Genomic DNA, 72089 nt, shown 5'->3' with positions numbered 1-72089 from the left:
CTTGATTTGAAAGCTGACTATACGCAGAACAAGCTCTTGCATATTGAATCAGTTGAGATATATAAATACCATATGCATATTGGAATATTGCTACATAAATATGGGAAGTTGACGATGGGGAAACTGAAATCATCCCGTTTGTCATTCAGTTGAGTTGTCAATTTGCCGTTAATGTCTACTTTCAATAAAATATCTAAGTATGAAGCAGGAAGACTCTCTTGTGTCCTTTATTTCGAGCTCACATGGATATATCAAATCGACATAGGAATGAAAGTTATTATTGTTAATAGACAAAACGTCATCGATATATCTAAATGTCGAATTGAAGGCCACAGCGAGAGATTTTTTCTTCTCGCGTAGAAGTTTTGGAATAAATGCTGCTTCATATGAATATAGAAACAGGTCAGTTAACAAAGGAGCACAATTCGTGCCCATGGGAATTCCAACAGACTATTGGAAGACCTGATCACCAAAGACCACGAAGATATTGTCAATGAGGAACTCTAGCATATTTTTATTTCAACTTCAGAGTACTTGTGCGTGGAATCAGAGTGGTGTTTAACAAAGTAAGTTTTTGAATGGCTGATCACTAGATATGAATATTTCCGTTTTCCGTTTTTGTTGAAGAAGCAACTGGCTATGATGTCAAAAAGTCTAGTCTTTAATTTATCGTGAGGAATGGTCGTGTATAGTGTTGAAAAGTCATAGGTTTTAATGTTATGGATTTGGGAAAAGTTTTGCGATTTCAAGTTTACTAAAAGTTCTTTAGAATTTTATAGAATCCACATTTGATCAACACCACTTCTGGCATATATATTAAATAAAAAATATAAGACTATTTCGGACACGTCTTATGGTCAAAACCCCGGGTTTGCGAAGTTAACAATATTGCTTGAACATAATATACATTTACAAAAGTAAAGCAGTCTTTTAAATGACGAAGACATTAATCAATATGAAGCTGGTGGCTAACTCTGTAACCTGAACCCCTATCCCTGGGATCAAGAAATGTACAATTTTGGTAAAGGGCTAGCTGCTCCTTCTAAATATTATTCATTTAGTTGTTTATTTGCTAAATCGTAGAAACGAGTAATTTTATTTTTTTCCTGCTAGGTTGAAATGACACAATCACGCCGCCGTATTATCATATGTTCAGCTGAATACATCTTTCCTTTTAAAATAAAGAGTCAACTGTTGGTCCTTTAACTAGCCAATCAATACCCCCCTTCTAAACTTTTTTATGTATATCTGATACAAACTGTTTTATATTCATCTTCCTTTTTGAAATAAAGTAATTAAACTAGATATAAATTATCTTTTCCAAGCATCGCAATTTTGTCTAAAGGAGATCTTGATTCATCGATATCAACTCAACTGTCATATCGCCTGCTTTTCCTCAATTTACCAAACAATTTTAAATAACTCGATCCTCTCTAAACCGTGTGATTTGACACAACATTTATACAACCGTTCCCAAGATATATTCATAAAATATGAAGGGATTATGTAGCAGATCTCTTCTTCCTTTTGACCCCCAGATTGCTACCTACCCCTCATCTATATACGAAGAAAAGTGTGAAATACTAGAATGTACGTACATGTAGAAGTGTAATTTTTGCAGACGCTCAAGGTCGCAGCTCAAGGCTGCAACAAAGAGGGGTTTTATCGTGTCAAAACCGGCCGCGATATGGGACGTCAGTTTTTATAGTAGGTGATTTCCTTGATTTTAATTATAAATAGTTTTCAAATTAAGCTTTAGATTCACAAAATCGTTTTCATTGATAGTGGTGGGTTATAGGGATCATGATTGATTGATTGGTTGTTTAGCTGTTTTCCGCCACACTCAACAATTTTTCAGTTTTTCTTGGTGGAAGAGAGAACCCAGATACAATGTATCTGGAAAGAGACCACCGACCTTCCGAAAGTAATCTGGGAAACTTTCTCAAAAAGAATATTAGTAGTTTGGGGCTTACAAAAAACAGCAAGACAACGTTTTTAATCGCCTACAGAAAATTATTACGAGAAAACAAATTCAAACACAACACTTAAGATATGATGGATTCAAGGTGGTTGGATTCATTGTTGCATACTAAGTTTATTACTTACCAGATGCTCATCAATGTGCAAAAACAAAACCTGAATTATGACTATAATTGAACAACGTGCTTTTTCAAATCCTAGTGGGTAAGGTTCTTATGACAAGAATCCTTCACAATTTCGTAGATTAGAAGTTCAATTTTAAACGGATGCCTCATAGGACATGAAATTGTTTGATTGACAGCATACCAAGAACGTTTGAAGTTCAACGCTTTCAGTTTCGAACAAATTTCTTTTGACCATTCATTAATCGAATTTTAAAGCTTGACATGATTTAGATGAGAAATAGACTTGAATCTTGGTCAATGCCAAACCATAGAGAAGAGAATGTGGTAGCAGATTTCCCTATCGGAATATGGTTTGAGTTGCGCAATTGCATGTTTTATTATATGTCTAAGTAGCTGACCCCGCGTCTGGTATATCCAGGGGTCCGTGTTTGCCCAACTCTCTATTTTGTATTGCTTATAGGAGTTATGAGATTGACCACTGTTCCTTATCTTTACCTTTCATGCGAAAATTATCGTTTGGCAGCCATTTTTATAACTCATACATGTGTTTACAGCAGCCGATTAGCATCAATGATTTTTTTTCTCTCGCGTGAATACGAGATATCATCTAGTTATTACGAGATGAGATGGCATATTTGTTACTTAAACACATCCTTGATCACAGAAAGCTGATTAGTTTCAAGGATTTTTTCCTCGTATTTACAAGATGACACATATATTAATCTCGTAATGTGAATTCTTTTTACTAACAGGCATTGTATTAATGCGTGTTAATTGCGTGAAATGTTTTGTGCTTTATTCATTCTGCTTTTGTGTACATATATGTTTTAGATGTGTTATATGCCTAATGTCTTACATTTATTTCATCATTATCATCTTCGGCCTTGAAACCAATGTGCTATTCATTATATTTTGGGTGATCGATCATGTCCATGTGATTTCCATACAGAATAATTTGGATGTAGATCATGGTAATACTTTATGCGATTATCATTCGTCTTATGTTTTTGTGTTGTTCTCATGCGAAATATTCATGCAGATTTCTTATGAGAATCATGAAAAATGAAGATAACATCTCATAATTCCTATAAAGAATACAAAATTAAGAGTAGGACCAGTACGGAACCCTGAATACAGCAGAGGTAGGACCATGTGCCTAGGAGGAGTAAGCCTGTCACCCACCGTGAGCCCTATATCCTGATTAGGTAAACAGTCCGCAGTAATCCGTGGCCAAAAGCATTCTGTAAAGAACGGTTGTTTGCTTGTATATTGTTTAACGTCCAGCCCGAGATTATATTACTCAAATGGAGACCTCACCATTACCGATGGAGGTGTGCAAAATTTAGGCCTATGGTCGGCGCACACAGTTCTTTTTCGTACCACACCTGTTGTGACACGGGAACTCGATTTTGCTGTCTCATCCGATTGATTGATTAAAATTAAGAGTAGGGCAAACAAGGACCCTTGATTTAACTGATTGTATATTGTTTAACGTCCCTCTTGAGAATCGTTCACTCATATGGAGACATCGCTGTTGAAGGGCTGCTAAATTTAGGCCTATGCTCGGCGCTTACGGCCTTTGAGCAAGGAGGGATCTCTATCGTGCCACACCTGCTGTGACCCGGTATCTCGGTTTTTGTGGTCTCATCCGAAGGACCGCCCCATTTAGTTGCCGCCTCTTACGACAAGTAAGGGGTACTGAGGACCTATTCTAACCCGGATCCCACTAACAATTGGTATGATGCACCTGATCCCACATCTGGTACGTAGTATATCTAGGGATTCGTGTTTGCCCAATTCTTGATTTTGTATTCCTTACAGTAGTTATGAGATTGATCGCAGTTCGTTATCTTCACCTTTTCATGAAGTACGACGTCAGAAGCATTTGACATAATGACAGGTTGTATTGAAAGTGAATTTGTACATTATATATATAGGGCTCACGGCGGGTGTGACCGGTCAACAGGGGATGCTTACTCCTCCTAGGCACCTGATCTCACCTCTGGTGTGTCCAGGGGTCCGTGTTTGCCCAACTATCTATTTTGTACTGCTTGTAGGAGTTATGAGATTGATCACTGTTCGTTATCTTCACCTTGAATCGATATAACGACCATGTAATTTACGAAAGCGAATTTTAAATTATTTGTCAGTAGCCTGCCTCGATAAAATCATACGCAGAACATCAGTTGAGAGACATAAACTCCATATCCAGGTGACAATGGAATGTACAGTAGCTACATAAATATGGAAAGATGAGGATGGAACATCGTCGGAAATCAAGGTTGAGTACGCTTCGCTCCCCTCTCCACCACCCGTGGGCCCATTCATTCCAACATTCTCGTTCTATTGTCGTTATTACGATCTAGTTTGTCAATACAACCTATCATTGGGTCAAATGCTGTCTGACGTTTCATACCGATTGTTAGGCCGTTCTTGGCACACTGATTTGACACCTGATCCTACCTCTTGTATATCCAGGGGTCCGTGTTTGCCCGATTCTTTATTAGTCCCCTACTGACGAAGACGAAGGGGACTTTAGGTTTGCGCTCCGTTCGTCTGTCCATCCGTCAGTCCAGTTGTCCGCACTTTTTTCTCTGTTCTTGCAGATATTTATTTGATATTTGGTACGTTGCTTTGCCATAACAAGTTACAGATCAAGTTCGAATTTGGTCCCGGTCCGTTGATTTTTCACTTAGTTATGGCCCCTGAAGTTAGAAAAATAGCAACAATTATTATCATTTTTTCGAATTTTTTTTGGTTGTGCTTGCAGATATTCATCTGATATTTGGTACATTGCTTTGCCATAACAAGTTACAGATCAAGTTCGATTTTCTTTTTGGTCCGTTGATTTTTCATTAAGTTATGTCTCTTAGGTATGCATATTTATTTATTCTATGTATATATCCATATTTTATGTTTGTGTTGCAAACTGTTTTCAGTGATGCATGCTCATCTTAATATAGCTAGTCCCTGTGTATATATATGCATGACTTGTGATGTCTGTATACATGTATGCGTCCTGTTTTATTTCAAATTTCTGTTTTTATGTCTATGCATGCAATTATATATCATTAGTGCTTTGTGGGTTTTTTTAAATGCTATATAGTCGGTTAAAGAGCTCTTAGCTCATGTTTATTGTTTACCTGTATATAGTTTCCGACTTTAAATAAAAATTACTTACTTACTTTGGACTTAGAAAAATAGCATGAATTATCAATTTTCCAGACTTTTTTTGGTTGTGCTTGTAGATGTTCATTTGATATTTAATACATTGCTTTGCCATAACAAGTTACAGATCAAGTTCGAATTTCGTCTCGGTCCGGTGATTTTTCATTAAGTTATGGCCCTTGGACTTACAAAAATAGCATGAATTATTAGTTTACATCCAGGTTTCTTATCTCTGTAGATAAGAATACTACACTCATTAAAACTTCTAGCATAATAATACAACAATATAGCTAAATTATCCATGATCACCTACATATCACAGTTTATTGACTTGGTTAAAGACCCAAACCTAATTATAAATTTGTCTTTTTTTCCTGGTCTATTCTCTACTCGAATAGTAGTTGATTTCGAACCATTCCTATCCTGGTTCCCCATTTTTTTCTTTTACCATAACCTACATAATGAACTTTGAATATTGTTGTGGTACAGTAATTTTTGCAACCGGTAGGGGACTATGTATTACCATGCAATACTCTCAGAATGCTTGTATTGTATTGTTTATAGGAGTCATGAGATAGATCTCTGTTCATTATCTTCACCTTTCATCTAAATGTCGAGTCGAATGGATTTTTCTTCTCATGTAGAAGGCTTTCGAATACATTCTATGCCTATATAATATAAAAACAGGTCAGCTAATAAGGGAGCACAGTTCATGTCCATAGGAATTCCAACAAATTGTTGGAAGACCTGATCACCAAAAACTACGTAGATATTGTCAATGAGGAACTTCACATCTTTTAATGTTGACTCCAGAGTAGTGTTAAACAAAGTAATTTTTCAAATGACAAAAGTCACAAGATATGAATACTTCTGTGTTTCTTTTTTTTTTTTTTTTTTTGACGAAGCAGCTGTCTGTGATATCAAAAAGCCTAGTCTATCATTTATATCAAGGAATGTTCGTGTAAAGTGTTTTGATGTTGTTGATTTTGGAAAAGTTTTGTGATTTGGCCTCCGTGGCCGAGTGGTTAGAGTATCGCGCTCAAAATCACACGGCCTCTCACCTCTGTCGGCGCGGGTTCGAATCCAAGAATAAACTAATGATGACTTCTTCAGGCCACATTTTAAAAAATGTTGGTTTGTCATAGCCCGAGGGAACATAAAAAAATATTGGTTTAGTCGGTATGATTTTTTTTTTTGCTGAAAATATATACATTGAATAAAAAAAAAAAAATTAATTAAATTGATCGTGTTAATTTGATGAACCCGGTTACAGTGATTTACTTGCAGAACTGTCAGAAACCTCTCAAAAGTGCAGTTTTAACTTAGTGGTCTATTTTTTGTGTGATCATATTTCGTTTTGTTATTCTGACATACTACTTGTTTTGTGGGTGTTTGTTTTCCAGGTCTTGAATATGTCCATTGATTTTCAAGTTTGTCTAGTAACGTCAGAGTCTTGGTTGCCATGATTTTACTCTCAGTGGCCATTGTAATATACATGTATTATGCACCTGAAACTTGGCAGCATTGTTGTTGAACTTAAACATCATTCGTATAAACTCCACACAATTTAATAAATTGATATTTTAACAATAAAAATGTCTATTAAATCAGGTTCATTAAAACGTTTACATGAACATGCTAGATACTAAAGAGTCTTGTATCAATTATTCAAAATCTTACAAATTTCTACACATTTTTTATCAAAGTTAAGAGCCACTTTAACTGCTTCCAAAGTGTTAGGGACAAATGGATCGGTAAATGCTGACGTGTTTTTCTCTCAAACGATTCATCTTCAATGATGTCTTCAAAAACATCCCCCCACGAATCGATCATGTCATGTTGGTCTAAACGATTTCTGATACACAAATCCTTGCTCCGTATGAAATAAACACTTGAGCAAAGTGTAAATGGTTCATTGATAGTATCCCCCGACTCTAGTTCAAGCAATTTATGTTTTAATCGGACACTGTTGTTGTTTGTGTCCATATTAAACTATCTACTGATACCTCATCGGATAGATAAAAATCCAACAGTATGATATATGCCGAATCGATCACTTGAGCGCTTAAAATTACGGCGATTTAGAAAGCGCCACAAAGAACAAAACTAAAAATAAAACCAAAAGCGGATAGGAACGGGGGTTGGGGGGACGAAGTCGGAAAATTGAGAGAGAAAAACGTAGCCGAAATTGTGTCAATAAAAACCACCTGTCGGGGGGGGGGGTAGAAATGGGTCGGCCGCGCGATGGCAAGCAAACTATTTTTTTTTTTGACCTCAAATAACGTATTCAAAACTCTCAATGGAACAGAGTAAAGCTGTGTTCGAATATGATGTGGACCTGATGGTCTGTTGACGTAAGGTAAAAGTGAATCATGTGAGACACATCGTGTGTATTAACGATGTCTATTACTACGTTTACGTATTTGTGCATTTAGAAGAAGTCCCATCACATTTACGCTATTTACACGTGGACTAGTTAGATTCCCTGCATGATCAGCTTTGTCGTCGCATCCATATGGAAAGACAGTCTATTGTCTTGAAGGGGTATATAAAGTTAGATTTTTGATGTGATGGTACATTTGCTCGGCTTTCGTAAACACGCGTGAGTTGATAAAAAATGGTCGCCAAAGGATCTTTCTTCGCAAAATAGAACGTACAATTGTGCCACTGAAATATACCGAAAGGGAAATCGTATGCCACTTTCTCTTCTAGACGATAAGGCATTGATCAAGATTCAGTTTATTTCTCATTTAATTCACATCAAGCTTTAAAACTCGATTGATAATGGGACTGAACTTCATACAAAGTTTTTTGGTACATTTATGGGAATCTGGTTAACTCGAAAACAATGAATCCAACCACTATGAATTCATCATATCTCATTTGTCATGTATGAAATTGTTTTCCCGTAAAAAATTTCAAACCCCACTGGTGAGCGTGAAAGTTTTCTACTGTTAATAATATTTGAAACTTCAATCCCGACCATTATAATCCTACATGTTGGTGATCAATACAACGATTTTTCTTATTTAAAGTTTAAATCTTTTAAAAACCACCCTGTAATATATTTTGAAATTGCATTTCAGTATTGTAAACATTGAATTTAACAGGTTTGCAGAGATAGAAATTTTTGTCACCCTTTTCCAGTATGCGTTTTAAAACGGTTTCTAGCACAGGGGAGGGCGTCATAGGGCTATCAAATTAGCCACTACATATACTTTTGGTGCTTGATGCAGTATAACGATAAAACATAGTAAAATGTGTGAAAACTCCCTAGGTTTACTGTGTAGATAGTGAAGGCGTTCACAGTCAAAGTTTGGACTACTATATCTATGAGGTTTTTTTTATAACTTTGATATCAACAGTGGGGATCAATAAGTGAAAATTATGAAGAAACATTTTATTCATATAAACGAAACATATTTTCATCGTTTATATTTTTAATCAATGGTTCAAAACCATCTGTATTACATTGCGCGTTGTAAAGTGATGTGTTGTATTTTTTTTTTTTTAGAAAATACTCAACAATTGTGCACAAACTTTTATATCAATTTGGCCAATACATATCCTTGTCTAAATACAAGCAAATTTTATTAGAAATCGGTAAGGTTTTCAATATTGAAACGTTGTGTGGATATCTATCTTAAGATAAATTATGCAATTCGCCTGTCAATCGATACTTTTTAATCTTTACGTCCGTGAAATGAAACAAACTTTTCCGCCAGTTCGTAACACAATGCAATGATATATTCCTGGTAACACTTACTAGACCTTACAATTCATCACTCACTGTACATTCCATTGCGATCAGCGATACATTATATAAATCAACGCACTCCTCCTCATAAAACAAATAAAGACATGTCTATTTAAAGCTGTTCCCTGTACTAATAAAATTTTAACAATATTGATTAAGAGTTATTGCAGCAACTGACAAATGAACACACATCATGACTGCAATACTAATATTCAGATATAAAATTACAATCAGCTCTTTATCACCAGCTTCCTACAAGGACCGGTTACTAATGATGGTCCTCGTCAGCTGTCAATAAAGCAATGAAGCAATCTGCAGCATTGTGAATAATGTCAGAAGTAAAGTTACATTAGCATTTTTATATTTACTCTCATTATTATATATTCATCTATATAAGCCAATCAGATAAACGATGCAGCACTTCAGACCCTAAAATGGATCAGTCGCATGCAGTACATTTGTACGTTCCTAAAATAATCTGCTCGGATTATCATTTTCTTAGAACTCAAAATAGATAAATAAAATATTTTTCTTTTTTTTTTTAATTGCATGATCGAAGTTATTGCAGCAAATGTTTACATCTACCTATACAGATTCAAAACAATATTTGTGAAGAATAAGAAGCATGTGTCCTGTCTCCCTACAGCCATTGTAGTACATTACAAAATATTGAGCGGACAGTATATTCCTATGTCCAGTTTGATCTTTGACTTTTGACCATATGAGCTCAATATCAATAGGGGTCATGTTCTCCTGAATGTGTACCAGTATACCAAGTTTGATGTCTGTCAAGCAAAGGGTTCTCAAGATAGTGAGTGGGCAGTATATTCCTATATCCAGTTTGACCCTTGACCTTTGACCACGTGACCTCAAAATCACTAAGGGACGTCTTCTGAAGATGTACCAGTGTACCAAGTCTGATGTCTGTCAAGCAAAGGGTTCTCAAGATATTGAGTGGACAATACTGTCCATTCCTACGTCCAGTTTGACCATGTGACCTCAAGATCAATAAGGTTATCTACTCCTTGGGATGTACCAGAGTACCAATTTTGATGTCTGTCAAGCAAAGGGTTCTCAATATATTGAGCGGACAAAGTCTTCCTATGTCCAGAGTAGATTGACCCTTGACCTTTCGAACTGAAAAACAATGGGGATCCTCTTCTATTCATAACTAAGCCACATATGAAATATCATTACGATCAAGTGAATGGTTCTTAAGACATTGAACGGACAACATGTGGTCTACCGAACGACCGACAGGTGTAAACCAATATACCCCTCTTCTTTGAAGGGGGCATAAATATCAGAAATAAACTCCATTTCTGATCGTTCATGAGAGTATGAGCTGCAACACGTCAGGCCAGCATACTTTTCATGACGTGCTAACGCGCTCCATTAAGTATGCCGGCGTGAAGTGTCGCAGCTCATACAATATACCCTCATAAACTCAACTCCCAGAACTCAAAAATTTAATTTATGTCATATTGCTTTAATTGCAGCACATTTACAAGAAGAAAATAACCTTTAAACTTCTTTACTTGAAATAGAAAAAAATATTTATGTAATCCATAGCCATAATGCTCGCCCATATTTCTATGTATCCGCCTGTACTTTTGCGTCCGCACAACAGATGTAGGCGCAAATGGGATAGAAAATCAACGAACAACAAGCTGCTGTCATACGACAGTAAAAGCCACACGCAAATATACTCTATACCATATATATTCTTGCTGCATATGTTAAGATGCATTGGGTATTCTGATGGACAAATGCTCTGGGGTTATCCAAAACCCTATTTCATTATTGTTGAAATATACTTTTCAAAAACAACTGAGATCCTGGTCCCTTAACCAAATATATTCCTGCTACATATATCAAGATCCACCGAGTATTTTGTCGGGACTTGGACTATATTAATTTTGCTTTAAGGGTTGGAATCTCAACCACTTGAAAGATATTTCAAAGATCAAAACTAATGGGGGGGTTGGGGGTTGGGATGACCCCGGGGCATTGCCCAACAGAATACTCAGTACATCTTGATATGTGCAGCAAAAATATATATGTATATGTTTTACGGGTCATCGCCTCAATTGTTTTCAATATATTACAATTATGAAATAGGGTTTGGGATGACCCAGGGCATTTGCCCAACATAATGAACCATGCATCTTGACATATGCAACAAGTATATATATATGATATAAAGTATCATTAAGGCAAACACTTGCATGCGGGTATTACTGTCTTATGACAACATTGATTTTCTTCTTTTTTTCGATAAAGGAATGTTTTCTACTAAATTTGACAAATTAGTCCATGCCCGTCTCTTTCCCCCTTTTGCTCTCATGTACAGAGTAAAACTGCTCATCCATATCGTAACTACATCCAATTAGCTTTGTGATCATAATATTTTCAGTTCGAGACGATGAGCACTAAAGATGCTTAAGGTTGTATAAAAATGATTCACACAAAAGGATACACATTGTTTCCTTATCCGGCTGCTCGAAAGTTATCAGTGAAGACACTTAGTCGTACTATAAATGGCTTGTCGTTTACCATAAATAGAACAGTATGATAAGGACTGATACTGTGGTACAATAGGACGACCCTCTAGTGTACACAGAGCGCTGCTCCTTTTCTATTGTAATGGTAATTTAGTATCAAATTGGATATTCTCTATTCAATACGCTCTTCAAATCGACATAAAAACTTCCACGTGCCACCCTGGGCAAATATTGGGTATCAGCTATTTTCCTTGTTTTATTGATAAATATGACTTCTCGATATTGTCTTCTTATATGTCTTATAATTCCTTGTTTCTTAAAATAAATCAACACCTGCTATACCTGAAATCTACAAGAATTTATGGTACACTCTATTTACATGAAATGTTGCATCACACAAATTTTTTTGTTAATTTATCACTGAACACAAATAGAAAGGGGAAATATTCCTTTTATAGTGTACTAAAATGTAGCTTTCTACTTTCGTCTCGACTGGTTTCGTTTCCTCCTTCATTATTTTGGATTTGCTGTTTTCAGAGGATAAAAAAATTGACAATTAAGTCATCAATTATCGGTTTGATAAATCAGTTTTAAGAAATTTCCCTATTGTCTTCTCATAAAACGTGATTGATGGACACAATAATTGTTTGTTTTTGTTGCTAGTTGGCAGTTAGGACTGATATACTATCAATCGGTTAATTAACTCAACTTTAAAGAAAAAACAAGTTGAATGTTGTGCGAAATTTGATACTTATATATATTGAACTAACAAGAGAATGTGTCTTTTCTTCGAGATGCAGTGTAAATTACTCCGTTTACCTGATGAAGATGTAAGACTCAAGCCGGATGTAACCGGTCGACAGAGGATGCTTACTCCTACTATATACCTGATCCCACCCCTGGTATATCCAGGGGTCTGTGTTTGTCTGATCCCACGTCTGGTATATCCAGGGGTGTGCGTTTGTCTGATCCCGCCTCTGGTATATCCAGGGGTCTGTGTTTGTCTGATCCCACCTCTGGTATATCCAGGGGTCCGTGTTTGCCCAACTCTTTATGTTTGTATTCTTTATAGGAGTTATGAGATTGATCACTGTTCGTTATCTTCACCTTTTCATTTTTTACAGAAATGCGTTGTGCATAGAAATACACTTCGGGGAATATAAATACATGTAATAAGCTCATTAAGAGCTGAGAAATAGCAGATTTCGCTATAAATACATGTAATAAGCTCATTAAAAGCTGAGAAATAGCAGATTTCGCTATAAATACATGTAATAAGCTCATTAAGAGTTGAGAAATAGCAGATTTCGCTATAAATACATGTAATAAGCTCATTAAGAGCTGAGAAATAGCAGATTTCGCTATAAATACATTTAATAAGCTCATTAAGAGCTGAGAAATAGCAGATTTCGCTATAAATACATGTAATAAGCTCATTAAGAGCTGAGAAATAGCAGATTTCGCAAGGAAAATATTGCATACGTATAGAAACTCTTACTCAAGATTTTCTTATAAACTTCATTCCATATATGAATTTACAAAGTGACATAGTGTTAATAAATGTAAGGTACAACAATAGAAAACAGGAAACACTCTATATACAAAAGAGAAACATTGCATGACTGCCTATTCTGTGATAAGGTTAGGCGTGTTATGATTACATATAAAAAGCAAAATATTAAGGTCAGCGATCGAAAAGTAGGATATAGGTCGGGAAGCTGGAACAACACATTTTTTTTTTACACTGGAGACTTGTTACATTGTTTGTTTGGTGCTTTACGCCTCATTCAAGAAATGTTCACTCATGTGGAGACATCACCTGTCGTAGGTAAAATTGGGAACTGCTCAAAGCCGTACCAGTAAGGGATTTCCACCGTGCCTACTCCTACCGTGACACGGAACCTCCGTTTGTAAGGCATATCCAAAAGATCAATGGATGAGATAGATATTGACATCCATTAGTTATAACGGGCGGATAGTTAAATGAGATAGATACTGACATCCATTAGTTATAACGGGCGGATAGTTAAATGAGATAGATACTGACATCCATTAGTTATAACGGGCGGATAGTTAAATGAGATAGATACTGACATCCATTAGTTATAACGGGCGGATAGTTAAATGAGATAGATACTGACATCCATTAGTTATAACGGGCGGATAGTTAAATGAGATAGATACTGACATCCATTAGTTATAACGGGCGGATAGTTAAATGAGATAGATACTGACATCCATTAGTTATAACGGGCGGATAGTTAAATGAGATAGATACTGACACCCATTAGTTATAACGGGCGGATAGTTAAATGAGATAGATACTGACATCCATTAGTTATAACGGGCGGATAGTTAAATGAGATAGATACTGACATCCATTAGTTATAACGGGCGGATAGTTAAATGAGATAGATACTGACATCCATTAGTTATAACGGGCGGATAGTTAAATAAGATAGATATTGAATGCTCGTAGCATTCCTGGACTTCGACCAATCAGTCCAAGAACTGTGCGTAATCGTCTGTGCGAGCACAACATCAGAACAAGACGTCCAGCGGTGCGCCCAATACTGCTTCAACGTCATCGTATCGGTACCGGTAGACCAGCGTGGTGCAGACGACATCTGCGATTCAGAATACAGGACTTGGCCAATATTATGTTCACTGATGAATCCATATTTCATTTGGATAGCAGTGACAGCCATTGTAGAGTGTATCGTCGCGTTGGGGAGCGGTACCAGGACGCTTGTGTTGTGCAACGTCGACAATTCGGTGGAGGTAGCGTTATGGTGTGGGGTAGAATAACAGCACGTGGAAGGACCCCTCTACAAATTGTCAATGGAAATCTCACCGGCGTACTCTATCGAGACAAAATTATTCAGCGCCATGTGATACCCTTCATACAGAGACAGCAAAATCACATCACTCTGCAGCAAGACAACGCAAGGCCAATGGTGCATGTGTAGTCAGGGACTTTTTTGTTCAACAGAATGTCAATGTCTTGCTTTGGTCAGCTGTTTCCCCCCGATTTATCGCCGATCGAGCACGTCTGGGATGAAATGGAACGACGTCTACGCCGTTTACCAAATCAGCCAGATATTGGCATCTATTAGTTATAACGGACTGGTATTCTATAGTTATACAAGGCGGTTAGTGAAACATTCCTTAGATACTCGTGTGTATGATTATATATTTCTGCGCAGCTACTACCGATATTTGCAAGGGCAGGGTCAAAAAGGTCAGTGAGTGCATAACACCATATCTTGTGATCTACCATAAACGCGTGCAAATTTGAGGAAATTTTAGCAATACTCTTCTCAACACTAAAGGAAGTTTTGTATCGACCGAGTTTTATTTAGGACTTAGAGTGACAAATGAATGTATGAATAATCCATTTCCTTGATAAGTTTTCTATAATGAGTAGGACTAGACGACATTTCATTTCAAATTACATCCCTGCATCAAGAATATAGAGTAAAACTGAAATCACCCTCCCTACTCATCAGTAATGTGTTTTGCAGCCCACGTAACTAACCTAGATAAGATCACAAAAATTAATCTCGGTTATTTTTATTTCAGTGATAACTCGTTTTGATGTGTCATGAATATATTTTCAATTTATTACCACAATGCCAAAATGAAAATGAAGCAATTCTACAACTTCAATGGAAAACGGTTTAAAAATAAAACACAACTCACATCAAATTTCTCTCTCCCAGAGAAAAATAACGACGTAAAACCACTATAGAAATAACGACGCAAAACAGTTTACCCTCCCCCGATTCGTGAGGTGCATACTATGTAGGTAGGCAGGCAAATTATTGAAGAAGTCGCTGCACCGGCTTGATTCAAAGAACCAGAGACTGCATATAAAGATGCTAGCCTGTGTCATTTGGTGCATTCTTGACCTGTGGTTCTTGTGAAGATTTTTAATTTTAAAAAACCATCTTTAAACTATGATTATGTTTGTGCGCTGACCCCGCGACCCCAGAAGATACCAATCAGTATAAAGGGATAATATTGGGCTTCTTTGGTCGTGGTGGTTCTTGGGAAGATGATTTCTTAAACATACTTCCTTCATTGTCTTCCCTTGTTAAACATTTTCAAAAAAATGAATCCACTCCATTCATCCATGGTTACTTTGTGGTGGTTTAAAATGGCCCATGGTTTTGAAAGAAATAGTTGAAAGTGTAAAAATCAGTACGACAGACGGTATACAAACCTTCCCTAAGAGGAGTGCTAAAGAAATAGCCTGAATTTTATTGAAATTCGACGAATACAAAATACATTACTACGGTACAGAAAGGTAGCGGCTGGGGAAAAATCAATTCAGGAATTTTTTCCCCCAATTATGTTTACAGAAGGGCGAATGACGTTTGAGAGATTTCCAAAAGAGTCAACAAAACAAAACAAAATGTCTCTAAAACAAGACACCTACACCTATCAGTTACGAATATTAGTCGTCTGCTGTCGACCCTCCGATCTGGTTTTTAAAGTTTATGTTTGTGAACGTTCGATGTTATCAATAGTTTGGACATAAAATGAAAGCCTTTAATTGAAGCCAAACACTCACTGATAGAGCTAGATAACTTTTATACTTCATTTATCAGTCAACAACACTTTTTTTCTCGTCAAACTCATATTGGATCCCCTATGCACTTACAAGAATAATACGTTTTAGCTTCAGAGCAAGACACATGTATCGACCATACGACCACGTGTCTATGTGCATCTCTACATCTAGATATATTTCATGTCGGCATTGCATGCGTGTCCATAGTCTTTAGAGGAAAAATATCTGCCTCGACAAAATAAGAATTCTGTGCGTTAATCACGTAAGGTATATCCACGTGTTTTGTTTAAAACCTTTTTTTTCCAAGGGCGAATTATTACCAATGTAGGGTTCTACATAATCTCGGCTGAGATTCGGCTTGGCTGAATATTTGGACTGACGCCTTCACCGAATCTCGGAGCAGTCCTTCATAATTCATGTCTGGAAATTTACGTTCAGCTTCGGTCGGTTCTAGCAATTGATGTGCACTTAAGTGACACTGCTGCTATTCGCTTCAAATAAGTGATTTGACTGTTAAACTAACTCTCAATCACTATTAATTTTGCATTACTTACCGTTTAGGTATGAAAATTCCAAAATGAAAACAATCACAAAATTTTCCGTTCAAACGAAGACTTTCATGGCACAATATTTTATCTTTTGAAATTGAAGAGTTCCAATAGTCTGTTTTATCTAGTTTATTGATACAGTGTATCTCTACATACCTACTTGTACATCGCTAATTTCAAAACAAACTATAGGAAGTCTTCAATTTTGGGAGATAAAATATTGTGCCATGAAAGTCTTCATGTGAACGGAAAATTTAGTGATAGTTAATCTTATAGAATTTACATACTTAGACTGTTAAGTATTGCAGCATTTATAGTGATACAAAGTTGGTTTGATAGTCAAGTAACTTATCTGAAGCGAACAGCAGTTTAACCTAAGAGCAGATTAATTCCTAGAACCAACCGAAGCTGAACGTAAATTTCCAGACATGAATTATGAAGGACTGCTCCGAGATTCGGTAAAGGCGTCTTTCCAAATATTCAGCCGAGCCGAATCTCAGCCGAGATTAGGTTCTACATAGTGTGGAATCGCTTATATTTCATTTAAAGGATCAATGCAGGTTACCAGGAAAAAACACCTATTGGGCCGGGTTAGGTTTCAGTCTTTACAAAAAGCTAATCAGTATTCATTCTAGTTAATGACTTTAGGCCAAACAAATGCAATAAGGTTTCACCTCTGACAATGCCTTTAGTATGTGGATATAGGAGGGACGTACTACGATGTACATGTAGTATGAATCCTGTATGGTCTGTGTTATTTCCATTTTTGTAATGGTACTACCCGGTCTTAATCACTATGGGGCAACTATTTTACTCTTGCAACAGTAAATCATGTCAAATCATAAAGTGGAAATCCGAGGGAGGAGTGTAGTTATTGTTGTGTAATCCTGTAGTTTAAAACCTTTATCTAGATTAAGCATGCTTTTGTACATGACACATGTACTTGAGTCGCGCAACACAGAATGAATGATCCTTGTTCCCGGAACGGTCTGCTACCTTGAGATATAATCCCACGTGATTGTGTTAGTGTACTGATAATTCGTTTCACCTAAATGGCTTTTATTTTAAGTATGAACATGCATCTTAACTCGACTATTAAAGGAAAATATACTCTATACAAAATCTAATAAAAGGTGTCGAAAAGGCGAAATTAAAAGAAAAATGTAAAAGTATTACTTGAGGTGGATTCGAACCATGACTAAAGGGAACCTCTGCTTGCGGTGACCGCGGTGTAGCTGACTAAAGGGAACCCCTGTTTGCGGCGACTGCGGTGTAGCTGACTAAAAGGAGCCTCTGCTTGCGGTGACCGCGGTGTAGCTGACCAAAGGGAACCTCTGCTTGCGGTGACCGCGGTGTAGCTGACTAAAGGGAACCCCTGCTTGTGGTGACCGCGGTGTAGCTGACTAAAGGGAACCCCTGCTTGCGGTGACCGCGGTGTAGCTGACTAAAGGGAACCCCTGCTTGCGGTGACCGCGGTGTAGCTGACTAAAGGGAACCCCTGCTTGCGGTGACCGTGGTGTAGCTGACTAAAGGGAACCTCTGCTTGTGGTGACCGCGGTGTAGCTGACTAAAGGAAACCTCTGCTTGTGGTGACCGCGGTGTAGCTGACTAAAGGAAACCTCTGCTTGTGGTGACCGCGGTGTAGCTGACTAAAGGGAACCTCTGCTTGTGGTGACCGCGGTGTAGCTGACTAAAAGGAACCTCTGCTTGCGGTGACCGCGGTGTAGCTGACTAAAGGGAACCCCTGCTTGCGGTGACCGCGGTGTAGCTGACTAAAGGGAACCTCTGCTTGCGGTGACCGCGGTGTAGCTGACTAAAGGGAGTCTCTGCTTGTGGTGACCGCAGTGTAGCTGACTAAAGGGAACCTCTGCTTGCGGTGTAGCTGACTAAAGGGAACCCCTGTTTGCGGTGACCGCGGTGTAGCTGACTAAAGGGAACCCCTGCTTGCGGTGACCGAGGTGTAGCTGACTAAAGGGAACCCCTGCTTGCGGTGTAGCTGACTAAAGGGAACCTCTGCTTGCGGTGACCGCGGTGTAGCTGACTAAAGGGAACCCCTGCTTGCGGTGTAGCTGACTAAAGGGAACCCCTGCTTGCGGTGAGCGCGGTGTAGCTGACTAAAGGGAACCTCTGCTTGCGGTGACCGCGGTGTAGCTGACTAAAGGGAACCTCTGCTTGCGGTGACCGCGGTGTAGCTGACTAAAGGAAACCTCTGCTTGCGGTGACCGCGGTGTAGCTGACTGTGGTATTCTAACGGCAAACTTAGCAATACCCGTGCTTTTCAAAAACAGTTTCCCTAATTTTCGTTGTTTTTTTTTCTATTTCGACCCCAAAGCAGGGGTGTCCCTTAAAATACTATAGTAAATTGTTCTCAAGATTAAAACTATCAATTTTTTTTAAAACTTCTTAGGGTCAGGCCTGCCTTGAAGGATTTCAAATTCAATATCCATGTCAAAATATTTGCTTAAAGAGGAAAAGTGTTGTTTCGGCCAATATTGAAGGTTAATTTCAACATTGTAGATAGTAGATTTCAGGTTCGAAATGAAAATATGAAAATTTCACATATATGTACAACTGAAAAAAGCTAAAAAAAAAAAAAAAAAAAAAAAAAAAAAAAAATATAACAATGTGGCGTTTTCCGGTCAATAAGTATTTTATTTTGTTGCCTTGAATTGATCCTTTTACACATTTGGTTGGAATTTAATTTCGTAGATATGATTCGTAATGTAAGCACTGAAAACACATCAGCTTTGCGTTCTGTAGTATTGTACACGAGTATACATACTGTACATGGCATCACGAAATATAACCCACGAAATACTACATATGTAGCATAGCGCTTCCAAAGTAACTAAATACTCTAACAAGTTAGAATGTGTTGATGTAAGGTTATCAATTGGGCTGTTGGACTACTCTTTATCTTCTTGGAATACTTGTACTTCTAAAGTTACCAGGACACGTGGAACGTGTTTCACGTGTTCATCTGCGAGATCTTCCCGTAAACACGTTAAAACAAGTCATTAATTTCAATACTTGAAGACTGGATTATATAACCATGACGATGTCATTTATTCAAAATAGAAAAGTCTGATCTTACCTAATGCGACTAATATCCCCATTAGATATATTCATTATGGAACACGCACGCGCGCACACGCGCGCGCACACACACACAAACAGAGAGAGAGAGAGAGATTTTAGCTAGCTATCTGGACTTTGCTCCAGGTCTGCAAATCAACAATTTCTGCAGTTCAATAGATTGTAGCCACAAGCTGTTTTGTAGTCCTGCGAGCACGCGACCGAATGTATCTTAAAATTGGTCTTAAGAGATACCATAGACCATGAGAGCTGTCAAGAATTTCAAACACAATGTCCTAAGACTTTGTAATATGCTAACATGTGCAGAATGGTATTGAGTTGATCTTACGGATCGGCGAAAGCCCACATAGCTCAACTGATCAAGGTCATGAGAATGTTTGGTTTTACTTTGCTATTTCTGTATTTAGATAGTGTAATTAATCACCTCTATGATACCAGTCATAATATAATACCTAACATGAATTTGAATCCTTAGATCCAACTTGAATGCAGGTGTCATTCTTGGAAATGCCAAACCTTTAACCTGGTCAATCCTCTGAATAATATAGGTCACATTCAACACATGAAGATAGTCCGGACATCTACATTCTTAAATATAACCCCATGGAATTCAATTCATGTTTAGTTCACGTTGGGTCTTAAATAAGTACCGATAATTTCCGAGATATGAGCTCTTCTGTGTATTTATTGAACGCTTTGGTACAGTCTGTACACGTAGGTACAGGGTGTGTATACATTTAGTATAGACTGGTTTTGTAGATGGCGATAACAGTTATGAAAGCGTGATTTTTTTTTAAAATAGTAACCGGTGATGTACGCTATACATTAAATTGACCACATCAAGAATAATTTGTTTGAAATGGCCAATTAATTCAAATATGTGATTATTTATTCCTCTTTGATACGATTGATATTTTTAACAAAGCAAGATGGTGTATTTCGATATCTTAAAACTATTCTATTCTCAATTACTCATAATCGTCCTAAAGTTTTTGTTTCCCTGCAGTTCGGGTAGCTGCACAGCATATGAATGCTACAATTTAAGTATTTGTACCCACCGCTTGTTGTACGAATATTATTTTCGCGTCTCACCGTACGTAAGAGTTCAACAACGGGACACAACTATGTATCACTTGCGAATGCTACCCAATCGGAACTCCTCGAATGTCTCGTGCATTCTACATGTTGAGAGACGCGAGACATTCGAGGAATTCCGATTGGAATGCTACCAAGTCCAAAAGCTAGACAAACAAACCCGGGTATGTATCATTTCTAAATAACCTCCTATGTAGCCAATTAAATTTACGATGCGTACCTTGCAAACTACGTCTCATACACCTTTGTGTGGATTTTGCAATAAGATGATGATTTTTTTAATAGACATAAATGCATGTAGCAGAGGGCGAGTTTTGTTGATGTTTTGGTTGAAATAAGCTGGGGAAAGACCTAAATGCTATCCTGACGTAACCAGAATCACTGAACCATAATATGAAGTCCAGATGCAGCATCTTGACCACGAGTTGGAAGAAGCACCCCAAATGTTATGAACATGCTCTTGTGTGAGAACAGAATGACCTTAATTTCGGACGGACATGGTGATTTTCGTAAAACCCCTCTGGGGAATATGAATAAGCTTGTTTGGCAATCATCTGGGAAATATAGGTCACACTCAATATCCCTAAATGAACTCCTGCATGTATGGTCCAGGTAGAACCTAAAATTATCTTGAGACTCTCGTCGAGGTGAGTTCAATTGCTAAAATGATTTAGCGCTCCATTCTGTTGATGTGTCCACGTATGTCTCAGCAGGTGGCATACACATAGCAAACAGTCCCTGAGACAGCTGTTTAACGCGTGCGCAATTTACATCCGTGAACACATAGTAGTGAACGACATCTGAAGTGCTATAGCACAAATATCTTATCAATAACACCTATGTCAGACCTCCAGAAAATAAGTAAACAAACACGAAATAAATATTTTAAAGGTACCTATCGGGTTAGTACGACGTAAATGTACGACGTCACGCAGACAGAAAATTGGCAATCCATGAACTGCATGTATATAATCTATTGAGGAGATGATAGACGTTTTTTTATTGATTTGTCATTGATTAAGCTGTCCTACTAATCCTGTATTGTGTGTAAGAAAAAGATAAAATATCACTTATTTTCCTGTCGTCACTTTCCTTCCTGCTGTTGTAACTGAAAACATTAATAATTCTGTTTAATGACCATTCAGCATAAACACCCATCTTAAAACCAGTACAAAACGTGTAGAGGGATATCGAAGAGTCAAGTTCCAAGGAATCATCAATAATACTCGATTGTCAATACAGGCAACCGAATTACCCAATCCGTTCATCTTGTATTGAGATAGTCGGTGATGGGAAACTTATTAAATCCTTCTACTGTACCTAGATAAAACAGAATGCTTTTAATAAGCTGATGGATTTGTTTTTGTCCAACATCTGCAAGAAAGGGGATATATATTGCAAATATGTAATGAACAGCACACTCAAATAGCACACTGCGATCGAGTTCATCAAAGCGGTGAATTCTGAGGGGACCCGGATCCCCCTTTCCTGTGACCAGAAATGAGGGTAGAAAATTAGAACAGGAAAAAGCATAACATTTTACATTATACATGTGCATAAATGTCAAACCAATTAAGCGTTGTTATCTATCGATTTCATTGTGTACAAAGTATAGCTAGAATAACCTATAAAAATAACCCCAATGAAAACCGTTAAAACCCTGGAGTCCCCTGACGATTCTCCCTATTAACAAATCCTGGATCCCCCACTGTATCAGGTTAGTAAAATTAGCAATTTATAAAAATCTTATTCATTATTTCCTTCCTTAATCTAAAAAAGCTAAACTGGTGAAAGCATACTTTGGTTTTTTCTTGAATATAACATAGGAAATGATCTACAATTTGTAATTTTTTAATACGTGCAAGTTAACCAAAAATCCAAGTCAATGGACCTCTTTGAGATATCAGAAAACTGGTTATTACTTCCTTACTAATGACACCGTGAAAAAGTCCAGGTAGTTTATTGGCACACCTTCTGACATAACCTTACAACAAAAATTTGAGATTTCGATCTGGTAATGTATACTACATCCTGATAATTTTTTCAATCAATTTCATATGATTCTTGTTTTTAGCGCTAACTCCGATTCAAAACACACGAAAAGACATAAAATATAATTCAAATGCTTAAAATACTCCAAAAATCATTAAAATTTCTCAAAATAGTCACACCTCGTCTGTGATTGTCATTTAAATTTCTGTATATTTTACGATGTTTTAATTATGTCCGGGTAATAAAACAGCAATATGTTCAAATTTCATCTTGTTCGTTACGTGCACGCATTGAGCACCTCCTATCCTAATGGGATTTAAATTCTGGATCGAGATGGTGAAATTTGCCAAAGTTGATACTGAGTGTAGCAATGATAGGACTTCACTTGATGATCTAAAACTTTAATTTTACTGTTTTGTTTTGTAAGACAGTTTCCTTTAAAACTTTTCATTTTTTTTTTTTCGATATTGCGGAAGTATTACACCCCAGCTTTTATTTCTTTACCAAACAGCTAATCTTTTCCACGTCTTTCCCTTTCATAACCTTTTATCTAACACCTGATGTAACAATATAATCATATTTGAAAATCTTTTTTAGAAAATATTTTTAGAATTTAGAAAAAAACGTCAAATAAAGTTATCGATTGATGGCTTGCAGACCGGGAAGGTATGAGGGAGTAGCGCGCAGTATTTTATGACACAGTGTGACAATGACACGAGATATAAAAGGCTTGTCAACAGACGAACAGTCAGTGTATGATACGGTGCAAGCTACGCAGAGGCTGTTATTTAAACCTCGTTACACTAACTAACAGAAGGAAACTGTGAAAATTCTTGTGCAAATTTTTGATTTGTGCAATATAATATGCAATTATTTCTGAGGATAAAAAAAGGAACTCGGCATCAAAGAGAGGAATGAAATAAGATTACGATGTAACATTGAGGACTTCACAAGTAGTGGTACAGAGGAATATATTTTAGTCCCAAGACCGAAATAAATTGTCATGCAGGACAAAATAGTGTCGTGTTTTGGTACCGGGTGTGAGGAACGATTCAATTGTTACCAGTCACCCGAGGATGCGAAGAAAGCTAAATACAGAAACAAACAAATCAGCAGACTCCTGAAGCAACACCACAAGGAGGAACTGAAAAAACTAAAGATTCTGTTACTGGGTAAGTGGATACTACAGGTTCCTGGGTATAAATGATTTATGCCTCCTATATAGATTTATGCTCATAGGCATATTGAACTGTCTAATGGTTGATGAGTAATTTTTACCCCTTTATAATTTTGTTATTGTATCAAAATGCTGTCATGGTTTCGTGGACCTTGCATCTTTAATCCATTATAAAATGTACGTATTCTCACGATTTCAATCAAGTATTTACCCCCTGTCTGGGTACAATTCGATTGTCGCCAGTACAAAATACAGAGAGGTTAGTCATTCTAGCTTTGAGTACCCACTCAATACACATTTGTATTATATCGATAGGCAGAATTTATGATTCTCATAATAGCTTGTTATATTTGAACTGGGTGATTTCTCATCCTTGTTAAAGTACATGCACTTATTGCTCAAACTTGCGCCACATTGGTAAAGGTTGTAAAAGAAGCATGCACCATGACTGTTCACCATTCCTCTGTGATTGCGCAATCCATGAGCACAATTAATGTCCCCAGTGACATCATTCTACCAAGATTTTTATGTCAATTCTGTGTGACAACAAATGATTAATTGATTGCATGAGGTACACGTAACAAAATAATTGAACCTTTGAATTAGGTACTTTGATAACATTTTGGAGAAAAACCACGTGTTTACCTGAGATTAGTTATCTCTGTCCTGTTAACATCACAGTGTAAAGGTATCACATATCGACCCTTATCACGACAAGAATGGGTGGAAGGCAGAATTTGTTACACATTCCTACCCCGAAATCTAAATACCGTCATCTGAATATTTCCCTAAGTCGACATAACAGAAATTATACCGAGTCGACTTGTGCAAAGGTCTAAGTACAAATTGGATTTCTTTAATCAAGATAGCAAAGTTGAAAAAGTTTTTTGAATGTTGAATATAACGAAAATCAAAGAGGGAAAGCATATTCAAGTAAAACAATTTCATCAGGTGTTAAAAATCGCCATGACGTCAGAAGTCGTATTAAAATTGTAACTAAAGCGGACCATTTTAGGCATTTTAAATTTATTATTCTTTTTCCATATTAATTTGAATAAAGCAATTTCTCAAAGTCCGTAACGCCACAGGTGTGATATTGGTCGTAAGAAACATAACACGTGATATTCAAAAAGATAATAAAACCTCATAAAATTACCAACATTATCATTTTTATTTCAGGCACTGGAGAATCAGGCAAGAGCACCATTGCTAAGCAAATGCGAATCATTCACATCAATGGCTTCAACATGAGGTAAATGATCGTCAAATCTTTATGTTGCTTATTGCAGCACAAGGTCTAACGCCCTTTTACCACCATTAACCTGCTAAGAATTAGTAATTGTTTATAATTCTGCCCTACAACAGTTTGCAATCTGAAACAAGGGTTCAGCTATGAAAGAAACACAAAAATATCTACAATTTGCGATCCATCAAACCAGTTTTTCCTTGATTATTTTAGGAAATCATTTGGGTTCTCTTCTGTTGACAAAAGTACACTTTTAATATCATGTACAACTGTATTCCATTCCTAAATTCACTAGGTCAAACGTTCGTACTTGTTTGAAAGCAAATTTAAATGCATGTTTTCTCTTTTATTTTACAGAGAACGACTAGAAAAAATTTGTGATATAAGAAAGAACATCAAAGAATCCATTGTGGTAGGCATTCTGTGACAAATACGAATGTACATGAATTTCATTGATGCAATCCTAATGAATGAAAGTTTGTTAAATTGTAACATGTGATTGATCAAAAGGGCTCTATCAAGTTGATCAAAGTTTTAAAAAACATTTCCAATGTCTTTCATCTAAAGAATGTTGTTTTCGTATTTTTATTTGCTATTGCAATCAATATCGGTGATACATTTTCTAAATATAGGTGTTGCTTTTGGCCATGCATCAACTTGAAATTCCATTGGAGTGTGAAGAGAGTAACAAAAGCAGAGATTTTATTTTGAAAGAGGCTGGGAATCCTGATCTTCACAGGACAAGTGTACGTAAACTATTACTGTAAAAGAGATTTAATGAACAATAAAAAGGCTCTGATAAAAAAAAAAAACCCAATAAAACAAGTGAAACATTAATGTAGTAACATTATTTTTCCACAGGAATTTCTTGAACATTCCGAAAAATTATGGGCGGATCCTGGAGTTCAGGCTTGTTACAGTAGATCTCACGAGTTCCAGCTGATCGACTGTGCGAAATAGTAAGTATTTCACGTCTGAGTCTAACAGAACTCGTGATCAAATGCCGACACCATTTACATTTCAAATATGGAAAACGTCATGACATCTTTCAACAGTTTGTAACAACACCGATTTTTTCCCCGAACAGTTGGAAATTCATAGAGCCGGATTAATCGGTGAATTTATTTATTTTTTTGCTACTAGTTTCCTGGACAAACTTCATGAAATCAAAAGCCCGGCTTACGTCCCCTCAGACCAAGACATACTGAGGTGTCGCTGCGTCACCACATCCATTCAGCACATAGAGTTTGAAGTCCCTGATGGTGGAAACCAGATTAAATTCAATGTTTACGATGTTGGTGGACAACAGGGGGAACGAAAAAAGTGGATCCAAGTGTTTGACAGTGTGACGGCCATTCTTTTCGTTGTGGACTGTAGCAGTTTCGACCAAACACTTCGTGAAGATCCAACAAAGAACAGACTTCTGGAAGCCTTAGAGAACTTTGACCAAGTCTGGAACAATCGATTTCTTCGTTATGTGTCAGTCCTTCTTTTCATCAACAAAATTGACATTTTAGCAGAAAAGATTGCCAGGGGACGTGATATCTCAGAGCTCACAAAGAAGTACCCCGATATCTTCCCAGATTTCGATAAATTTAATCCATCCAGTAAGTATTTTATTTCATTATGTATTACAGATAAAATTATTGAGTGCTTGAAATTGAGATGTGATAGAAAGATAGATTCGTCAGGTTCTTTTTTTTTGTCCAGATTCCGAAAAGCTTCAATTCCTTGAAGCTCTTCCATATCCCGACTCCGAGCCACGGAAGAAATCCCGCGCAACGTCGCGCTCCGATGTTCATCCAGATACAGTGAAAACCGCTGTCTACATCAAGCACCTCTTTTTGGTTAGTCCATTAATTTTATCGATTAGAATCTTTACGTGGATACAAGTAAACTCTACCAGTCGTTAAGAGTAATCATTGGTTTCCTGTTGTAGTTCTTCGTTTGTTCATGTTGTATTTTCCGTACATATATGCCCTTTAAAGATTTAACAGTCTTGTAAATTAAAAAACTATTTTTATCCTTTTTCAGAAAATCGTGAAGGGAGAACTTAACCTGAAAAAGAGAATTACAAAGCAAGAACGAAACTGGCATGATGAACATAGCTGTGAATATTTCTATACGTGCGCAATTGACACAAATAACGTTCAGCGTGTTCTGAATGGCTGCCGAACATTGATAATACAAAATCACTTGAGAAGATTCGGTATCATTTAATTCCTTCCTACATCATGTTCCTTTTAGTGAGAAGTAGCACCAGATCTTCCGACTTTGTGATATTTAACTCTAGTCAGACGGTGTTTAGTGTCTGTCATTCCATAGACAATACTCAGACTGCCTGTTGCAGGGGAAGATTGATATTATACTGTTCAGCGGATATGACGTAGTTCTGACGTAGTTCAAGTATCTTGTTTCCAGTTCTTTGAATATTTCGTAAGGTCATGTCTTTGGAGATTGATCATGTGTCTCGCGATCGATTCCTTATTATTTATTCGATGTATTAAATATTTTCAACGAGTGATAAATCGTTCTTTTATGGTCTTTCTTGGACTTGATGATTTTTCTCTTCATGTTACAACTGTTTTGACAAAACAATAAAACATAAAATACATGTTTATTGTCATTTAAGACGTTCAAAAAATGTGTTCCACAACTGTTTTATAACCTCTGTACATATGCACTCTACATTTCATTGATGCAAAGAAATCGTTGCGAAATAAATGTGCAACAATAATACCCAGCCGGCACCTGAGTGAACAAAGCAGCTCTGGTATGACAAAATGAAGTTCTGGCAATTTGAATTCGCTGAAATTCTTCAGTTCTCTTCATTAAGATTCTTCACACTGCTGATGATAATAGTGAATTAGAATCAGACCTACAACTTGACCTCTGTATTTTGCAGACATAGCGAAAAGGGGCCAGAAAATTAAGAATTTTTATGGAAGTTTCAAAGTGCTATTACTCAACCTAAAGTATATCATTGGAATGAAACTCAGCCTTGATCTGTAGCACAAGAACGTCCTGCAGATTCTTGTTAATGACTTACTCACGGTTACCAGGAATACCTTGTTTATACCCTCAGGTTTTTCTGTTATAAAGCACATACTAATTATACCAGAACCAACCCTGAAATCAGAATATTGACAGCAAATCATGGGCTATATCAGTAATTGTATGGTACCAGTAGGAAAATCTACATTTAATTTACTAAAAATAACTCTCATCAAATGCGAATGCTGGAATATGTCCCTGTTTTATAACGATATGTTTTTTAAAACAGGAAACGGCATAAAACTGCAGTATGTGTAGATTTTCAGCCATCGTTACAGCAAAATGAAGTAAATGTATTGTTGATATGGGAACAAAATTTTACTTATTTGTGACACGTGGCTATCATATTCCAGAACTAATGAAGTAAATTTTGTATAACCAGGGTCCAAGGCTAGTTTTTGCTAATACAATATATAAAAGTTGACGGTAAATTATCGGTTAGTCGCTTTAACAAAATAGTGTTTTGGAAGCTGTCTTAGTGTATGGTCACATGCTCATGTGAAAATCACCAATATTTTTGTCGAAGACGCAAATGAAGTGCACCGCTAGGGTACACTATACGCCCACCTGGTAATGAAGTGCACTGCTAGGGTACACTATACGTCCACCTGCTATTACAGGTACAAGAAGCGTATATTTCTTTGCTTGCTTGAAATCACAAGCTGTGAAGCTGTCAATTGCAGGCAGCAAGGACCTACATTTGAGTCACGACATTACCTTCCACAAAGATACATCAACTTTTGAAACCAAATTAGATGGTACTAGATGTTAGTACGCAGGATATGCTCTGGATTCGACTTGTATATATGGTCATAAAGTTCCAAAGGGAGGGGGCACAGTGACCTATTTTTGGGTGATGATACACGTTCCATTGAAGATGCACCAACTGACCAAGTTTTATTATCCTAGTCCTCACAATGCTCAAAATATGTAATCTATACAAACTCCATACAATATATACAAACTCTATACAATCTATATAAACTCCATACAATCCATACAAACTCCATACAACATATACAAACTCCATACAACATACAAACTCCATACAACCTATACAAACTCCATACAATCTATACAAACTCCATACAATCTATACAAACTCCATACAATCTATATAAACTCCATACAATCCATACAAACTCCATACAACATATACAAACTCCATACAACATACAAACTCCATACAATTTATATAAACTCCATACAATCTATACAAACTCCATACAATCTATACCAACTCCATACAATCCATACAAACTCCATACAATCTATACAAACTCCATACAATCTATACACATACAATCCATACAAACTCCATACAATCTATACTAACTCCATACAATCTATACAAACTCCATACAACATATACAAACTCCATACAACATATACAAACTCCATACAACATATACAAACTCCATACAATCTATACAAACTCCATACAACCTATACAAACTCCATACAATCTATACAAACTGCATACAATCTATACAAACTCCATACAATCTATACAAACTCCATACAATCTATACCAACTCCATACAATCCATACAAACTCCATACAATCTATACAAACTCCATACAATCTATACACATACAATCCATACAAACTCCATACAATCTATACTAACTCCATACAATCTATACAAACTCCATACAACATATACAAACTCCATACAACATATACAAACTCCATACAACATATACAAACTCCATACAATCTATACAAACTGCATACAACCTATACAAACTCCATACAACCTATACAAACTCCATACAATTTATACCAACTCCATACAATCTATACAAACTCCATACAATCTATACAAACTGCATACAATCTATACAAACTCCATACAATCTACACAAACTCCATACAATCTATACAAACTCCATACAACATACACAAACTCCATACAATCTATACAATCTCCATACAACATACAATCTATACAAACTCCATACAATCTATACAAACTCCATACAATCTATACAAACTCCATACAATCTACACAAACTACATACAACATACAATCTATACAAACTCCATACAATCTATACAAACTTCATACAATCTATACAAACTCCATACAATCTATACAAACTCCATACAATCTATACAAACTCCATACAATCTAAACAAACTCCATACAATCTATACAAACTCCATACAACATATACAAACTCCATACAACATATACAAACTCCATACAATCTATATAAACTTCATACAATCTATACAAACTCCATACAATCTATACAAACTCTATACAATCCATACAGACTCCATACAATCTATACAAACTCCATACAACCTATACAAACTCCATACAATCTATACAAACTGCATACAATCTATACAAACTCCATACAACCTATACAAACTCCATACAATTTATATAAACTCCATACAATCTATACAAACTCCATACAATCTATACAAACTCCATACAACATACACAAACTCCATACAATCTATACAATCTCCATACAACATACAAACTCCATACAATCTACACAAACTCCATACAACATATAATCTATACAAACTCCATACAACCTATACAAACTCCATACAATCTATATAAACTCCATACAAACTCCATACAACATACAAGCTCCATACAATCTATACAAACTCCATACAACATACAAACTCCATACAACATACAAACTCCATACAACATACAAACTCCATACAATCTATACAAACTCCATACAACATACACAAACTCCATACAACATACAAACTCCATACAACATACACAAACTCCATACAATCTATACAAACTCCATACAATCTATACAAACTCCATACAACCTATACAAACTCCATACAATCTATAAAAACTCCATACAATCTATATAAACTCCATACAATCTATACAAACTCCATACAATCTATACAAACTACATACAACACACAAACTCCATACAATCTATACAAACTCCATACAATCTATACAAACTCCATACAATCTATACAAACTCCATACAACATACACAAACTCCATACAACATACAAACTCCATACAACATACACAAACTCCATACAATCTATACAAACTCCATACAATCTATACAAACTCCATACAACCTATACAAACTCCATACAATCTATAAAAACTCCATACAATCTATATAAACTCCATACAATCTATACAAACTCCATACAATCTATACAAACTACATACAACACACAAACTCCATACAATCTATACAAACTCCATACAATCTATACAAACTCCATACAATCTATACAAACTCCATACAACATATACAAACTCCATACAATCTATATAAACTCCATACAATCTATACAAACTCCATACAATCTATACAAACTCCATGCAATCTATACAAACTCCATACAATCCATACAAACTCCATACAATCCATACAAACTTGGTGTAGCATTTTGTCTCAAGTGGTTGTTGTTTGTTGGGTTATAACATTGAATATCTATTATCAAGGTACGACGACGGAATCTATCAAAAGTGTATAGGAAGGTGTAACATTGTGGTCTTCCATGTGCTGACCGTGGAAACTCTGTTTTATCCTTGACATTTATCACACATATATCGTTCTTACATTGACATTTCAGTATACGGGATATGAAGTCTGCATCATATAATGTTCACGTCATGACCAAGGTTAATGCCGCAGATTGCCCCCCCCCCCCCCCAACCCCAAATAAACGAAAGCAATATATTATTAACTTTATTTTCAAAAATTGCAAAATCGACTAACATTAGACTTTTAAATATAGTGATTGGTGTGATATACATATTGGAAATATCAGTCAAGGAGTACATGCAATAAAATACAATAAACTCATAAAAAAGACAACCACTATCAAACAAAGCTCTGAAGAAATCCCCTTTTACACACAGTACTATTATATATATTATTATATCTAAATAATTCTGAAACATCAACAAAGATATACTTGTAACTATGGAAAATGTACTGATTGGCATAATATAATTTAACTAGCACATGTATATAATGCCAGGGCAAAAGTGCGCGTTGCTTAGTACGACTGACATGCGGATAAATAGAAACTAACTTTCTGCTGTCATTTTCAATGCTAAATGTATTTGAACTTGGAACCAGCATTCTCATGACATTTGACGAAAGGTTTCAGTATTCCCCACGTGTATCGGTTTCAGTGATGAAAAAGTTCTAAAGTTAGAAAAAGATGACCCAAACTTTCATTATTAGTCATTTCATAAACGTACACAAATTACATTGCTGCCTGGAAGGTATATCATATTTCTTACACATGATTCTTTTTAAATCCCATCTGTTTCGACAAGACAGGGGTGTTGTTTTTTACGTAAACAAACGTGAAATATTAATCAGAGGATATTATTTCCACTATTTATGTCGGTGAATCACGATTGGAGAGGACGTTTGTCTGTCCAATCCTCCTCTCCCCACACTGACAAAATAAGACACTCGCGGGACCGTTATACAGTCACGCTGGGGCATTTGTTACTGGCAGACAATCCGGGGGTAGGAACAATATATATAATCTAGATGGGATATTCCTGTCGCATTTTACATCCAAAACTTGTCATTTGGTTATCAGCTGTCTCGCCAAGGCCAGTTGTGACGCTGAGTGGCCATTATGAGCGCGTGGTAAACAGCTGACAAATATGTTTATATATTTGAATAGTCGAGTGCAAATATATAGTTACTCGCGTGCAAACGGCGTAAAATCGTGCTATTTTGTAGTCTGAATAACGAATAGATTTTGCCTTTCATAGCCATGATACTTGAGGAGTGTTTTTAATTTCAAACACTTTGATTGCAAGCATCTAAAATGAATCCTAAATGATAAAATTGAAGGTTCGCGTCCTATAATTCAGGTTGGAGTGGGTTTTTTATGTATACCTCAATTGATGAAGTTCTCATTCTGTGATCTCCAATATTGCATATGAAATTTATTTTTCAAATTAGAAAAAAATAAGATTTAATCATTTCAAACGTTCAAATCCTTGATGTATGCAAAACAATATATTTCTTCATCGCCATATTTCAAAATAGCAGTTTTATTACCAATATTCCAATGCTGAAACTTTCTTATTTCCCAAGCTTCCATCTGAATTAAAATAGCATACAATGAAACTATAACTATGAAGGAAATTGTCAGAATAGGCTAAAAATGTTACGGAAATTTCTCGTTTAGTCCAGATTTTTTTTTATTATTAGTTTTCTAAATCAAGATGTTTCCCCGTTTGAGAGTCCGGGAGTTTTCACGCTGTTGGTTATTTCTATATACCATAAATAAACAATCAACCTTTTTTTGTATCGTTCATTTAGTTTAATAGAGCTGCATTCCTGTACATCGTGTACTTTTAATTGTCAATAGATAATTAAGACTAAATGCTTTTAGAATGACATCCGATTATTTTCCTCACGCAAGCCTATTTACTCGGGGGGAATATTACCTTTCCATTTCTGTTTGGTAAACAATGGCGCACTCTAACGATTGGCTTCAGCATCTCTTGATGAAGCAGGAAGTAACATACCTGCTTCCGTCAGCCAATCAGACGCCTGGATATCGTGTATCTTTCAGATCATCTGTTACAATTGATTTACAGGCCTCATTTCCTGTCAATTAAGCTTTATTGGTTTTAGAAATGAGAGTTTGTCGTTCATCAGTTACACTAACGGCCGGGCAGAAAACCTGCAGGGCGATCTAGAGGACTGGTACAACGAATGACAACTCGTAGTTAATAGTACTGAAATCAAATTGCTTTGATATGTGAATGTTTAGCCGTGATCAATTATGAACAAATGAAGATTTTTAAGCATTATATACTCTATGACCATTTTGGCTCCCCCCCTACCCTGCCCTGGAATCAGTGACCCTGCCCCTTGGGGAGTCATGCAATTTCCCATTTAAAAGTAGACAACTACAATTAACATGTTCACGAGTTATTGTTACAAACTTACAATGCACAGTAAATTAAAGTAGATTTTCTAAAGTAGAACACATATTTACTATGATATCGGCAAGTTAGCCTCTCCACCCCCTCCCCCAAGTTTTAATGACCTGACCATTAAGGTCATATATATTGTCATGATAAGTGCCACAGTATATAAGATTAAAGGAGATTTCTACAGCGGGAGTAAAGAAAAGGATTTTTACATTTTCACTACAATGTATATAAAGCCATATTGGCCCCGTTCTAAGTTTAAAACCCTGACCCGGCCAGATGCATTGCATTTCAAAATCTAAGTTCATGTAGATTATGGTTTCACAGCCATGCTTTCAGTTTATCTTCCACTTCTTTGGAAGTAAAGAAATTATTTTTTTCTTCTAAGATTTAGTGCAATTTTACTGTATATTGCCATATTGGTCCCACCTTAGGGCTTAAACCTTTAACTCGGGTGCCATGATTTTCACAACTTAGGTAGAGGACCTCATGGACATCATAGATTTTAGACATTTCACTATATGACCATATTGGCCCTATCCTAGGGCGTGAATCCCTGACCCAAAGCTCATGAATCTCACAATTTCGGTAAAGAGTTTCATGAACATCAAAACCATGCATTTAGTTTTTCTTAACATGTCTCAGAGTAGAGGGGAAGAAGATGTTTCTAAGATTTAATACATTTTCACATATTGGCTCCACCTTGGGGTCTAAAGCCCTAGCCCAGGGGCCATACTTCACAATTTAGGCAGAGATCTTCATGGATATCATGACCATGAATTTAGTTTTCCTTACACGTGTCTGAGACAGGAGGAGAAAATATTCTTAGATTTAGTATATCTTTACTATATGGCCATACTGGCTTCACCCCCGAGACTGAACCCCTGACCAAGTGGCCAGAAATTTCACGATTTTGGTAAAGGGATCCATAGACAAAAAAACATGCATTTAGTTTTTCCCCACATATGTGGAGGTAGAAAAGATTTTTGAAAATTTGGCATTTTTTTCCCTTCAGTTTTGTACCCACTCATGAGGCCCTTGGGGGGGGGGGGGGGGGGGGGGTACTAGTATTTCCGAGCTAAGATAACAAATTTCACAATTTACATTCCTCTTATCTTAAAGAAGCTCCACACCAAAAATGGTAACAATTGTTTTCCAAAAGAAGTTAAAATGTAAAATTGTTAATGGACAACAAACAACGGACGAAGACAAACGACACTGTCACCCGAGTGACTCAGGTGAACTAAACGAAATTTAAATCCACCTAAATGTGACATTATTTTCTGCTCCAGCACCAGTGCGCTAAGCCCTCGCCACCCCATTTCCCCTTTTCACAAATATAAACCGTTTTTAATGGAAATATATATGTTCAAAAACACTAAATATCAACCTTGTATTTAGTCATAACTCAGTAACTTCAGGGAGCTTTGCCTCCTAGGCCTCCACCCGATAAAGCCCTAGCCCCACAGCTAGGGAGCTTATGAATAAGCTTTTTCCAGAATTACACACAGAATCTATGTACACCCTCAGGATGTGTTAATTTCTACGTTGGATTTCATTACACTGATGAACCGTTCTAGCTAAGGAATCGATTATCACACATGGTAAAATGATCGTAAAATTAGACTTTCCTATTTCCAAAGAAAGCATATTACAGCATTATTTTCATTTACGACACTTGCTACCAATATTTTGTAACTTGAAAATCGATGAAAATAGAAACTAAATGTTTTTAAATGTATAATGAAAACAATTTAGAGTATGGAACGTAATTTGTTCCCGTGATCTCAGAATATACGGAGGCGTAATATATTTCAACTTTTGGACACCACAAAAGAAGTCCTTTTATTTTTAGCAATGTTTGCAATGTACAAGCAAAATTTCACTTTATTTACTGAACATTTTTTTCTTCGGGTCAGATCTTTCTCTTCATACTAAAAAACGCACAAATGTATATTTCTTGTAGATTTCAGCAAAATCAAAACAAAGCGATATTCACTCTTTACGAAAATAAGAATGGCCTTCATCTGACATGTTCTGGATTTTCGTAAGGTCGTGGATAAACAAAATCTAGGAATCAAGTGAAGCCATGGATTTCAGCAGAGTCCAGTTCAACAGCCTAACTGTAACACATATGTTTGTCAACAAGACTAGGAAAACGTCGTGTTGTTTACATCCGTCATTAGAACAGAAGCTATACAAATGTACAATGTTTTCTTCGTCTCAAATTTAACATTTTCTTTTGTCCTAATTTTCTCATCCGTTTAGAATATCAATATCGATATTGAGCAATGTTTACGCAGGAATGAAAGAAAAATACAAACATGTGTTTTTTAAAGTTTTATCGAAAGAAACAAATAATAACCAGTTTTACATGTGTTGGATAAACTCAATCTATATATATATATATATATATATATATGTGTGTGTGTGTGTGTGTGTGTGTGTGTGTGTGTGTGTGTGTGTCATAGATTCTAAAAGTGATATGATATTCACGTACGTGCTAAATAAAAAAAATAAACCTATATATATATATATATATATATATATATATATATATGTCATAGATACTAAAAGTTATATGATATTCACGCAGGCGCTTCAATTGAGGTTACTAAATAAAAAATAAAACCAAATATAAAACAAAAAGCAACTGGTCTACAGCCGAAAAAACAATCATGAATGGTGACAGTCATACACCTATCAATGCTAACTTTTGTTGCTATGGGATTTTTCAATACACGTGATTTTTTTTTGATTTTTTTTTTTGTATCTTAAAGTGGCTCTGGATATTTGAAGAGGAGAAATAAACGTGATCAGTCAGATTCAAAGTGTGAAGTAGAGAAACCTGAAAATGCTATATTCACGAAGAAGAAGCTGAACGTACATATATTTTGAATTGGGTTGAAATCACAAGGGAAGATACTGTACCCCACCGTGTGTAATTCATTCGTTTCGTAACAAAGCAACGCCATCGTTAACTTAAAATTCGCCAGTTTATCACCCATAGAGAATGATTCTAAACTGTTTTTAATCACATATGCTAGTTTTAGTAGAGTTTAACTTTGCAATAATTTTCTTAACCATATCCAAACAAAGCCACGTGTTTACTTTAAATTGACAAACCTTTTTTTGTCCACATGCCCTGAAATCTGAGTAAATACGAAGTTGTATCAATAAAATTTTTAGTTAAGATTTCCGAAACGACTTTTGATTTGGAAGCAAAACAATAAAATTATAATATTTTAAAGGAAAAAGCAATAAACAGCAAAATCAATTGATAAGTTCAGTCCTTTCCGGGTAAAACGCATTGACACAGGTCATCCAGACGTCAAGGTGTCCTTGATAAAGATATGGGTTAGAATACACTTTGTCGGTCCTCAGTACCCCTTGCTTGTCGTAAGAGGCGACTAAATGCAGCGGTCCTTCGGATGAGACTGCAAAAACCGAGGCTCCGTGTCACTGCAGGTGTGGCACGATTAAGATCACTGCTCAAAGGCCGTGAGGCCTACATTTTACAGCCCTTCACCGGCGATGGTGACGTCTCCATATGAGTGAACAATTCTCGAGTGGATGTTAAACAATATGCAACCAATCAACCCGTAATAAGTATAATCCATATGATGACGTTGTACAATCGTTGCCTACTGCATTGCATACAACACGTGTTCCCGCACTCGTGATTAACCTGCGACCTTGGGTCGGAATCAGAAAGTACACATTTAATTTGTATTCACTTCAAATCCAAGACATCCTACTGCGTTACAACAATCACAAAATCATGGCGGTGTGAAACATGAAATAAAGAATAGTTATATGGGTATCTCAATTTGGTGTTGTACGTATCAGGTGATCCCGACAAGATGAACAGGTTTATTGTGTTTTTTCATTCTAAACACCAACGGATATCATATTGCAGCGCTAAAAGCCATAGCACAGAACACTTGTATCTGATAATTCAATTGGATAAAAAAAAAACTAGATGCAGTCATGATAGACAGTAATACTCGCAAGCGTTTAAATTTGCATTTTTATTTTCTACTATATTTGTGTGGCCACACTAGTTACCATATAACATACCCTTTACCATATATATTCCTAATGCATATGTCAAGATGCATGGAGCAATCTGTTGGGTAAATGTCCTGGGGCCATCCAAAACCCTCTTTCATAATTGTTGAAATAGAATTTTAAAAACAACTGGGTCCTGCCCTTTAATTCATATACATATTATATATTCTTGCTGCACATATCAAGATGCATCGAGTATTCTTGTGGGCGGGTATCAGGGTGTCATCCCAGCCCTCAAACGTTTTTTGTTTTTTATTGTTGTTCAAATATCTTCCAAATGGCTGAGATTCCAACCCATAAAGCAAATATATTCTTGTTTCATATGACACAATGCACTGATCCACTAGACGAGTTCTGGGAACCAGGTTAGTATAGAAAAACGTCGTTTTCGACTCCCATTTGGCCCCCAGGGTGAAAATGAAAGTTCCAAATCCTTATTGCACATCTACAGGGCACCACAAATCATCTTCCGAAATATGATTTTATTTGGCTATGGCGTAAAATGTAGGAGGAGTTCTGGAAATTAAGCAGGTCTTTTTTATGGAAAAAATATCGTTATTTTGCGGCCCCCCCCCCCTCCCCCCGGTAAAATTGACAAGTCCGAAACGTTGTTGCACATCTACAGGACACCACCTACCCAGTTCCGAAAGATTAATTTGGTTACTGCTTAAAATAAAAGAGGAGTTCGAGAAAGAAGAAAGCGTGACAGACGGACGGACCAGAGGAACAACGGTACACCCTAACTTTCTTTTGATAGTGCCGGTGTTGTAGCATAGAATTTCCCCTCGCATAGACCCCCCCCCCCCCCCCCCGGGAAAAACGGGCCTGGGATAAACATTACCTCTGGAAAGAGGGGCTTGGCATAGAATTCCCCCCGAGGAAGAAATAACCCGGGCCCAATTCCCCCCTCTAGGAAAAACCGTCCCAGTATAGAATTTCCCCCTAAATGACAGTGACGTCGCGCACGGTACTGGTGTTACTTTCATACGTGCATTAGAAAATGTTTCCGCTATGTTTACACAGTTGTATATTTTGTGGATTATTAAAGTCTTATACATCAATGGCAAGGAAAATATATAAATAATGATAATAGCTTATATAAAATATAATTTACACGCATTTCATTAGCAATAAATACACGCAGATGTCGTCATTTTTCGTTGTCCCGCGTTACATGAAATACGCATACGCTTTATCCACAGATTAATAAAATGATTGATTTTGTCCCAAATAACGTAAGAATTGGTGTATGATTGTGACGTCCTTATCTAAAAACCATAAACCAATTATTTTAAACATTTAGTTCATAGAATTGATATAGCGACCTTCAAAATGGCAAATACAGTGCCTGTCAGTGGTGTCCCGTGTTTGTAGATAGACTGCAAATGCAAATCATCATGACCAGTAGCACGTCTAATACAGGGGGAAGTTGACTATCCTTGTTACATTTATAATGACATGTATCGTAGAGCACAATGTATACCAGTATTATAAAATTCTGAGTATATCCATGAAGTAGATTGATTTTATCGGTGTCCAGTGAAATGTCCTTATTCTACAAATACCCAGCTTTTTAAACAATTCTACCATTTTATGTCTTATTTCTTAGTAAGGAAAAGATACTTAATGTCCAAATAAATGTCCCATGTGATTTTGTCGCGCAATGACGCGACGTCAATGTACACAACCTACGTCTAGCTAAAACGTAAAATGCTGCTTTTATTATTTTTGAATGATCTAAATTAAAATGATTTTTAAAAGTAGTATACAAGGTATTTAAGCTATAGCATGTGTATCTCATAGATATGTTTTGCTCTAGATCTGGTACATATATTTTAATTGACTTTATCAAATGACAATTGTACAGACTACATTTTGTTGCATGTACTACTGTATGTCATCGTCGCAAACCACGGGTTATTGTTTCATTCTATTTCACAAACGTTTGTGAAATAGAATGAAACAATAACCCGTGGTTTGCGACGATGTACTGTATGTATGCATATAAAAATTCAGCATTGAACAGATACACTTACGATGTGTAAAACGTTGCAATATTATACAAATCTTGATTTATATACGAAACTCTTTAATCATATTCGATAATCTTGTTATTCATATATGAGAAAATTTTAATTATATTCGATAATCTTAATATTTATATGCAAAAATTTTGATTTATATTCGATAATCTTGTTATTTATTTACATTTGGTAACCTTGTTATTTATATTCGATAATTATATAAATCTCGATTTATATTCCATAATATTTGATTCGTATTTGATAATGTTGATGTACACATGCTAGATGTACGCATGGATTTAGTCATTATTGATTGTAGGTGAAATACATAATTTCAAAAATTGATAAAAGAATTAGCTTCATTGACCATGACCTGACCTCGGATGTCTTAAATTTAACGAGAGGAGCTACTCTGCTAAAATTAAACTTTAATAAATATACAGCACTACCAGCCGTGAGACATTTGGCCTGAATTGAATAGTTGACCTTGCCCTAATATGCTGAATAAACCCAGTAGCTATGTCGAAGCTTGGGTGGCTGCCCTGTAATCCCCCATAGGCTGCTTAGCTAGCTGGATTAACAAGAGTGATACAAATTTGAATATTTATTAATCGTAATCAGGAACAGGGTGCAAATTTACATATATGGCGGAAAGGGTCGCGTGCAATTTTTTGTGGGGAACTGGGGAGGCGGCCAGTTTGACTACCAACGTAGGGGCAACACAGGGGGCCCTATGTGGACATAGGTGCCTGGACCTGAACGGGTGGTCACGTTCTAAGGGGGAAGAGATATCTGCGCAACTCACCTGTCTCCTGCGTGCTACCTGGTTTAAAGAGCAAGTACAGAGCAAACTGTGGATCCTCCTACAGTTTCCAACATGCACCAGCCTGTAGCATTCCCTAGGAGGTGGATGTGAGCACAGGCACCAGAACGGTGGATATATATAGCGTGTTAGATCTTATGTACCCCCCCCCCCCTTCCAATGAATGAAAGATATATACATAAGTCACATATTAAATGAATTGAATGTCAAAATCTTGTTAGAGTATCAGTGACGTGTTGAACAACCTCACTGTTGTATTTAGGACCCAGGTGATCTCTGGCGGGTGTGAGCGATTGCCCCTGGAATATTTCGCCCACATGCGTTGGTACTCCAGAAGAGTAGAGGAAGCCCCCCCCCCCCCCCCCCCCCTCTCTCTCTCTCTCTCTCTCGTAGAGTAAAATAAAAGAAATTCGCACATGAATATCAAGATTTCTCACATATAAATCAAAATTTCCGTCCGCATATAGATATCAAGATTATCGAATACAAATCAAGATTTCCGCATATGAATAACAATATCATTAGATCAAAAGTTCAACATCTGACAAAAAAATCTAAAGTCACACGGTTTTCACGAGACCACTCCCTCAAAACTAAATATGATATATATTGAAACTAACCGATTCGCAAGTAAAACATACGAGTATAAATAACACTCTGTATACCTTTTCTACTGTTTATTCAGAAATGAAAGTGAACATTAAAACGTTAAAATGTAATATTATTTGGAAGTTTTTAACTCTCACTTCAACTCACCGTGGTTATTATTATTATTCATTTATAAAGCGCAAAACTACATATACTTTCTATGCGCTGGTTGTTGTTTTTTCCCCACTAGAGCGTGATCGATGACAGAAACGTACGGGAGTTTTTAACCCCCCCTCCCCCCTTCCGTGTTTGGCATTAATAAAAAGTATTAAAGAGAGCAATGATTATTAAACATAGAGACTTGAGCAAGTCTATATATATCCTAGAAAAAACCAAAACTGATTTTTTTTTACTGTGTTCAAATTTCTCAGAGGTCATATTCATAAGATGGTTACCTGTAAAATGCGAAACGAAATCGAAAGGAAACGAAATCTACCGAAGCAAAACGAAACCTACCGAAACGGGTACTCTTATTTCATACGACATGCCTGCTGTTGTAGGCACGGTGAAATAAATACAGTACGTATACTTTGGAGTATTTCTAAGAATTCATAATTTTTATGAATGTACACTATACACGTACAAAGATTTATTTTCAATTTTTAAACATTAAATCATGCATGTGCTTTAGTTATGATATTACAGCTTGGAGATAATGAATTTGTTTAAAATGTGACGTTGCTTTGCCACAATTTATGACGTTACAAGTGTAACGTAAAGTGACACCAGTACCGTGCGCTTAGTGATTACGCTCCCACCCCCCCCCCTTCTTACATTTCAGCTATGTATCCGTTTCCTGTTCTATTACTAGAATTCTCTTGCTTATCTAGACCCAGAATTTTTTATTATTTTTTTTTTTATTATTATTTTGAGCAGGGTCTTGTGTATCACAATCATCATCTTATGTTGTTTTTTTTAAAGGAAATTATTCAAGTCGCGTAATGGTATATCAAAATTGATTCAGACATCTCAAGTCTTTGCTATTATCTACCACTATCTAACATCTGAAATAGTAAAGTTGGGAAGAAGTTTCGAATTTAAATTAACGGGAAAATTAAATTACTTTTATTCATACAGTGAATCTAATTTACTTTTCAGATATTTAAATTACATCTTTTAGTCGATTTTTACGAGATGATATTGACCATCGTTAAAGTCTTTTTGGGAAGCATATTGTATTTACTATATGCAATTCAAAGTTTTCAGCATGTAAACCCAACTTCAACATCTAAAAAAATCCTTTATTTTATGTATATCGTAATATTAATGAGAGCATATCTATTTCATTAAGCTATAACAATTTAACAGCACATATTTGATTCTTTTTTGTAACTTTTTTTTTTATAACATGTACCTCTTTATAGCAATAATAACAAATTTCATTTATTATTATCTTCAATATTGCATGGGTTTGCTTCATTCTATATTTATTCAAAAGCTTCTACATGAGAGGAAAAAAGATTCCGGTCGATGAAATCCGGAAACAGGAGGGGGAAAATTCTATACGAGGGCGGTTTTTCCGCCATGGGGAAAATTCTATACTGACTTTGTACGTAGGGGGAAATTATATGCTGGGGCGTTTTTTCCCCCTATAGGGGAAGATCTATCCAGGGCTCGTTTTTCTGGGGGGGGGGGGGGGGGGGGGGTCTATGCGGGGAGGAAGTCTATGCTACAACACCGGTATAACAGAATTTACTTGATCAGTCAGAAGGGACGATGTAAATCTGCTTTTTCTTTGTTTAAGACATATATTGGGAATATATTTTTAAATATCGGCCGAATCTCGGCCAAGATTGATACATGTAGTTTCAAAACAAAATTTTATCAGAAATATTAGGATTCACAAATAATACACAAAAGTACAATTCATAGTAAAAATGTGAATATGTAAAATCTTCTTATACAGTATAAATCCACGATTAATATACTATTAGTACAAATGTACAATCTATACAGTATACATGAACAATCTATAGTACAAGCGTACAATTTACATATCTATATAGTACAAAGTACAATTTACAAATTAGTACTAATGTTCACACTATATAGTGTACCGGTTTTGTCTTGTACTAAATCGGTTGCACATTAATCTATCCCAGTACGATCTCAATAACCTGATTCAGATCCAGTTTTTTAATAGAAGACGAAAACAATTACATTGTATATATAAGTCAATCTATAGGTATTTTGATCATGATTTGATATCATTCTGTGAATTTCAATTATGTACCATTGACAACTCCAATTGATCGTAAATTGTTTACGTCCCTCTCGAGAATATTTCCCTCATATGGAGACGTCTCGACAACTTCAACGCTCCATTTGATGGGTTTTTTTTTTTTAGTAAGATGGTGGCTACAGAAGAATGTCGACACGATGCCATACTCCAATCTGAATCAAATAAGATCTTCTCTAACGGTATATACTCTCCAGTGTAACGGTTAGAGAAGATCTTAATCAGACTGCCATGTACTCGAGTTTATATTTCATCAATATACCATGATACTGCTGTGCAACAAAGTTTTAATTAGTACGAATGCTTTCCAAAAACGTACATTGTCGCGACTTGTTGTTTTCCAAATTGTTTTCCTTTTACTGTTTTGATGTGACATATAAATCCGTTACAAACATTTAAAAGGATGACACATGTCAAAACATACTGGGTATTTACAAACAAAATTACATAAACAGAGACCTTGAAACAAAGAAGACGCGATTACATCCACGCTGGATATAAAATGGCGAAATCGATACCAAAAAAAAAAAAAAAAAAAAAAAAAAAGCCCAACAACAACACATATCTACAGTGTTTCTTTACCAAGTATGACATTCAAAATGCTACACTGATCGCAATTTAATCTTTGCTACTATTTTAGATCGAATTCTTTATATTTGCCCCCGAAATAAACTATTACACGTGAATATCCAGTTTTCTGTACAAATCAATACTTCACTTTTTACCCCCCCCCCCCCCCAATATTTATACGAAATGATTATACACTTAATAAAGAGACGTACGATCCGTCTTCCATTTACTGATTTAGAGAACTTTTGGTTAGAAATACGAAATAAGGCCAATTGATTCTTCAATATCCATGGACGTCGATGGGCAGTTAACAAAAAGCAAACATATATACCCATAGGACAGAAACAGCATGGAAAAGTCACCAGTCACAGGACAGACAGTAAAAGAGAAATCATCACCGTCACAGGACAGACAGTAAAAGAGAAATCATCACTGTCACAGGACAGACAGTAAAAGAGAAAGCATCACCGTCACAGGACAGACAGTAAAAGAGAAATCATCACCGTCACAGGACAGACAGTAAAAGAGAAATCATGATTATCACAGGACAGACAGTAAAAGAGAAATCATAACCGTCACAAGACAGACAGTAAAAGAGAAATCATCACCATCACAGGACAGACAGTAAAAGAGAAAGCATCACCGTCACAGGACAAACAGTAAAAGAGAAATCATCACCGTCACAGGACAGACAGTAAAAGAGGAAGCATCACCGTCACAGGACAAACAGTAAAAGAGAAAGCATCACTGTCACAGGACAGACAGTAAAAGAGAAAGCATCACTGTCACAGGACAGACAGTAAAAGAGAAAACATCACCGTCACACCATCACAGGACAGACAGTAAAAGAGAAAGCATCACTGTCACAGGACAGACAGTAAAAGAGAAATCATCACCGTCACACCATCACAGGACAGACAGTAAAAGAGAAAGCATCACTGTCACAGGACAGACAGTAAAAGAGAAATCATCACTGTCACAGAACAGACAGTAAAAGAGAAAGCATCACTGTCACAGGACAGACAGTAAAAGAGAAAGCATCACTGTCACAGGACAGACAGTAAAAGAGAAATCATCACTGTCACAGGACAGACAGTAAAAGAGAAATCATCACCGTCACAGGACAAACAGTAAAAGAGAAAGCATCACCGTCACAGGACAGACAGTAAAAGAGAAAGCATCACTATAACAAGACAGACAGTAAAAAAGAAATCATCACTATCACAGGACAGACAGTAAAAGAGAAATCATCACTATCACAGGACAGACAGTAAAAGAGAAATAATCACCGTCACAGGACAGACAGTAAAAGATAAATAATCACTATCACAGGACAGACAGTAACAGAGAAATCATCACCGTCACACCATCACAGGACAGACAGTAAAAGAGAAATCATCTACGTCACAGGACAGACAGTAAAAGAGAAATCATCACCGTCACAGGACAGACAGTAAAAGCATCACTGTCACAGGACAGACAGTAAAAGAGAAAGCATCACTATCACAGGACAGACAGTAAAAGAGAAAGCATCACTGTCACAGGACAGACAGTAAAAGAGAAAGCATCACTGTCACAGGACAGACAGTAAAAGAGAAAACATCACCGTCACACCATCACAGGACAGACAGTAAAAGAGAAATCATCTACGTCACAGGACAGACAGTAAAAGAGAAATCATCACCGTCACAGGACAGACAGTAAAAGCATCACTGTCACAGGACAGACAGTAAAAGAGAAAGCATCACTGGCACAGGACAGACAGTAAAAGAGAAATCATTACCGTCACATAACAGACTGTAATAGAGAAATCATCACCGTCACAGGACAGACAGTAAAAGAGAAATCATCACTGTCACAGGACAGACAGTAAAAGAGAAAGCATCACCGTCACAGGACAGACAGTAAAAGAGAAATTATCATCGTCACAGGACAGACAGTAAAAGAGAAAGCATCACTATCACAGGACAGACAGTAAAAGAGAAAGCATCACTGTCACAGGACAGACAGTAAAATAGAAAGCATCACTGTCACAGGACAGACAGTAAAAGAGAAAACATCACCGTCACACCATCACAGGACAGACAGTAAAAGAGAAAGCATCACTGTCACAGGACAGACAGTAAAAGAGAAATCATCACTGTCACAGAACAGACAGTAAAAGAGAAAGCATCACTGTCAAAGGACAGACAGTAAAAGAGAAAGCATCACTGTCACAGGACAGACAGTAAAAGAGAAAACATCACCGTCACACCATCACAGGACAGACAGTAAAAGAGAAATCATCACTGTCACAGGACAGACAGTAAAAGAAAAATCATCACCGTCACAGGACAGACAGTAAAAGAGAAATCATCACCGTCACAGGACAGACAGTAAAAGAGAAATCATCACCGTCACACCATCACAGGACAGACAGTAACAGAGAAATCATCACCGTCACACCATCACAGGACAGACAGTAAAAGAGAAATCATCATTATCACAGGACTGACAGTAAAAGAGAAATCATCACTGTCACAGGACAGACAGTAAGAGAAATCATCACCATCACAGGACAGACAGTAAAAGAGAAAGCATCACCGTCACAGGACAGACAGTAAAAGAGAAATCATGATTATCACAGGACAGACAGTAAAAGAGAAATCATAACCGTCACAAGACAGACAGTAAAAGAGAAATCATCACTGTCACAGGACAGACAGTAAAAGAGAAATCATGATTATCACAGGACAGACAGTAAAAGAGAAAGCATCACTGTCACAGGACAGACAGTAACAGAGAAATCATAACCGTCACAGGACAGACAGTAAAAGAGAAATCATAACCGTCACAAGACAGACAGTAAAAGAGAAATCATCACTGTCACAGGACAGACAGTAAAAGAGAAATCATGATTATCACAGGACAGACAGTAAAAGAGAAATCATAACCGTCACAAGACAGACAGTAAAAGAGAAATCATCACCGTCACAGGACAGACAGTAAAAGAGAAATCATGATTATCACAGGACAGACAGTAAAAGAGAAATCATAACCGTCACATGACAGACAGTAAAAGAGAAATCATCACCGTCACAGGACAAACAGTAAAAGAGAAATCATCACCATCACAGGACAGACAGTAACAGAGAAATCATAACCGTCACAGGACAGACAGTAAAAGAGAAAGCATCACTGTCACAGGACAGACAGTAAAAGAGAAATCATCACCGTTACAGGACAAACAGTAAAAGAGAAATCATCACCATCACAGGACAGACAGTAACAGAGAAATCATAACCGTCACAGGACAGACAGTAAAAGAGAAAGCATCACTGTCACAGGACAGACAGTAAAAGAGAAAGCATCACTGTCACAGGACAGACAGTAAAAGAGAAATCATCACTGTCACAGGACAGACAGTAAAAGAGAAATCATCACCGTCACAGGACAAACAGTAAAAGAGAAAGCATCACCGTCACAGGACAGACAGTAAAAGAGAAAGCATCACTATAACAAGACAGACAGTAAAAGAGAAATAATCACCGTCACAGGACAGACAGTAAAAGATAAATAATCACTATCACAGGACAGACAGTAACAGAGAAATCATCACCGTCACACCATCACAGGACAGACAGTAAAAGAGAAATCATCACCGTCACAGGACAAACAGTAAAAGAGAAATCATTACTATCACAGGACAGACAGTAAAAGAGAAAGCATCATTGTCACAGGACAAACAGTAAAAGAGAAATCATTACTATCACAGGACAGACAGTAACAGAGAAATCATAACCGTCACAGGACAGACAGTAAAAGAGAAATCATCACTGTCACAAGACAGACAGTAAAAGAGAAATCATCACTGTCACAGGACAGACAGTAAAAGAGAAATCATCACTGTCACAAGACAGACAGTAAAAGAGAAATCATCACTGTCACAGGACAGACAGTAAAACAGATACATCACAGCCATGAAGCAGAGAGAAGAGGTATACTTCGTTTTGCAATTGTAGTTCGTTTTCTAAAACTAGAAGGTCGTCAGATTTATTTGATATACCACGATTTAAATGTTATTACAGAATAGTCAACTGCCATTTTACAACAAATTAAGATTGCTGGAGCTACATCTAATTATACATTCAAAAATCATAGCTTTCAAACTAAACAGTACATTTCCATTACCAAAAGTATTTGCAACATTGTATCAGTTTTTTTGGCAAAGTGTGGTACTGATAATTTACGAATTGGGAGAAAACTGGACGATATAAAGGGAAGATGTGGGATAGTCCTTGTTCTCTCTGTTCACTGAATTCCGTGGGAGATGGAATTCATTTTTGATCTATTATCCCACACTTGTTAAATTTGGAGAAAAATTAATTTGCCAGCTAAGGATACACATCTTCGTCAGATTCCATGACAATTTAAATTCCCAAATGTACACCCAGGTTTTATTATTATGATAGCATGTGCCAAACAAAGCCTCACTCTAACAGCTATACAAAAATCGATTTAAGAACAGAAATGGCTGGGTTGCTTTAGAATATGTTATCTATCATAGAGACAGCAGCACATGGATCCAGAAGAAATGAAAATAAAGTACTTGTGGCAGAGAATCAATTATGTAATGCTTTTAAGAAGTCTACCCTAGAAATGCCTCAGATTTTCCTATGCATTTAAAAAGCCAGATTATGTAGGTAACCTTTTTTACAAAACAAACTAGAAAAATGACAAATGTAATGTAGATTAAAAAAACAACTCAGAAGCACTTTTAAAATGTCACATGTATATCGTTAATGTTTTTATAACATCTATAATATACAAGGTCTGAAAAATGTTAAGTAAAAGCTGTGAGAGGAGTTGGTTACACAAAGTAGGTACCATACTTAAAAAATGACAAAGTTCAAGTATATGTAAATTTTTTGAAGAACCAAAAAGACACATCCACAACTGCTTCCATAACAGCTGTACAAGGTCTGAAGAATGTCAAATAAATGCTGTAAGAGGAGTTGATTACAAAAGATAAGTACCGTCTATTCAAGACATGCTTAAAATATGACAAAGTTCAACTAGACGTAAATTTTAAAAAAAAAATGTCTTATCACTTTCAAAACGACACGTGCACTTCTTCAATGTGTCCATAATAACTGTACAAAGTTTGAGGAATGTCAAGTTAGAGGTATGAGAGGAGTTGATTACACAAAGTAGGTACTGTCTATTCAAAGCTTGCTTAAAATTACGAAGTTAAACTACTGTACATGCAAATTTTTATACAAATATCTTATCACTTTCAAAAAGACACATGCCCATCTTCCCTGCCTGGAAATGGGATCCTTCTCGAGGTAGCAGATGGAAATTGGGTACCTTACGGCCCCAAATTAAATCACAAGGTCTTGGAGGAGACAAAGCCCCTTAATGCACAGCATACATGTATATGGTCCACCGGAGAGTGGATACGGCCTGGTGCCTGCAATCCTAGTCCCCAGCTATGGGAAAATAGCACCACTAAATAACATCACTACCTTGTGGTAGACTTGGGAAAGTCAAAGGGAGTAAACCCCAACAAAAAATCAAAGAAGATTCTACAACCACTGCCTGGTGGATGTCTTGGGAGAGACAAAGGCTATGGGAACATATACAGAAAGAAAATCCGGCTAAATTGCGGTCGTTAGCAATGGATTGCAATCGTCTAAGGGAAAGAAACCTGAATCACATGACAAATTGTTTCCCGGTCACATGACAAACTGATTCTTGTCGGCTGAGAAACTATTGCCCGATTAGCAGATTAGGCAATAAAACAATTATTTCATGTCTATTTGGGAAAACAGTCAAAACTATTGCCCCTCAGTAGTGGCGAAGACCTGGGACACTGTTGTCCTCAGCCTCTGACAACAGTCTTTCGGGTCATCGCCACTTCCTCGGGACAATAGTTTTGACTGTTTCCCAAGTAGACATGAAATAATTGTATACCGTTTTCTGATTTTAATCAGCAGAGAAAGGTACAAAAAATGAGCAGGGGTGAAACAGTTCATCACTTGACCTACATGTACTATTACCCAATCACGTGACAAACTGTTTCCCCGTCATGTGAAGAACTGTTTCCCTGTCATGTGATGAACTGTTTCCCGGTCACATGATGAACTGTGTCCCAATCACGTGACAAACTGTTTCCCGATCACGTGACGAACTGTTTCCCGGTCACATGATGAACTGTGTCCCAATCATGTGACAAACTGTTTCCCAGTCACATCAGAAACTAGTACCTTACTAGCAGATTTGGTTATAAAACATGGACCCCTGGACATACCAGAGGTGGGATCAAGTGCCTAGGGGGAGTAATCATATACTGTTGACCAGTCACACCTGCCATGAGCCATATATCTTGATCAGGTAAATGGAGTAATCCGTAGTGCAGGGTCTGATAAATACTGATTGTAGATCATGTATACATATAGATGTAATTACTTATTATATATTCAGGCCTCTAGCAAAGCATACTTTGCATGGAATTTTTCATATTTTTATTAACAAGAATAAAGAAACAAAATCTAAGAAGCCCTTCCACCCCCTTTTTACCTATGGGCCTGATTTTACTGCCTGTTTTACCTAAAATGTTTTAAGTGGTCAACTTAGCTACATGTACAGTGTGAAGTGAATAAAAAAAATTACCTTGCAATAACACAGAAAGCAAAGAAAAATTCCAAATGAGGAAGAATTTATTGCACTAATCTTTCAATTGCACTGTATCTGTTGTTCGTTGTGAATAGTAAATCTGGCGGTTCATTCCGAGTTGTTGTTCATTGCGCATAGTAAATCTGGCTGTTCATTCCGAGTTGTTGTTCATTGCGCATAGTAAATCTGGCAGTTCATTCCAAGCTGTTGTCCATTGCGCATAGTAAATCTGGCAGTTCATTCCGAGTTGTTGTTCATTGCACATAGTAAATCTGGCGGTTCATTCCGACCTGTTGTTCATTGCGCATAGTAAATCTAGCGGTTCATTCCGACCTGTTGTCCATTGCGCATAGTAAATCTGGCGGTTCATTCCGAGCTGTTGTTCATTGCGCATAGTAAATCTGGCGGTTCATTCCGAGCTGTTGTCCATTGCGCATAGTAAATCTGGCGGTTCATTCCGAGCTGTTGTTCATTGCGCATAGTAAATCTGACGGTTCATTCCGAGTTGTTGTTCATTGCGCATAGTAAATCTGGCGGTTCATTCCGACCTGTTGTTCATTGCGCATAGTAAATCTGGCGGTTCATTCCGACCTGTTGTCCATTGCGCATAGTAAATCTGGCGGTTCATTCCGAGCTGTTGTTCATTGTGCATAGTAAATCTGGCAGTTCATTCCGGAATGTTGGTTTCTAAGCAGCGACGCTGTCATATCACCCAGGGTATGTAAATTAGATTCGTTGTGAAAAACCACCACAGACACATACACCTTGTCAGGAAACGGGGCCTCCAGAAGCCTCTCTCTGATGTTTTCAATATCTCTTCCTCTATCTGATCTGTTGATTTCCATCAAGACTACGACTGTCTTGTTGGCCAGAAAAGAACAGTTAGAACATTCGTTATTATGTGTTTGAATAGAACTATCACAAAAATTGGAAGCACTTTCCTTCTTACAGTCAGGCAATGACCCGTTACTCTGTCTGTCACAATCATCTTCAAAATGATTTGATGTAATTTTCTTCATTAACACACGTATGTTAGAAATCCGGGTTGCTTTGTTCGACTCTGAGCTCCCTAGTGGCAAAAAGAAGATGAATCCAGAATCTCTGCAGAGTGGAGATTTTTCAGATGACACCTTAAATTCAGAAAAGAATTTTCAGAAATTTTAAGAATGTCAATTGTCGACAAACCGTAGCTTTCAAAAGCTGCATCATTTTGACATGCATACACTGGTGTATGTTACATTGATAAATGATGAAGCACATCAAAGATCAGGCATATTAAAGCCAATCAAATTATACAGACAAAGATCAGGCGTATTAAAGCCAATCAAATTATACAGAGGTATACAATGTCAAAAATTGTGAAGAACTCCGAAATCTTTACATGTCCAGATAAATGTTTTTCAAAGTTTTTGCCTTTGATTGTAATGTAGCCATTTCCTCATGAACAACTACAGTTTTGAACATTGCATGTACAAATCTTGTACATCTATTTTTTAATGCCTAGAAATTCCGACAGAAATAAAAGTAGAATGTAAATATAAGAAATAAATTTTTATTTCTAAAATACATGAGCATATGAACTGCAATGCTTCACATCGGCGTACGAACGAGCTTCATGAAGCAGCCCATACCTTCATGTATTTTCAAAACTGAAATTTATTTCTAAAATAAATCATGATCTGCTTTACTTTCACAAAAGTCAGGAACACTTCCACAAAATGAAGAATTCCCTTGGGACACTTTTAAATTTCTATAGCGTCTGACTTTGTTTATATGCATACAGCCATCAACTCAGACATACAGTCACATCCCTACTTCCATAAAATACCCTAGCTCACAGAAATATGTTGTAGCCCCATTTATCTCCAATCCCGGGGTTTTGACACAATCTGAGCAAACTCTCATATCATACTATATACATAAAGCTCGGATTGTGTCTAAACCTAGTGTCTCTAATCATACTGTTTTGCAATACCTATCTTTATTATATACCCATTAATGTATCGTTCTTTGATACTGTGGATTTCACAGCGTGTGATCCGTGGATCACCACACTGTGGTTTTCTGATTCCGTATCAGTATCCTCTGAAACTGATGCCGTCACAATGCATCAACGCAACGTTATTTGTGGAAATATTGGCCGCGTCACAAAACAAAACTGCGTACACAAAACATAATTTCATGGTATGTCTGTGTTTCTGATAATTTGGATTACATTTAGTATCTTATAAATGTGGATTTAAAATGCAGAAGGGGGTATATAATAAATTTATCATTACTACAGTAACTTGATCCGAAGAGTTGGATCACGTCTCGTTGACAGGCGCGGATCATCAGATCAAACTCGACGCTTCGCATCTCGTGTGATCTGATGATCCGAGCCTGTCAACTCGACGTGATCCGACTCTTCGGATCAAGTTACTGTAGTAATAATATATATGTATTGTGTGTGTTGATAGAATTAATAAGTTAGTATATTGTTGTATTTACCATTAGATTTTCACTGTTGAGACTGGCCACTATACTTTCTCGATAACGTGGACTCCCCTCTTCAATAAAAACCGATGACAGATTTTCTACAATATGAGACATTAAAAACTACTCAGTCTATCCTTAAACAAGTCACAGTAATCACATTTTATGATAAACAAAAACTCTTCCTAATCAACATTTACATTCATTTATCTTCACAAAGTTTGGGATTAAAATTCCCATAAAAGCTCTGGCATTCCGCAGTTTGTTTTTGTTGTTGTTGTATATTTTAAAAAAATCCAGTAAATTCACAAGACAATGTAAGTGTGTCTGAATACAAACTGTTACTAATGACTAGATTTACAAATGTACAAATAAATGATATTTGATGTTTACAAATTGATCCCTGTCAATACACGTACACTTCTATAAACACCATTAATATCAAAACGGCGGAGCACAACAAACACTTAATTGTTTGTTAATTACCTGTTAGTATTCCCTCCGCAGCAAATATATCTTTTCTGTATGTTACCTATCAAATGTGTCAAGGAGAAGTGAAAAGAATGGCAATTTCTAAAATTCAACAGGGCAGCTTAATTCTTTAATATTCATGAATATCCTTTTTATTATTTACAGTACATTACATGATGATTAAATTAAGTGATATATTATGAGTTTTAAAGGAGAATGAATAAACAAAAACTGACACCATAGCATGGAGTTAAACTCAACTTTGATCTCTGCATGAGCTTCAAAAATTGTGGCCTCACGCTCATCATTTTGTAGTTAGCATTTATGTTTGATGTACAGGAGTAAAGAAAATATTCAAACATTGAATGTGTTTTCACTATATGACCTATACATACCATTACCCCTAGTGGCAGATCCAGAGGGGGATTTCAGGGGTCAGACCCACCCACCTATTCAGAACATTTTGCTAAAAAAGGTAAAAATAATGCATTTTTAAGGGTGACCCCCCCCCCTTCTTGGAAAACCAAAATTAATGGTAGAACCTTCCCCTTTTTTAAAACTTCCTGAATCTGCCCCTGTACCCTATTTCCGATTTCGCAGTACATTTAATCATATGCATCAGATAAGGATCATTGAGACTAAGAATATAATTCAGCTTGTCAGTTTTATAGCCTCTATTAAAGTTTGGTCTACCAGAGAGAGATATTTCACTTCCACTTTCTGTTCACATCTGAGATCTGAGCCACACCCACCAGAGAGAGATATTTCACTTCTGAGGTATGAGCCACACCCACCTTCCACAGATTGTCCAGTCCTTCCACCAGACTCGCCTTGGTCCCTGTGTATTTGGATGCCAAATGTAGACACTCTGTTCCAAACTCAAAGTCATATTCAGTAGCCTAAAATAAAAACCATTTTAACCTCAACAATTTCTATTTTTATCTAACTAACAAGTGATGACAGACAGACAGACAGACATGCAATGGAGAGACACACTGTGCTATACCATAATACAACCCTTCTATGACGGATGTATAAAAACCAAGTGTGATCATTTTCAGGAAGGAGTTATCTTTCTTTGTTCACAATGTCTCTGCTGAATAAATCACACTTCAAAAACTATCAAAGTATTGAATGCAACGATTAAATGGTAGTTTCCTTGACCAAAAAAAAAAAAAAAATAAAAATTAAAAAACCCAGAGAGATGGAGCAGAATCAGATGTCAATCTTTTCAAACACAATTTATATAAGATTATAATACTTCTTATTACCAGCCCATCAGTTATCGCGCTTTATATAAGATTATAATACTGTCAGAGTTATCACACTTTATATAAGCTTACAATTGACAAAACTTTGCCACATCAATTTAATATCACATGTATATTAAAAGCACTATGAAATCATTGTTTTACATGGCGTCTCGGTTTCCTGATAATTCATGGTCATTACACATCCATCAATTTATGAACACGATGAAATAAAACATGACACATGTACGTGTATTATTGTTTGATTGGCTTATAGCCAGCCAGTTGCAGATTTAGTGGAGTGCATTTCTAAAAGTTTTGTATTAATTGTTAGTGAAATTATACTTTAATGAACTCAAATCAAAGGAAATCAATAGCGTTAAGATCAACTTACATGAGGCAAACGCCACTGGTATGAAATGTTGGTGAATTTATATTTAGCAACTCTGAAACCCCTCACAATAAATTCTTTTCATACAGTATTTAAAAGTTGAAATGATCTCACCATTAGCATGTAACCAATCTGCGACCCTGTGAAGAATAGAAAATTTGAATAACAAAAATAAAGCCCCCCCCCCCTTCCCTCCATCCCTGAATTTCACAGTAGAAAATGTGCACCTTTTCATAAGCAGTGTTGATGATATCAAAGTGAAACCCTTGGGGCATCTCACTGGCGAGGTATTTAGTTCTGTCTAGAGATTCTGACAAGAAGCCATCACTGTCCTTCGCTATCACAGTGGAGGTCAGAGGTCGTGTGATTCCTGCAGCCTGCAAACAAATAGCAGATGACAATGCGATACTTTGCACACCATAAATCATAAATACAGTGCACCAATATGAAAATTAATCAATTAAACACTTACATCATGACTTAATTAAAAATTAGTCTGATTAAAATATGTAAACAATAAAAGTCACTCTGTAAAAGCATTTAAAGCAAGCATTAAGTTTGCGAGTCCAAGACAATTTGAGTTCAACATATTAGATTTATTAATATGTAGATCAGTGAACAAATACAACACCCACTTACTCCATACAATTTAGCAGCTTTAGCCACATTCATCACAACAGACTCGTCTGCTAAAACCCTGACAATGTCATGAATTAGAAGAACGTCATTTCCTCGGCATACTGAAATTTATAAGCAGGAAACATTTTCACTTTACAATTTACAAAGAGCAATGGATATAAACAATTACTGCTTAAAACAAATACATTTTTATACTGGAAATTACTCATTCTTCTAGAAATACCTGTACCAGCAGCATTAGATATAATTTCATCCTAACCATCCTCTTTTTTTTTGTAACAAGATGAATGCAGCACACTAGTACTGTGACTGTTTTACACTTTGGCTGAAGGCCAGGGGGTGGGCGTGTCATCAAAATTTGTATCTAGTTGAGGAAATTATTTCTAAATGAGCATACCCTATATTTTTTTAACATTTCTTCGTCATCTCACTTTGGAAAACATACATTCATGTACTGTAAGTAGCTCTTTAAATTCATCTCAGGCGAGCTTCATTACCTTTATCTAACGATGCTGCGTACTATGTTTGTTAAAAAATAGCAAGACTTTATAATTAAGAAGATTATGAAAACCACATTCCAATGCAACTGTTAGTTTATAACAGACTGAGGTTTTAAGTTAAATGACGGATGACGAGCCACAGTCAACTGCAATGGCAAAGTAGAATGGTAAAAAACAACACTGCCAAACGTAAATATTTCATGACATATTTTAACAATAATAAAGTGCACCAACACAGCACATGATACATCTGTCAGGATGACAACTAGCTAGTAACCTTAATCATTAATTATGTAGGCCATTGTTTGACCCCCATGCACTCAAAGAAGACACGAGATGGAAAGCACATCAGATCACCAGAATGTTAACGGGGCACTAGTGTTTAAATGGCACAAGATATTTGTGAAGGGAATGACAGAAGAACCGAAAATGGGAAGGCCATCAAAAAAATAAAATAAAAACAGCATAATCCTGAAGGTAAATAACGTCATGTAATGGATGAAGATGAAGTTTGTGCGCCGACAGCTATGATCATGTTTTTTATTTGCGTTCTACGTCATTATGAAAAAATATATTATGAAACTTTGTGAACAAATCTCCAAAAATGATGCTTTTAAATAACAAAAGAAAATTAATTTTCTTTTCTAACGAATAAACGAGTTAATAACATTGTCAATCTGATTAAAATAAGATCTTTGATCCACTCCGTTATTGTTATGTCGCTAACGGAGCGTATCAAAGATCTTATTTTAATCAGATGGTAACATTGTCTATGACTTTTCAGGACAACCCTCGTATGAAACGCAATGAAATAAAATACTGATAGTAGCATTACACAGGGAATAAGAAGTCACTGTCTTCAGATTTGAGGTAATTAATTCTGATTTATCAGTGGCACATATCGTCTAATGCAATGCATTGCTGACAAAGCTCAGGTTGTGAAGATCATTAAATCTGCATTAACGACCTCATACCTGAAGACAGAGTCTAGTTATTCCCTTTATGACAAACATTCATACATTTTTGATGACAGTTAAACTTTAATCAGAAAATCTCAGTGGATTCCTTCACTCAGGTAAAAAACAATTCTTCTTGTCAAAATATACCTACTGAAGTATAGAAAATTATTGATGACAGTCTCTAGATCAGTCAAGCACTCTAGTGTGACCGATTTTCAGAGTACACCCACCATTTCTGAGGGCCTTCACTCCATTGTATATGGACCTATGCCTCGTTTTGCCACCAGCTGCCACCCTGACCCTGGTGAGATGGTTCTCCTCCAATAGCTGCTGCACACAGGATATATCACTAGGGGCCACAACCACCACTACAGCTTGTACCCAGGGCAATCTGTACACAGAAAAGTACGCATACTGAATGTACATAATCACCACTACAGACTGTACCCAGGGCAATCTGTACACAGAAAAGTACGCATACTGAATGTACATAATCACCACTACAGACTGTACCCAGGGCAATCTGTACACAGGAAAGTACACATACTAAATGTACATAATCACCACTACAGACTGTACCCAGGGCAATCTGTACACAGGAAAGTACACATACTGAATGTACATAAACATGCATTAACACATCAAGTACATCAATAAAACTTAGGAGACCACACTGACACAGAATCTCATTAGTGGTCAGTCTGTGTGTGTTCTTAATACCGAATGAACAATACCGAATGAACACAAAATTTGTGATAGTAAAATGAACACACAATTTGTGATAGTAAATGAACACACAATTTGTGATGGCAAATGAACATACAATTTGTGATGGCAAATGAACATACAATTTGTGATACCTTATTTAACTTTCATTTACCAGTCTCAATGCTGAAGTTTCTTCTTTCTTTTACTGTTGATTTTGTAACTGATACTTAAATCAACAGAGGCAATAAACATTCATTGTCACATCATTAAGTCAATAATTGGCTTGAGCAGTTGAAATTATAATTTTATAGAGATTACATATACAGTACGAGTTAGTTTTGCGTATCACAAATTTTGAGAAAATACCCCAAAATATGTCATATTTTATTTGCTTAGTTTTTGGTTTGCGAATCTCCCAAGTTACAAATTGATTGACACTTGACGGGTTTCAAGTTTGTACAGAACAGACATTACTGTAAGTTACACGTGTTGTCACTCAACAAGTTAAACTGGTGCCTGTACAGAGTGATAACGCCTGACTACCGTTTAACTTAAAGATAATTTGTACTACACCAATGGTGACGAGTTTCTACTCACTCAGATATTCTTATATTGTAAGAAACGGTACACAATTGGTGTAAATTTTGTGCGAATTTCATTGTTTGCGATTTAAAAATACTCGCAAAGAACACGAAAATTGGATTGTTGCTGAAAAAACCATTATCCTGGTATCTACATGTATCAGTTTTCTGCCAGCACAGAGCCTATATATGCCACTGGTTATCTTGTAATCTGCTTCATTGCTAGAATGTGCCCAGAGGTTCATCATATCAGGACAGTTTTCGTGTTTAATTCTAGCATGTGTATTTGCATGCACATGTTATTGGTAACAGGATAAAAATATGTTAAAGTCTTTCATATAATCATGGCAAATGCATGTTAATTTTAGAGATATATTAGTTAAAAGACTTCTATCAGTTCAATTCAAAACACTGCAAATTCTCATACCTTTATTTGTACGAATTTCTACATATTGGTGCACTTCTTAGTATAAAGTAGCATTTCAATGAAATGAGCTTCAGTACTTAAGGACAAAGAAATATCCTTGTGTCATCAACAACAAATGACCTTCGGCAAGGACAAAGAAATACCCTTATGTCATCAACAAATGACCTTCAACAAGGACAAAGAGATATCCTTATGTCATCAACAACAAATGACCTTCAGTAAGGACAAAGAGATATCCTTATGTCATCAACAACAAATGACCTTCGGCAAGGACAAAGAGATATCCTTATGTCATCAACAACAAATGACCTTCAGCAAGGACAAAGAGATATCCTTATGTCATCAACAACAAATGGCCTTCAGCAAGGACAAAGAGATATCCTTATGTCATCAACAACAAATGACCTTCAGTAAGGACAAAGAGATATCCTTATGTCATCAACAACAAATGACCTTCAGTAAGGACAAAGAGATATCCTTATGTCATCAACAACAAATGACCTTCAGCAAGGACAAAGAGATATCCTTATGTCATCAACAACAAATGGCCTTCAGCAAGGACAAAGAGATATCCTTATGTCATCAACAACAAATGACCTTCAGCAAGGACAAAGAGATATCCTTATGTCATCAACAACAAATGACCTTCAGCAAGGACAAAGAGATATCCTTATGTCATCAACAACAAATAACCTTCAGCAAGGACAAAGAAATATCCTTATATCATCAGCAACCTATGTGTCCAGTGTAAGCATCTTATCTTTCACTGTTGGAAATGATATAGTCAAGACAAGACTTGAGTACATATACATGTACTTATTTCCACAAGTGACCTTGATATTGTCCAATGACCTTTGGATATGAACAGGACACATCCATAAGATATTAACCAACAATTGTGCCAAGTGTGACTGTCTTTCACTTTTTTGTTCTAATTGCCAAAACTATACATATATGTATTCAAAATGATTTTCCAAATTGTCCTTGACCAAATCACCTTGATTTGGGTTCACTAAATGACCCACATCATATTACACATACCTTTAGCATAAAGTATAAAAGTATCTCAACTTTCTCTACTGTAAAATTTTACTTGGAAAAAAATTCCATCCTTTTCTTTTTCTAAAAGTGAACTTCACTGTCATAATGACCTTGTCAATGACAAAGATTTGACAGGCAAGATCCATTTGGCATATATATTACATCACATTGAATGAAAGCTAAAATTTTATAAATTCAAAATAAACATGTAGAGTGCCAAAATCCATTGAGAGTTAAATGAGAGTCACCATCAACAGAACAATATTTACATGAGGCCACTAATTACCTGTGGAAAGCATGCACTGTGTAGAGGAAGAGAGGTTTGTCCTTGATACATGTGTACTGTTTTGGTGTCGGTGATCCAAATCTTAAACCAACCCCACTTCCTGGTAACACAACAAACACAGGGAAATCCATACTGCCTAAAATCCAGTCAGTGTAATTATGTGTCCCCAGTCCGTGTAATTATGTGTCTCTGATCCAGTCAGTGTAATTATGTGTCTCTGATCCAGTCAGTGTAATTATGTGTCCCTGATCCAGTCAGTGTAATTATGTGTCTCTGATCCAGTCAGTGTAATTATGTATCCCTGATCCAGTCAGTGTATTTCTGTGTCCCTGATCCAGTCAGTTCAATAACATGTTTTTGATCCACTTAATTGTATGTCCTTGACCCTGTTAACTATGTGTCCCTGATTCAGTGAATTACATGACCTGATCCAGTCAATTAGGGATCTCTGGTCCAGTCAATTAGGTGTTCCTGATCTAGTCAATTGCGGTCTCAGAGAAGTGAAAAAGGGATCACCACTGAAAAAAAACAAGGCAATTCTGTAAACCAAATTTCAAACTGACCCACTACTTTGCATTTAAACAAAAACTGTGCCTAAACAAATTAGGCCATTTTGGCTACAATGTTCATTTATGGCCTTTGAGTCCATCTGAGTACTACTTTTCTCCCTCTTTACGCACTTGAAGACATCAACCCAGGATCTTTCTCCACTGGCAGGCATTTTCACCTGTCAGTTCCAGGGGCTGGTCTACTGCATCAAATGTAGGAGGGTAAAAAATGCAATGGACCAGACCGGAATTTGAACCCAGGCTCTTGAATCTCTAGTCAGGTGCTCTACCAACTGAGGTAACAGCCCCCCCCCCCCCCCCCCCCCCCCCTGGATATTTTCACGTGCCAATGTCTTATATTTATTAGATAAGAGCACTGATAGACCCTAACATAGGAATATATAAAAAAGATAATTTAATATAGGCTATATAGAGTCTACAGTACTTGTAAACAACCTAGCTAGTTCATTGAAGAAACTACAGATTTATATGATCTTGCGATTTTTTTTTTTATATTGATCAAAACTGGATTCAGACCATTTAACGAATAATTCAAACAAACAAAAAACAACAACTAAAAACCACAATCATCATTGAAAACAAAAGAAAATCAAAGTGTATCTTAATGGTACCTTCTAACCTTAGACCGCTATAGTAAATTTAGAAGCCTTCCGAAAATTTAAAAACAACTTAAGTTCCGAAAGAAATCTTCTTTTTTTCTTCTTTCTAACACTCTTTTCTATTGGCAGAATTTGAAATATGCACCAATGAAATAGAGGGTACAAATGAGATATTCGGCGAGTACAACAAAATGGCCGAGTCAGGGGGATCGTCATTCAAGAAAAGATCAAAATTCCAAGGTTCTCGACGCAGAGCCAAATCTGAATCTGGTAAAGGAAGAATTGATTAATATATGAATTGTTGGCTGATTTTCTACCTCCACTAAGATTTTCCCCCTGCATCTGTACATGTAAATTAAAAATTTGCAACGATAACAAATGCCAGAGTGCGTTCGAGGTCGCCGTTCCCGTTGTTCTCGTGCTCCGTTCTTAGAGTCGCAAACGACGAGAACATGTGCACACGAACGTGTTCTTTGTTCTTCGACCACACTACCTACAGAGGTGGTGTGAGTTCTTCCACCTCGAACCCGTTCTTGGGTTGCGTACTTGGCGTTCGGGATCGACAGGAATTTGTACTCGTACGAAGAACGGCGATCTTGAACACATGAGTTGAATGTGAAGGAGAATGCCGTTTGTTATTGCTGCAACGATGAAGAAAGCAGACTGGTGATATTAATGGCGCTGGTTCTGTAGAACGGTATTGTAAACCTTCAGAATCGGCGTGCACGATTGCATTTGGTAGTTTTATGGTTCTTTTCACAGGAGTCCCTTTAAACTGTTAAACTCGGCGAGATTCGTCAGTTTCTACTTTCTGTGAGCTTTTGAGATGACCACTTGTGAAATACTAATACATATGTTTGGTATCTCACAAGTGGCCATCTGAAAAGTTTACAGAAAGTTGATCGGCAGGAAAATCACATTTTTGGGATAAATTATTGGTTCTTTAATTTTTCATTGGGTCTAGGGGGAGTATGTACATGTACACTCCATCCACACTTCATGTTCCAGTGGTGGATATCGATGTTCAATAGTTATAGTTCATTTGTTTTGAAAACCATTGTCGCAAGCCACAGCTGAAATGTAGGATGCTCTCCCTTTTCACTCGTGGTTCTGCATAAAAAATTTCTCGTTTCTCATAGATATTAATGACACAATTCGGCATGTTTTGTATGGCTGTGAAAATGTTATTTTATTTTTCAAGAATGTGCAGTCATGGTTTAGGGATTTTTTTTCAGTAAATATTGTTGTTGATAAAAAAGACTTTTTTGCTGGGTAGCTCAGAAAATGAAATGATCAATTTGATTAATTATTATTTAAAGTACTTTGTGTATTGTTGCAAATGTAGAGGCAATCCGCCTTTGTTAAATAACTTTGTTACCACTTGGACAAATGTGTACAAAGTAAAAAGGCAGTTAGCATGCAAAAATGATTATGTAGATGTTTTTGAGAAGAAATGGAATGCATTTCATAAATTAAAAGATTTATAGATTTTAGATCATCCAGAATATATAATATGTAATTGTATACATTAGTCTATGTATCCTCGGAAGTTATTATCAATGTCATAACAGTACATTTGATATACATTTGATTCCTTTAAAGTTTGTGACAACCTATTAGATTAATATTATTTTGTATAGTGTACATATGATAAGCCAGAGTAATTTCATTCCTTTCTAATCCTCTTCCATTTCTTCTATCTTTGAATGAATGCCTATTAGAGTGGATGTATGAGTAAATGGTAGATAAATACCCTATATCCCCTAGTCAGGTGGGTTTGTAAGGGCTTGGTGTTAAAACTCTGACTGTCATTACGTGAATAAATGTTGTGTGAACCTGGGGAAAAAAAATTACACAATTCGGCAAATTGCTGAGCTTCTGAGCAAAGGCTAGTCTAGTTGGAGATTTAAACACTGTCGTAAGTCCTGGCTGAAATGTATGCTCCTCTCCTTTTTTAAAAGGGAGAGGCACATACATTTCAGCCGTAGTTTGTGATGATGTTTGAATTGAAACAGAATAGTTTTCAACCATTTGATTGAATTGAAACAGAATGCATTACTACATGTACATTAACATAGTACATAATTAGTAATACATTAATGAATCTGCAAGTTTTTATTTCAATTTCAGAGAGCAACAGTTCAGATGAGGAAGGCAATATTGCCATCAAGAAATCAAAAAAGTCACAACACAATCCTATGGTTCAAGGGGTATGCATCATTTAAACTAAAAATGAATTGTGAAAATCAACACGTCACACAAAAAGTAGAGCCTAGATTTTTTAAGAATTGCTTTAGGAATCACAATGTTCTTTCTAAAAGTGATTTCCATGTATTTGTGTGAAATACCCGAAATATTTTCATTTTGAATGTTTGAAACAAAATGTTATGATTATATTTTGCATCTGGTCCAATTATTTAGGCAAAAAAAACCCATAGATATTGCTCTTGTTTATAAAATGATATTATCACAGTTACAACAGTCAAATTTATGTTTAATTAATTTAACAGACTAAAGGATTTCGACTGAAGCATAAAGTAGATTACAACGAAAGTGAAAGTAACGATGAACGCAAAATATCAGTTAGCTACAAATCAAGTAGAACTGGGGTAAGTGATGACATTAAATATCAGTTAGCTACAAATCAAGTAGAACTGGGGTAAGTGATGACATTAAATATCAGTTAGCTACAAATCAAGTAGAACTGGGGTAAGTGATGACATTAAATATCAGTTAGCTACAAATCAAGTAGAACTGGGGTAAGTGATGACATTAAATATCAGTTAGCTACAAATCAAGTAGAACTGGGGTAAGTGATGACATTAAATATCAGTTAGCTACAAATCAAGTAGAACTGGGGTAAGTGATGACATTAAATATCAGTTAGCTACAAATCAAGTAGAACTGGGGTAAGTGATGACATTAAATATCAGTTAGCTACAAATCAAGTAGAACTGGGGTAAGTGATGACATTAAATATCAGTTAGCTACAAATCAAGTAGAACTGGGGTAAGTGATGACATTAAATATCAGTTAGCTACAAATCAAGTAGAACTGGGGTAAGTGATGACATTAAATATCAGTTAGCTACAAATCAAGTAGAACTGGGGTAAGTGATGACATTAAATATCAGTTAGCTACAAATCAAGTAGAACTGGGGTAAGTGATGACATTAAATATCAGTTAGCTACAAATCAAGTAGAACTGGGGTAAGTGATGACATTAAATATCAGTTAGCTACAAATCAAGTAGAACTGGGGTAAGTGATGACATTAAATATCAGTTAGCTACAAATCAAGTAGAACTGGGGTAAGTGATGACATTAAATATCAGTTAGCTACAAATCAAGTAGAACTGGGGTAAGTGATGACATTAAATATCAGTTAGCTACAAATCAAGTAGAACTGGGGTAAGTGATGACATTAAATATCAGTTAGCTACAAATCAAGTAGAACTGGGGTAAGTGATGACATTAAATATCAGTTAGCTACAAATCAAGTAGAACTGGGGTAAGTGATGACATTAAATATCAGTTAGCTACAAATCAAGTAGAACTGGGGTAAGTGATGACATTAAATATCAGTTAGCTACAAATCAAGTAGAACTGGGGTAAGTGATGACATTAAATATCAGTTAGCTACAAATCAAGTAGAACTGGGGTAAGTGATGACATTAAATATCAGTTAGCTACAAATCAAGTAGAACTGGGGTAAGTGATGACATTAAATATCAGTTAGCTACAAATCAAGTAGAACTGGGGTAAGTGATGACATTAAATATCAGTTAGCTACAAATCAAGTAGAACTGGGGTAAGTGATGACATTAAATATCAGTTAGCTACAAATCAAGTAGAACTGGGGTAAGTGATGACATTGTCAGTATAGAAGTTTTATCATGCAACCTTGTCAATTACAGCTAAAGTGTTGAAAACTAAATATACTAAGTCTTGTGCAATAGGAGATCTACAGATTTAACTCCCCTTTTTATATGCCCGTCATTAGATGGGACGTATTATGTTAAGGCGCTGTCTGTTCGGCTGTCCGTCCGTCCAACCTGGGTCATGTTTTCCGGACTTTTTTCCATAACAGATGCCTGTACAACTTTGAAATTTGGTCACAATATCTCCCTCAAGAATAGTAAGAGTGAGTTTGGAGTTTGCATTTCTGCTGGATTGGTCCATCCTTGACCTACTCTAGGGCTATAAGTAGGTCAAACAGTTTTCCGGACTTTTTTCATTACAGATATTGCCCTGAAATTTACACATAAGCTTCATTTCAGAGGAATGCAAGTTCAGTTTGCATTTCAACTGGATTGGTTCGTCCGTCTGTGACCTACATGAGGATTAAAAGTAGGTCAAACAGTTTTCTGGGCTTTTTTTCATTATGGATACAGAAATTGTCCTGAAATTTAGTCAAAGGCTTCCTCTTGGAGGAATACAAGTTCAGTTTGCATTTCAGTTGGATTGGTCCATCCATGACCTACTTTTCAGCTAAAAATAGGTCAAGCAGTTTTCCAGGCTTTTTTTCATTATGGATACAAATATTGCCCTGATATTTAGTGATAGGCTTTCTCTCTTAGACTAAAAATAGGTTAGAGAGTTTTCTGGGCTTTTTAGCCGAGTTGCGTAGCAAATCTCGGCTTTTGAATTGGCGAAGGCCGGCGGGCGGCATCCACAATTAGCTTGTCCAGTCTTTAACTTTCATACTTTTTAGTGCATCTTTGTGAGACTTACATAACATGATCGCATTCTAAAGAGGAATGTTCCTATTTATTTTGAGGTCAAAGGTCAAGGTCTCTTTCACTATATACTGTAGATTTGAGCTTGCCTCTAACTTTTATACATGTACTTGCTGGTGCATGATTATCAGACTTCAAATCCTGATGACATTCTAGATTCATGTTGCTTTTGAAAATCCAAAGGTCAAGATCATTATCACACTAAATACCTATTGCGACCATTCAAAGCTTCATACTTATAAACTATATTAAATACGTACATATTTTTACTTCGTGAATACAAGCATGCATAATTTTCAAACTGTAACTCTGCCATATGCATCTTTGATGCGTTTTAGCGATTTTTTCATTATAGATACAGATATTGCCCTGATATTTAGTCAGAGGCTTCCTCTCGGAGGAATACAAGTTCAGTTTGCATTTCACCTGGATTGGTCCATCCTTGACCTACTTTTGGACTAAAAATAGGTCAGAGTTTTCCAGGCTTTTTTTCATTATGAATACAGATATTGCCCTGATATTTAGTCAAAGATTTGCTCTCGGAGGAATACAAGTTCTTTTTGCATTTCAGCTGGATTGGTCCATCCTTGACCTACTTTTGGACTAAAAATAGGTCAGACAGTTTTCCGGGCTTTTTTTCATTATGGATACAGATATTGCCCTGATATTTAGTCAAAGGTCCAAAAGTGCATAATATGCTTCCAGGTTGAATTTCACTGTCCGACGGGTGTATATTGTACCGTTTGCGGTACTCTTGTTAAACTGTATCATAATATGTAAATTCGTTATTTTTGTCTCAGAGATATATTCTACTGCAGCTCAATGTTGTTATCTTCTAAATTAAAATTCAAGTTATCTCCCTGGATCTGTATGTTTGAGCTTTGTGGTAGTTTTCATTGTGATGTGGTGGTGGCTAAATTTCAGAAGTTCGATTTTCTTAGCCTATCTAGAGTGATTTAAAGTCATGACATTGTGTGCTTGTGTTGTAAGGAAACTCAATTTTCGAAAATTCAGAATATAGTTTCAATTTAGGGAGAGTGAATTTATCATTCCAGTTTAACCATTAGTTTCTGTATTGTTATATTGTGATTTCCTGCTTTGTAGAAGCAAGGGGGACCAAATGAAATGTAATGTTATGTCCTGGAGGGATTTGTGCTTTGTAGAAGCAAGGGGGACCAAATGAACTGTAATGTTTAAAAGTCGTGGAGTGATTTGTGTTTTGTAGAAGCAAGGGGGACCAAATGAAATGTAATGTTAAGTCGTGGAGTGATTTGTGCTTTGTAGAAGCAAGGGGGACCAAATGAAATGTAATGTTATGTCGTGGAGTGATTTGTGCTTTGTAGAAGCAAGGGGGACCAAATGAAATGTAATGTTTAAAAGTCGTGGAGTGATTTCGTGCTTTGTAGAAACAAGGGGGACCAAATGAAATGTAATGTTAAGTCGTGGAGTGATTTGTGCTTTGTAGAAGCAAGGGGAACCAAACGAAATGTAATGTTAAGTCATGGAGTGATTTTGTGCTTCGTAGAAGCTGGGAGGGGGGGGGGGGGGGGGGGGGGGGAGGCCAAATGAAATATAATGTTATGTCGTGGAATGATTTTGTGTTTTGTAGAAGCGGGAGGGACCAGATGATATGGGAGCCACAGCTACTGTTGAAATTGACACAGAACGTGACAAAGATGCCCAAGCCATCTTTGAAAAATCTCAGGAAATCAGCAAGGTAATGGATATTGCCAGTGTTTATACAACAGTGTGCGTATTTCTGAACTTCAGACCATATAGTTGTCTTCAGGGTATGGCCTCCGATCAACACTTTCTTCAACTGACTCAAAACATATTACCTTTAATTCTTTCAAAAATTTATCTAGATAACAACATACACTAGTAGAAATTAAATTATTATTTTTTAGGTCACCTGAGTAAACTCAGGTGACCTATTGCAATTGGTTTCCGTCCGTCGTCATGCATCGTGCGTTAACAATTGAACATTTTTAACTTCTTAATAACTACCAGTCCAATTCTTTTCAAATTTGGTATGAAGCATCATTGGGACAAAGGGGACATAAATTGTAAATTTCAGGACTCCAGCACCCCTGGGTCTCTAGGGTGAGGCAAAAATTGCCCAAAATTGACCAATTTTCAAAAATCTCCTTTTCAAGACCACATACATGTAAGAAAAACTAAATGCATAGTGATGTAGAGCAGGAAAGCCTCTACCTAAATTGTAAATTTCATGATCCCCAGGGTAGGGGTTCTGACCCCAGGACAGGGCCAAACTTGTTATATTGTGTTTATGTGGAAAACACTTAAATTACATCTTCTTTAATGCTATCGATACTAAATTGAAAGTAAATAGATATTTAGGAAGAACAGGTAGTCCTTTACCAAAATTGTAAATTTGATGATTCCAGGAGTAGGGGTTTTTGTATCAAGGTGGGGCCAAAATGGTCAGTTATTAAATGTGTGAACAATAGACATTTTTAACTTCTTCTTGATAACTATCATTCCAATTCTTTTCAAATTTGGTATTAAACATATTTGGAACAAGGGGAACATAAATTGTAAATTTCAGGACTCCTGCACTCCTGGGGCCTTAGGGGTGGGGCAAAAACTGCCCAAAATTGACCAATTTTCAAAAATCTTCTTCTCAAAAACCACACACATGTAAGAAAAACTAAATGCATAGTGATGTAGAGCAGGAAGGCCTCTACCAAAATTGTAAATTTCATGATCCCCAGGGTAGGGGTTCTGACCCCAGGACAGGGCCAAACTTGTTATATAGTGTTTATGTGGAAAGGGGCAGGGCAAAAACTGCCCCAAAATGACAAATTTTCGTAAATCTTCTTCTCAATGACCACACACATGTAAGAAAAACTGAATGCATAGTAGTGATGTAGAGCAGGAAAGCCTCTACCAAAATTGTAAATTTCATGATCCCTGGGGTAGGGGTTCTGACCCCAAAGCGGGGCCTAACTTGTTATATAGTGTTTATGTGTAAAACACTTAAATAACATTTTCTTTAGTGCTTTTGATACTAAATTTAAACTAAATGGATAGAGCAGTTAGCCTTTTACCAAAATTGTAAATTTGATTTTCCCCAGAGTAAGGGTTTTGACCCCAGGGTGGGGCCAAATTTAGTATATATAGCATTTATGCGTAAGTTTGCTGATACGTACTGTATAAAATCTAAATGCATACCAGAAAAGGATGAATTGTACAAATAATGGTGAATTTCACAACCCAGGGTTATGACTTTAGGATGAGTCCAAATTAGTCATATTTTGATGTTTTAATGTTAATACACCTATTATCTAAAGCCTTTCATCAGTGTATGCACTTTTGAGGGCAGTGAAGTTTTAAGAACACATCTTGTTTTATACTGTTGCCGAACATTAGAATTTAGTTAAGATATTCAGAACAGGAAATTTTTTCTAGATTTCATAGCCCATGGAAGTAGTGATACTTTTTCAACAGTATTCAGGTGACCGATAAGGCCTGTGGGCCTCTTGTTTCAAATTGAGTTAGAAATTCTTTCTAAGTCTACATTTTTGTGCCCCGTAATCAGAGATTCAGGAGCACAGAGTTTCTCTTCTGTCTGTTTTAGCTCACTTCTGTCGTTGTTGTAAACTTTTCACATTTTCATCTTCTTCTCCAGAACCACAGGGTCAATTTCAACCAAACTTGGCCAAAAGCATCCTTGGGTGAAGGGCTTTCAAGTTTGTTCAAATGAAGGGCCATGCCCCTTTCAAAGGGGAGATAATCACATAAATGCAAAATTTGGGTAGGGTCATTTAAAAATCTTTTTCTTTAGAACCACTGGGCCAGAGGAGCTGACATTTACATAAAAGCTTCCTGACATAGTGCAGATTCAAGTTTTTTCAAATCATGGTCCCTGGGGGTAGATTGGGGCCACAATAGAGGATCAAAGTTTTACATAGAAATATATAGGGGAAATCTTTAAAAATCTTCTTCTCAAGAACCAATGAGCCAAAAGAGCTGACATTTACCTGAAAGCTTCCTGACATAGTGCAGATTCAAGTTTGTTCAAATCATGGCCCCCGGGGGTAGGATGGGGCCACAATAGAGGATCAAAGTTTTACAAAAAAATATACAGGGAAAATCTTTAAAAATCTTCTTCTCCACAACCAATAGGCCAGAAGAGCTGAGATTTACATAAAAGCTTCCTGAAAAAGTGCAGCTGAAAAAGTGCAGATTCAAGTTTGTTCAAATCATGGTCCTCGGGCATAGGTTGGGGCCACAATAGGGGATCAAAGTTTTACACAGAAATATATAGGGAAAATCTTAAAAAATCTTCTCAAGAATCAATTAGCTAGAAGAGCTGAAATTTACATGAAAGCTTCCTGACATAGTGCAGATTCAAGTTTGTTCAAATCATGGCCCCTGGGGTAGGTTTGGGCCACAATATGGAATCAAAGTTTTACATAAAAATATATAGGGAAAATCTTTTAAAATCTTCTTCTCCACAACCAATGGGTCAGAAGAGCTGAGATTTACATAAAAGCTTCCTGAAAAAGTGCAGATTCAAGTTTGTTCAAATCATGGTCACCGGGGGTAGGTTGGGGCCACAATAGGGGATCAAAGTTTTAAATAGAAATATATAGAGAAAATCTTTAAAAATCTTCATCTCAAGAACCATTGGGCCAAAGAAGTTGACATTTACATGAAAGCTTTCTGACATAGTGCAGATTCAAGGTTGTAAAAACCATGGCCTCCAGGGGTAGGTTGGTGCCACAATAGGGACGAAGGTTTTACATGCAAATATATATATGGAAAGTCTTCAGATAAGGGCCAAGGTGACTCAGGTGAGTGATGTGACCCATGGGCCTCTTGTTCTGTTCATCAGCAAAATCTTTAACCTTGCTTATAACTTTTGAATGGAATATTCATATTTCACACGTGTATACCTTGTGACAAGACGTTTCTTTTGGTACCAAAATGTGTGACCTTCATCTTGGAATTTGACCTACTTTTTAAAAACTTCAACCTAGGCCATAACTTTTGAATTGTGATAGGGATTTCATATGTGGACTGGTAATTCTTTTGACAAGACTTTCCTTTTACCTCATGACGTTGGTTTTAACCTACTTTTGATAAACTTTAACCTACATATATGCCATAATTTTTGAATTTTTAGTGATGA

General features: G+C 36.5%; 3 protein-coding genes across 5 annotated transcripts in view; 2 read left to right on the top strand and 1 right to left on the bottom strand.

Annotated features, from left to right (window-relative positions):
* The first annotated feature begins 22408 nt into the window (after positions 1–22408).
* On the top strand, positions 22409–27878 carry LOC125646835 (guanine nucleotide-binding protein G(s) subunit alpha-like). The gene is made up of 9 exons (XM_048873388.2): positions 22409–22566; positions 23439–24013; positions 25198–25270; positions 25622–25676; positions 25897–26010; positions 26126–26223; positions 26408–26871; positions 26975–27111; positions 27299–27878. The coding sequence occupies exons 2-9, from the start codon at positions 23845–23847 to the stop codon at positions 27482–27484; spliced, it is 1296 nt and encodes a 431-aa protein (XP_048729345.1). The 5' UTR covers positions 22409–22566; positions 23439–23844; the 3' UTR covers positions 27485–27878.
* A 23446-nt stretch (positions 27879–51324) lies between these two features.
* LOC125647618 (D-ribitol-5-phosphate cytidylyltransferase-like) lies at positions 51325–62236 on the bottom strand. 2 transcript variants are annotated; one of them, XM_048874369.2, is made up of 9 exons: positions 62207–62236; positions 61027–61544; positions 58214–58374; positions 56525–56625; positions 56113–56262; positions 55039–55143; positions 54260–54305; positions 53789–53874; positions 51325–52428 (listed from the first exon to the last, which is right to left on the bottom strand). In XM_048874369.2, exons 2-9 carry the CDS (start codon positions 61155–61157, stop codon positions 51940–51942), a joined length of 1269 nt encoding a protein of 422 aa, XP_048730326.1. In that variant the 5' UTR covers positions 61158–61544; positions 62207–62236; the 3' UTR covers positions 51325–51939. The 2 variants fall into 2 exon arrangements, with proteins under 2 accessions (XP_048730326.1, XP_048730327.1); XM_048874370.2 differs by having other exon boundaries at positions 62215–62236.
* Positions 62237–62249: 13 nt separating this feature from the next.
* LOC125646814 (E3 ubiquitin-protein ligase RNF113A-like) overlaps positions 62250–72089 on the top strand; it is a 27030-nt gene continuing 17190 nt past the window's right edge. Inside the window, exons 1-4 of one of the 2 annotated variants that reach the window (XM_056141457.1) lie at positions 62250–62464; positions 64325–64404; positions 64705–64803; positions 68541–68648. In XM_056141457.1, coding sequence (XP_055997432.1) covers positions 62386–62464; positions 64325–64404; positions 64705–64803; positions 68541–68648 — 366 coding nt within the window. In that variant the 5' untranslated portion in view covers positions 62250–62385. The remainder of the gene's footprint in view (positions 62465–64324; positions 64405–64704; positions 64804–68540; positions 68649–72089) is intronic. The other variant, XM_048873359.2, reaches the window with a different exon arrangement.

Source organism: Ostrea edulis, chromosome 6 (genome assembly GCF_947568905.1).
Source record: "Ostrea edulis chromosome 6, xbOstEdul1.1, whole genome shotgun sequence".
In the NCBI taxonomy this organism is placed as follows: Eukaryota; Metazoa; Mollusca; class Bivalvia; order Ostreida; family Ostreidae; genus Ostrea; species Ostrea edulis.
The sequence above is the reverse complement of the archived record's forward strand: the minus strand, read 5'-3'. Positions and strand labels throughout refer to the sequence as shown.

Excerpts from the sequence above, each read along its gene's own strand:
- LOC125646835 (XM_048873388.2), top strand. The coding sequence starts at position 23,845 with ATGCAGGACAAAATAGTGTCGTGTTTTGGTACCGGGTGTGAGGAACGA. Across the intron at positions 25,677-25,896 it reads ACATCAAAGAATCCATTGTG|GTGTTGCTTTTGGCCATGCA; the intron begins GTAGGCATTCTG and ends TTCTAAATATAG. Across the intron at positions 26,011-26,125 it reads CTGATCTTCACAGGACAAGT|GAATTTCTTGAACATTCCGA; the intron begins GTACGTAAACTA and ends ATTTTTCCACAG.
- LOC125647618 (XM_048874369.2), bottom strand. The coding sequence starts at position 61,157 with ATGGATTTCCCTGTGTTTGTTGTGTTACCAGGAAGTGGGGTTGGTTTA. Across the intron at positions 55,144-56,112 it reads TCAACACTGCTTATGAAAAG|GCTACTGAATATGACTTTGA; the intron begins GTGCACATTTTC and ends TTTTTATTTTAG. Across the intron at positions 53,875-54,259 it reads TGCGGAGGGAATACTAACAG|AAAATCTGTCATCGGTTTTT; the intron begins GTAATTAACAAA and ends CTCATATTGTAG.